This window comes from Quercus lobata, chromosome 2, assembly GCF_001633185.2.
Source record: "Quercus lobata isolate SW786 chromosome 2, ValleyOak3.0 Primary Assembly, whole genome shotgun sequence".
Lineage (NCBI taxonomy): Eukaryota > Viridiplantae > Streptophyta > Magnoliopsida > Fagales > Fagaceae > Quercus > Quercus lobata.
The window spans coordinates 68,375,183-68,447,271 of NC_044905.1; the positions used below are offsets into that span (position 1 = coordinate 68,375,183).

Below are 72,089 nucleotides of genomic sequence, written 5' to 3' on the forward strand. Positions count from 1 at the left end.
ATATATTTATTTTATGGTTGACATTTTTTATTACAAATGTAAAAGTGTATTTACAGTCAAGTTAGTTAATTTTTTTTTAAAATAATGTGATATCATATATATATAGAGTATAGACATTATTAAATATAAAAAATAAAAATTTTATCATGAAATGAATTTTCTGTATATACAACATTATTGAGGAATATATTCTATGCAAGATTTAAGAATTTTGAAGTCGGAATAACTCACATGGAATATTGAGGTGTCTCCTTAACAACCCTGGCCGACTTCCACTAACAAATGCTGAAGGATTGCGAGCTAACACATGCAATGTAGTCTCTTGAAGTTCGTCTTTAGCGGTAGCAAAATTAGGGTTGGCCTTGAGCATTTCCAAGGCTATTCCTGCATTATTTATTCCAATATATATATATATATATATATTCAAAGCAAAAAAAGAAAATCTTAAGAAGGAACACTTGGAATATTTCTATCATGAAAGGTATACTAGACCAAAAGCATGACATAATCATATTATAAAGACAATCAACATTTCCTTTTGATAATTTTTCCCCCTGTAGGGCCTCATGCACTTGTTTTCCCATACTCAGGTCAGGGTAAGGAACTTTTGTTTAGGAAACTCGATTGGTCTTAATCGGATAGTAATCTATTATGAAAAATCTCATCTATAATATAGAATTGAAGCATTTGATTTTTTTTTATTTACTTCCTCTAATTTTGTTATATAAGTTTTTAAAGCTCAAATTTTTTCTATATAATTATTTACTTATTCAAAAACCTAAATTTATCACTTATTCAGGTTTTTTGTATATCCATGACATCCAAGGTTCAAATTTTATCTTTCCCATTATAATTATATAATTATAAATAAATTAATTAATTAACATTGGCCTTCAATGATGAGTGAAATTGTGTAAATTTTCCTCATTTTAGAATTAAAGGAATGGGTTAGATTGTGTTAATTTTTCACACCATGCATGTTTAAGCTATGATTTTTTTTAATTAACTTTCAATCAACTCATTAGTTTCATTTTTTTTACAAGAATATAAGAAACTGCACCTTGTTCATTTGAAACCATCTCATTAGTGTCCTAAACGAAGCAGCCATAAATATTGGTTTCACCCCTCTACCTAGGTTTGCCAGGTCTTTATTTTTCTCCAGCATCACCTTGGCAACATTCACATTTCCAGTTGCAGCAGCGTAGGACAAGGCAGTGTTTCCAGCAATGTTTTCAACTTTTAGGTCGTCGCTACTCATCCCATTACTCACTAAATTCCTTACAAAGTCTTCCTTGTTTGCTACAGCAGCAACATGAAGTGTGGTTTCCTCTGCTTTGGTAATTTTTCTTTGAATTTCTTTCATGTTCTCAACAGATTTCCAGTCACCTTTTAGTGCAGCCAGGTAAAGCTTAGTGCGCTCAATACGGGCTGCTTCATGAATTATGTGTGAGAAAATTCTTCGTGTAATCACTAAAAATCATAGTGCAAATATTTAATTTAATAAAATACATCTATCACTCTTCATATTTTATTTTATGTTCCACTAATTCTACTATGTCATATATCTTAATTTTTTATTTTTCATTTTATATTTGAGTTACTTTATAATGTTGGAAAAGAAATGATGTGTGACGATCTATATAACTAGTAGAGTATACTAAAATGAAAATTGATTCTAAAACGATTGAAGGTATATATAATTTAAATGGAAAATTGATTCTAAAATAAAATTGACTGGAAAATTTGTTTTAATTTGAGAATGCAGTCTTAATAAAATTAATAATGGTTGACTTTGTTGATATCTTTGCCAGACATATCCATTTCTTGAAGAGCTCATTGAATGCCTACACTATTAAACTATTGGAAAATAAAACATTTACCAGTCTCTGAATTGACATCATCTGTTGTCATTGCCACTTATCAGTTAGCCTTTGTGTACCTGAGATTGATGGAAGATGTCATTATCACATATATACACTTTTTTTTTTTAATAAAGAAAAGTATAAATTAATAAGAAATCCATATAATGTACGAGAAACTTAATAAAAATATGAATTTTTATTAATTTTTTGTCAAAATAAAAATTTAATAATTATGATAGCTATTAATAAATAGTTTTTTTTAATGATTTTATTTGTATATAGAGCATCTGTAGTAGATGTTCCAAAAATTATGTCATTTTACCACATCAAATGCTTACTTTATTATTTTATCACATTATTTTACAACATCTTATTTATCAGATGTTTTATAATTCAATTCTATATATTAAAATAATATTTACTACACATTAAAATAATATTTACTATTCATCAACACAACAAACAAACAATAAATAATATACCACACATCTTCCGTACCGTAGCAAATTTGTCACGGTACTGTTCAATGTTGCAAAAAAAAAACCATATCCCACATCTGCTAAATGGGCTAAAATTGGGTTTGGTGTGGGATATGTGCCAAATATTTAGCATTTGGCACATATCCCACATCTACTGTGGGTGCTCTATCCATTATGATTTAGCAAAATTCAAGAAGAGTTTAAATAAAATATACAATTTAAACTAAATAAAAAAAAAAAAACAACTTTTCCTTTACTATTATTAGGGTTGTTCAACCCACCCACTCACACCACCCGCTTGAACTTGACCTGAAACCATCAAATCTGACTTTTTTGGCAATTGGATATGGGTCCCAATGTTAAAAACCTGATGCTGGTGGGTCGGTTTTAGATCTTCTCCTTTAAAACCCGTGAAACCTGACTCGCTCTAAGACCATCAACTCCGGCCATTTTTTCCAAAATTTTGGCCACATTTTTAGCTAAACCTATCGATTTTTGGCACGATATACACCGAATCTGGCCAAACCAGTGATTTCTCCACACGATTTGGCAAAAATTTTGCTGGATCTAACAAGATCTTACTGGATCTTGGATGGATTTGGCAAGATCTCCCTGCGTTTTAGCAAAATTCTAGGGGGTTCTAGTTTCACCTAAAACTGACAACTACCTCACAGAAACCCGAACCAACAAACCCATTATTATTACGGGTCGGTTGCGGGTTGGAAAACCACCCACCTGATCTTGTACAGGTCTGTTGCAAGTTAGGTACAAACCCAACCTACTTGTCCCGTGAACAACCCTAACCATATTAATGTTTGTCACAATTTGCTGAATATTTCTACAATGAGTGGTAGACAATTATTTTTACACGAATTTGTCACTTTTTTCCCCCATTGTTTGTAATTGACCACATCAGAATGTGATCAATAATTATAACTCATATGAAAGTATTCATTATATTTAAATAAGCTAGCTACCATGAAACAAACATTATAAGCTAAAATTCTATTACATCTATTGATTAATAGGTGGTACAATAAGTTTTAAAACAACTACAACATTACCCTTTAAAAAAATAATAATAATAAAAGTTGAACCTGACATGTAAGCACTATCATTGGGGGGGGGGGGGGGGGGGGGGGGGTTGAACACCCCCAGTTGCTATTTTACAACCTAAGACAACCAAAACCCACTTCATCTGAGTTTGTATACTTAAAAAAAATTTGTAGCCTATGAATAGTAAAGTTGCTTATATGTGACCTTACTATTCATAGGTTGTAAAGAAAAAAAAATTTAATATTGTGGTTGTGTGTGAAGAGAAAAAGGTAGTGGGAGGAAAGATAGAAAGAAGAATACTTTTATTAATTTTATTAGGTAATTTATATTATTTTATTGGATTGTATATAAAAATAAAATATGGGATGTAGGTTGAGCTGTAAAATGGGCTGGTAAAATAGATAAAATAGTGTTTGAGGATACAAAATAGGCTTTTTTTTTTCTTTTTTTTTTGCATCCCTAGATGCTAGTGCGCTAATATGAAGGAAATGATATTAACATTGGTGTAGTTTTTCTTTTTCATTTGTAATCAAATAATTATATAAGTGTTGTTTATTATGAAATGAAAAAAAATACACTCATATATATATATTCTTAAAATTTTCTTTAAAAAAAAAAAAAATCACTTTTTCTCTAAAAAAATAACCATTTTCTCAAATGCTTAAAGCATGAATGCTCAAATTAAACATGGAAATCATATAGCGCCACAAAACAGGTAGATGTTTTCATCATACAAAATATGAAAGAAGAAAAATGATAGGAGAAAATAAAAGAAGTGGATGCATGCATACATGTTAGTATGTTACATCTACCTGAAGAATGATTAAGGTCAAATGGATTAAGAAGCTGCCCTCAAAGATAAACCTCCAAATATAGTTAATACTTAGAAGGCAATTCCTCTGTGCTGGAAGTGTGGACGTAATTGTTGAAGGGAAGAAAAGTTTGTGAATCAGTGGAATGGCGGACAATTCCAATGCCCAAGTCTACTTAATATTATGCAAGAAGTCAAAAAGAGAGTTTTTTTTTTTTTTTTTTTTTTTTTTTTTTTTTTTTTTTTTTTTTTTAATCATACATATCATGATATTATGTTAAAGTTGAATTAAATTTGAAGGGCGGGTAAAATTTAAATCTTATTCAAATTAGTTTCCAACTGTGTTCTAATTTTGTTCGATAATTCCAATTTAATTTTCTTAGTTTTGGTGTTAAGTGACCTATTCTTAATACACTGTTCAATAGCCAAGATGACAACTTCACCCACTTTGGTAAGATCACCTTATCATCATTATTGTTATATTGTGCATAAGCACGAGTTACAACCTAGCTAGTCAACAATCTTAATGTATTATAAAAGATGAATTAGCTAAGCCATGCCAATTATAATGTACTAGATGCAATTGATATTGGAGTGGTGCTATTATCCATAACATTTTCATAACAAATTAGGTCATAATTTGTTAGTAGATCTCATTTGAGTCCACCACGAACATTATCTTTTTATTTAGCACTAACAATTTGTCACTCAAAATTTGTTGTAAAAATATTGTTACCTAACTTTATTCTTGATATAGGCTACTTCTTTGTAAGTCATTCGTGGAAAGACTTGTTCCCTTGTCCAATTCTTGTGACCGGTAATAATATCTTGGAGCATAAGTATTGATGGTGCAAAAATACAAGATTGCTAATTTTAACAACCAACATCACAAAAAAAGAAGTTACATTGTTGTAGCCATTTCTAAATTTTTTACCAACTGAGCTACAGTGATCTGCTATACATGGAAGATCACTAAGATCACTGAGCTCAAAACTATTTATAAAAACTAACATTTTATTCATGCTCCAATTAAATATAGTCACGTTTAATCTCCTTCGCACATTTTTTTCTACTCTCTCTGCCTTTCAGATTTTTTCCTTCTTCCCCAAATCGCCTTCACCTTTCCAGATTTGCAGTGGATTTTTTAAATTATTTTAATGAGTTATTTATATTATTTTAATTAAAGTGGTAAAAAAATAGAACTATTAATATTGAGTGTATTATAAAGTGGTGTGTTAAATAGATAAACAAGTTTTTGAGATGCTAAAAGTAAAAAATTTTAGCTTCCTTAATGTTAATGCTCTTAGTCATCAAATAAGAAATTTGGAATTTAAGCTTCGTTTATATCAAAAACTAATTAATATCTTAATCTGATGATAAAAAATAATTATTATAAAACAGACTCCACATGTTTGAAATTAAAACGATGCAAACTCTCTCTCCTATTTCTCTTCCTTTTCTTGTATCGAAATCCAAATCATTGCAGAAAATTCTTGTTGTTCATCACTTTTTTTAGCTCCATGCTCTTAGTCAAATTGGCAACCACTTTTTAGTCAATTGAAAAAGATTATTTTCCTCTATTAAGCAAATAAAAAAAAGAAAAGAAAAGAAAAGACTCTTTTCATCTGTTAATTTTGTCGACAGTCATGACTCACACCCAACTTAGTATAAACTATAAAGCATTAGTAAAAATTAAAAAATAAAAAGAAATGAAAGGACTCTTTTCCTCCGTTAATTTTGTCGACAATCATGTGCTCACACGAACAACTATTTGTAAGTCATTTGGAAAGAATATTTTATTTTCCTTCTCCAATCCTTGTTGGTATTGTGATTTCTCAGGAAGAGAGGAGGAAATTACCAATGCATTATGCTAAATTGGTCGGTTGGAAATAAGTCTTTCATCGAATCCTTTTTGATAGTTGTGAATCTTTTGTTATTATGATTTACCAAAAAAAAAAAAAAAAAAGAGAATCTTTTGTTATCGTAGTCAACACGGGCAAAAGACTTGTCCAGGAAGGCGACGAGGAAATTACCACTGCAGAATCTTAAGTTGGATCCCACTAAGTTCCCGGACGCGATGACTACGTTACCCTTTTTTATTTTATTTTTGTTTTTTTAATATTAACCACTGGTCCATAGTAAATCAAGATCTAATTAATTAGATACTGTCACCCATTAATCAAGATCTAATTAATTAGATATTGTCACCCATTTTTATGAGAGGGGATTTAGTCATTCTTAATCTGTATTTAATTTTTATTTGTTGATTTTAATTAACTCAACTAGTTAGTTTCTTGTCATTGAATATGAAATTTGGAATTTAAGTCCTACTTACACAAAAAACTGATTGGTGTTTTGGTTTGATGATTGTTAATAATCATTTTTAGAAGTCCAATAGAAAGAAAAAGCCCAACAACATGGGCAGAAAAGAGTTAGTAAATGGATAGGAAAAAACCATTAAACCCAAATGACAAGAATAATAGATTGCAGGCCCATGAAATAAATAAATGGGCCTTGAAGAAGTAGACGGACCTAATGGAGCCCGAAAAGAGAGAAGAAGTAAACTTATGGGCAATATGTGATGTAGAAAAGTGATAATGAGCCATAGCAAGCTTGAAGTAATGAAAGTAAAGAAAGTAAAGGGTTGATGGAAAGTCCATGAAGCTCAAGGATGAAGGATAAGGTAATTGGTCCAAGGAAGCTCAAATGAGTTAGTAAAGCCCATAGGAATGCAGAGCTAGGAAAAGGGCCAAAAGGGCCCAAGAAAAGTAAATGAGCCAAGGATGCCTAACATAACCAAAAAGGCTCAAACGACTATACTAAGTCATTGAGGGAAGAATAAGCAACAAGCCCAAAGAGGCCCAGCAGGCTTGGGTCAAATAACGCTTCCACAGGAATGGCAGAGTAGTATAGCAGGACACACAAAGACTGTAGAAAAGAGCAAGAGAGTGGGCCGAAGGAGGAAAAGCCCACAGCCAAGTAAAAGCCCAGCCCCGAAAGGAGCGGGCTTTAAAGAATGAGAAGTCAGAAAATGGTTCACGCCATAAGAAGTCAAGGATGGGTGGCAGGATGTGCAGACAAGTCTTCAGACCAGGGTGGACGCATAAACAGTAGGCAGATTTCGGATATACATGGAAGTGAAGCACGCGTAAGGCCCAAACATCACCAGCCAGTACCCAGTCAATACAGGAGGTGGTAAGGTCATGGGTCAAAGGTAAGAGAGCATGGTCTGGCAGTGGGGAGAGGAGAAAACCTATTCTGGGGTTCTTGTTTGGGCTCTTTTGGGGGATATGTCCTGCTGGGATGACATACCATTTAAAGGAAGCAAGGATGAGCTGGGACCACTAGTGTATGCCATGAAGGATAGGAAGAGAGAGAGAGCACTAACACTGTAGCACGGCAGGTAAACAAACAAAATAGCATTCTTTGTCTGGTGTCATGGCCAGCACAGGTAAGTGGTGGTAGCTGGCAATCCAATAAGTGGTCGGCAAGGATACCTAGACTAGACAAAAGTTGTTAAAGGCTAAAATAGTAAAATCCGATTACAACAAGCACGATAAAAAGGGGCTTTACCGTGCACAATAAAGGGAGGAGGGTCAGGATCACAATCACAAAACATTGTAATAACAATCTCCAGGAGAGCATCACAATAAAATAAGAAAACACGGAGAAAGAAAAGGAAGAAAAAAGAGAGGAAAAAACTAGGAAGGATAGAGAATAGAGAGTATAGAATGGCAGGCATGCACCAATAGATTGATCTCCTCTCTCCCTCTAAAGCCCTGCTCTCTATCAAAAAAGACAGAGGATCTCCCATTAAACATAAATCATTCAAGCCCATTCTCTCAAAGCAATTAATTTCTTTCCCTTAAGAGATTAGTCGCATTGAGGAAGTGGTTTACCTTCTTGGTTTCAGCTTCCTAAGCATTACTTGGCATGGCAGACTAATTTTACCCTCTTTAATTTAATAACCTCATTATTATTATTCCTCATTTATTTCTCTACTTTCAGCCTATAGGTTGCCTCTTGTTGCTCCCTTTTATTCATTTTGTCTACCATTTTCTTGTATTGTCTTTATTATATTGCCTACCATAACTTACTCGCAGCAGCTCTGCTTGCCATGGACCTGTGATCAAAGTCTGACAAACGGGGCATAGTTTGTGCACAAGTCGAACCAAAGTGAGTTGCAGTTGGATTGGTCCCAACTCCTTTACTTAGAACATTTAGGCCTAGTATCGTAGGAGGCAACCCAGCCCAAAATTGTAAAAAAGACCCACTATAATGATAAAGAGTAATTATCAGGAACAAAATTTATATGTTTGAAACTAAAATAATAGAAACTCTCTCTCCTATTTCTCTTCCTTTTCTTGTATCATCAAAATCCACATCATTGCAGAAAAACCTTGTTGTTCATCACTTTCATTTTTACTGATCATTACTGCCATCACCAACGATAACTTTAAGGGATAAAACCCTTTTTCATCCCTACATTTTCACGCGATTCCCATTTTGGTCTCTAACTTTTTTTTCACCATTTTTAGTCCCTATCCTGAAAAACGCGTCTCGTTTTTGTCCCTGCCATTACATCAGAGACAGAAATTGCACAGGTGGGAAACGGCAAAGTTAAGATCACTAAAATAATAATAAAATTTTTTATTTTAACATTAAAAAATACCACATCAGCATTTAAATAAAAAAAATTAATTTATTAATTTTAACTAAATAAAAAAATTAATTTATTAATTTTAACTAAATAAAAAAAATTAAAAACAGAAATAAAAACAAAAAATTACATTAATTGAGATCTGAAGGTGGCTTGGACAAGAACAATAAAAACATAAACCCAGATCTAAGAACACAAAATTAAAATTCAAAAATCACAAACCCAGAAACACAAACACAAAAACAAAAACAATAGATCTTCCTTGTCAACCAAACACAAAGGCAACAAACACAAAACACAAACCCAACAATTGATTTTTCTTGTCAACCAAACACAAAAACAAAAAACACAAACCCAAAAATCACTAAGAATACAAACACAAACCCAACAATCCCGCTGATTCATCTTTACCCTAGAAGATAAATTAGTGTCAGCACCCACATCCCCATATTCGTCAAACAAGCTTTCTAGGATAGGGGCCGAGCTCTGAGGCACTAAGTAATCCTTCACATTAGTGAGTTCTTTCGTGAAATCAAGGAGCTGAATTGGCAGTGAGGTCGGCAGGGGCTTGGGCTCATCGTCAGCCCATCGCGACTTCCTCTTTCGCGGCCCCCTGCCCGATTCGCCACTGCCGTTGCCATTCTAGCTGTTGCTATCGACGCCATAGACAACGATGTTGTTATTGTTGTTAGAATCGGCTGCGGCAGCGACTACGTTGGCTGTTGGTTTCCTCTTCGCCGCTGGAACAATCTTTGTCAGTGGTGCCGGTGCCGCTGTGGGTGTTGTTGGTGGTTTCGATTTGCGCTTAGTTGATGTTTGCTGCTGTTGTTTCCATGATTTGTGTTTGAGCTGGCCAAGCAGATCAACGAGCGGCCTCAGGTGGTTCAGGAGTGTTTTGTGTTTGTGTTTGTGTTTTGTGCCGAACCAGGCTAGGTTTGTGCTTTGTGTTTGTTGCTTTTGTGTTTGGTCTGTTGTTTTTGTTTTTGTGTTTGTGTTTTTGGGTTTGTGATTTTTGGATTTTAATTTTGTGTTCTTACATCTGAGTTTATATTCTTATTGTTCTTGTTTAAGCCACCCTCAGATCTCAATTAATGTAATTTTTTGTTTTTATTTTTGTTTTTAATTTTTTTATTTAGTTAAAATTAATAAATTAATTTTTTTTTACTTAAATGCTGATGTGGCATTTTTTAATGTTAAAATAAAAAAATTTATTCTTATTTTAATGATCTTAACTTTGCCGTTTGCCACCTGTGTAATTTCTGTCTCTGATGTAATGACAGGGACAAAAATGAGATGCGTTTTTCAGGATAGAGATTAAAAGCGGTGAAAAAAAAAAGTTAGAGACCAATGTGGAAATTGCGTGAAAATGTAGGGACGAAAAAGGGTTTTATCCCTAACTTTGAACTCTCGTCCTTCTATCTCTCTCTTTAGCCCTCTATCTCTTTAAACACTTAAAAAATCTCAGTTTTTAGAATTTGATCTAGTGAGATAAGAAAGAGAGAGTGGCTTATAGAGAGGGGATGTGAGTCTAGAAACCACCACCACCGATGATAGCAATGAGCTCCAGGAATCGATTGGCTATGGCTATGGGTTTTTATGCTGATTTAGGTTTTATTTTTATTATATCTTGTATTTACGAGGGTGTGATTAAGTATCTTATGCTTTCTTTCTTTCTTTTCTTTTTTATTTTTTTATTTTTATTTTTTTATGTGTAAAAATTTCATGTGTCACATTACTATTGGATGATGCAAACAAGGCCTTTTACGCAATGTCCAAATTGAATTTAAAACTTGGAATTTTTGAAAGCACGAAAAAAGAAATTATATCTCTAGAAGTAGCGTATAAAATAGCGAGACTTCAATATATAAATTCACTATCAATATCCTTTAGTTTATTTATTTCCGCCAATGAAAAGTTGGATCTTACTTTTACTTATTAATTGAAAATTGTTTTCAGTAAAGTTATCTAACTAACTCAACAAAGTTCGTGTGTATTTGGCAAATTAACCAACTAAGCTAGAACATTAAAATTGAGCTCAATTTTTAAGCTTGAGTTTAACTCAATATAATCTTGATAGCAAAGTAAACTAAATAATCTTCAATATCTTAATGCTTGACTCATTTACAACTCAAATAAAGAGAGAGGTCTAAGACATTACACAATGTGTAGGATCTACTAAATGGTAAGAAGTTTAATAATTATGAAAATCAAGTTTTAGCCCATGCAATGCGCGAGGTATGTTGTAATGGAATGCTAATAATTGATATGTCAGAAAAATATATTGTTAAATACATTTTTAACCATATAACTTAGTTCCCAAGAGTTTCATGGCTCAAGGCATTTTTTGGTATTTCCAATGGAAACATTTATAATTCATATCCTCCTCCTCTAATTATCAAATTATATATAAAAATACCCTATAGCTTTAGGTATGGAACTATAAATTCAATTTAAATACAAAATTTTAAAATTTTTTAACTAAAGTGTTTGTGTAGGAACAATTTATCTAGTTTTTTGATGAAAAGTTTTCACTGGAAGTGCTATAGATAAAAAGTAAAAACTAAATAAAATAAGTAAGTGACTCATGTGGGATCCGTAAACAGTAGAAAAAATAAGTAATAAGTTAGCTTATAATTAAAATCCAAACACATATTAAGTCATACACTTTCATAAACATTTATTTATATTTATTTATTGAAATAAAACTTTGAAATACAATACTGTGTGGCATAGAGTGAAATAGTGTTCATATTACAAAAAAGACGAGCTATAGCTGCATTTTTTTTAGCCACATTTACAAAAAAACACTACTATAACTAACCTATTGCCGTGTTTTTTAGAAACACAGCTTAAAACTATTGACCTATAGCCGTGTTTATAAGTGTTTATACCCGTGTTTTTCAATAGGGCCTATTGCTGCATTTAGAAAGCGTGGCTATAGGTCCAGTTGAATATATATATATTTTTAAAGGAGGACCTATACCTGCGTTTAAAAAATGCGGCCATATCCAACCTAAAGCTGCACTTTTAAGAAACGAGGGCTAAAATCCTAACCTATAGCTGCATTTTAAAAACGCGGCCATAGACAACCTAAAGCCGTGTTTTAGAGAAATGCGACTTAAAATCCTAACCTATAGTTGCGTTTTTAAAGCATGGCTATAGGTCCAACCGAATTTTTTTATTTTTAAAGAAAACCTATACTCGCGTTTAAAAAATGCGGCCATTGCCAACCTAAAGCCATTGACACATAAAAGCTGCCAACCAATTAAACTATAAGACTTTAAGCAATTAAAATGTATTTAAAATTGATAGACAGAGTTTAATTTGAAACTATAGACATGCAAGCTCCTGATATTTTCATTTTCACTTTTTTTAAGGGCTTTGGGTTAGAGCTTGGCACATTTTTATTTTCATTTAAAAAAAATAAAAATTCAGCTATGATGGTTTGGAAGGGTAGTTTTAATGATATAATATTTTTCATAATAGTTTTTTGAGATTTTTTTTTTCCATAATAGTTGATGTGACTTTTTATGATTAAAGCAATATTACCATTACCTTTGTCTATTGTTGTCATTATGTTTTTTACGCATCAATAATTACGAAATATGTCATCTGCAGGGCAGCTGAACAATGAATGTAATTGATGCAATTGTCTAAGGCTCCCAATTAAAAGAAGGTCCCCACTTGTAAAAAAAATTATATATAATATATATTTATCTATACATTTTAATCAGAAAAATAAATTCTTTTAGTCCTTTTATTGGTCAATAAAATACATTAAAAAACCCCATTTTATCCTAAATTGCAGAAGATTAAAAAGGAAAAAACAATGCAGTCTCACTGTCACACTCCATAGTGACAGTGCACACTACACACAACTTGATACTTGATAGAATAATAGCCTGATAGGACTCAACTATTGAGTATATAATATTTTATAATCTAAAAAATTTGAAATCAATTTCATAGCTACAGTGCAAGTGAAAGAGATCTCCGCATATAGCTATTAGCTTGCCCCCACCCACACGGCTACATTGCCTACTCACTCACTAACCCAGTAACCCACCCACACCCACATCCACATCCACACCCACTATATATATATATATATATATATATATATATATATTATGCAAGCTTTTACTTTATGAATTATTATAATTATCAGGCTACCTAATAATTTGATGTATATCATATCAACTCAATTGTATTATAGTGATACTAATTTATTAAATCATGTAATAAATTAATTTTTATTTGTGCAGGTTTAGACTTTAAAGTATAAAGTGGTCATGGCTTTAGAAAATTTGCAATAACCAATTAGTAATTTTGCATCTCAAAAAACAAGAAAAATAGATTTTAAATAAAAATTTTTAATAAATATTTAAATATAAAAAAGACCTCACTTAAAATTTTCGCCTAAGGCCCCAAAAATTGTTGAGCCGGCCTTGTTGATGAGGGTCAGTTTTTGAAATACCACGTGTCTTCACTTGTTTGGCATTTCTTGCTAACACAAGATCAATTTGGGGAGTCGAATACGCCACTCTCGTGATCTACAATGGCAGTTCCATGTTTGCTTGCAAAAAATTGTACATATGTACTTGCAAAAAAAATTATATACTAATCTAACCTAATTTGAGCTCCTAATAAAAATCTTGAACACCATGATTTAAGAATCACAAGAATTTAGGTTCAAAAAAAGTAAGAGCAATGCCATATTTATAATATTTTCACAACAAAGTAAGTTGTTACTAATTCTAATTTAAGTCCAATACTGACATTACTTTTTTACCCACCAATAATATCTTATCGGATAAGATTTGTTATGAAAATATTGTGATCATAACATTATTTCAAAAATAATTCTAGCCCCCCAAACATAATTCTCAACCCCTTAAAAAAAAGGCTTATATAACAATAAAAATAACCCAAATAAAAACAAAACTAGACCAAACAACAGTAAGTGAACAAATTATTCAACATAGAGCCTATTTAAAAACAGAAAAATAAAAATCCCTAATCATTTGAATTTGTAATTCCTTCAAATGGAAAAATAAAAACAGAAATCCCCAATCATTCGAAATTGAAATTCGTTCAACTTGTTACATAAAAATAATTTATAATTTCATTTTTCCTTAAGAGAAATATTGTGGCCGTGAGTTCTCCTCAACAATGTTAGTAGTGATATTCTTTTTAACTTTGCAGTTACAACAATTTTGCTCTCATTAGCGTTTCGGCTCACAGTTATAGTAAACATCACTTTTCTATTATCATTTAATAGTGTCTCTCACTTTATTATTCTTATCTTAACATTTTCAATATCTTTTATTAGTCTCTTTTTTCTTTTTCTATTTGTTAGTAGAAAGAGATTTCAATACTTAATTTATTTGTGTGATTTTTTGTTGTTGTTGTTGGAGACTTTGAGATATTCAAGTTATCTCCTTCTTAGACTTTGTATAATTTAAATTTCTCAGTGACTACTCAAAAAAATTACTAGGGCTGCCACTACTCGTATACATAGTTGGTGAAGAAGGTTGGGGTTATGTCTTTGAAAGTTCTAACACTTCACTAGTCTACACAAGAGAAGAAACACTACTGCAATCTCATGAAATTGAAGTGAATCACGATGTTAATATCTCAAGAAGGGATAATTATGGTTGGTATAATGAAGAAGAAATGGTAATTTGTGTTTTGTATACTCAAAAACTCATGGGACTGCTTGAAACTTGGTTTTGGGTTACGTACAATACCTGATTGTAAAAGCATTTTTCTGTCCCTATCTGAAGTCTAAACCACTTCGGGTCTATTGGTTTTAGTTTCCAGCTTCCCCTCAATCTTATAGGTTTCTTGGGATGAGTAGAAGATTTGCTGAATGAGAGGGAAGTTTGCTGTATTTGCTGAACTTTAGCATCTTCTTGTTTTGGGCAGTGGATACTGAAATTAAGGGTGGCTGCGGCTGAAAATTATCTGATCTTGACCAATCTGCTGGCCAAAAGCCACCAGAAGCGCTTCTTGTAAAAGGAAAACAGCCTGACTAATTTGGTGAATTTAAGTGTTTAAGACAATCGGCATTAAATGCTGATTGCATATTTTCGAAGATCAAAATGTGTGCCTTTGTGTGGGTATTGATTAAACAGAGTTTTAGACTTTCCCATGACCATGAGTTACTTTATCATTGCACAATGCACTTGACATGGGTTTATTGGTCTTTTTCATGTTCCAAGCCCACTAGACGGTCCTCCAATCCACATCTCCTCATTGTCTCATGTGCTGGGTCCTTCCTACCATGTATGGGCTTGACGAGAAAGATGACGAGAAAGATGGTTCGTCAGCCGGAGTTCCATATGTCGGTTGGAATTGGGCTTTTATGTTTGGGTTGATTTTTCACTTCCATTTTGCTTTTAACACACGTAAAAATTAAAAACAGCTTCATTTACTACTCAGTGTGTTGTCAGGCCCAATCCTCATAGTCACGGGCTGGGCTCTTACCTTGTAAAGTGTAAACCACCTTGTATGGAATTTGCACCATCATTTGGGATCACTCTTGTGGAATGGTCTGGTGGCCCTTGGGCCTGCTTAATTCATTCCAAATATACACTGCCCTTGACAATTGACCTCATCAAGTGTAAAAAACCACACTTTGTGAAAAATATTTTGTTGATAGATTTACTGGGTAAGTTGTTATTGGTAAATGAAAAAAAAAATGATATTAACAGTTTGTAAAATTTTTGTAAAATAGTTTGTTCCTATTGACATTATTGACATATGGTGTATTTTTCCTTATATATATTTTTTTCAAGCTTTTTGTTTGTATTTTTTTGTTCTGTTTTGGATCTATATTTTGTGAAATCCTTTTTCTTATTTAGATTAATTTTGAGCATCTACCTTGTTAAGCTTTGGGTTTCATTTCAAATTTGATAAATTGCGTTCCGACTTGTGTGTTTTATTCCTAGGTAAATATGATCATTGCCTTTCTTTCGTTATTTTATTTTTTTAAATTATAAAATTTCATGGTCAATGTCTTTTTTGTCGTGGGTTTGTTCCACAAATGCTTTGAAATCTGTTAATAATTACCTAATTTGGTTATTGTTCTCCCTGGTCGATCAATAAAAAAGAGAATAGGCAAGACACATATCGATCGAGCAAGTCATTGGATTAAAGGAACTTATCAGCATACACTGCCAATTTGGCATTTTAATGCACTATACAATTGTGTATTTAGCAGTTGCATTAAAAAAGGATAATACACTGCACTGATAATGAATTATTGGTCGTCTATTCCTTTGAATGAAGAAGGGTCATATCCTGTCAACTCTTCATTCTGTGACACCATTTAATTGTTTATAATATAGGATTTGGTTACAATTTGTTCTCAACACATACTTAAACAAAGCATGTGAAGTAGAGGAATTCTAATTTTTGTACTTCAGAACTCAATTTTCAAAATCACATAGTACAAAATAATTTTAAAAAATAGCAAATTATATTGCTCCCAACCATAAATAATCACTGACAAACCCAAAATGCATGTGTAATTTTCTTTTGTATTTTGAGTTTGACGTTTTGGGTGTTAAACCCACCAACCAATTGTACTAACAAAGCTCCAAAGTCAGAAATAAAAGTAATAAATATAGAAATTAATAGATGCATAGAGATTAGAGACCGTACTGTAGGGTTTCTGGTCGTAGTTTAGGGTTTTAGAGACCAATTTCAAATAATGAAAAACAAAGAGAGAAGAGAGAGATTAGATGGAAAGTATGTGTTAGGGATTTTAAGAGAGTATCAGGGAAGAATGAGAGAGATTTTGTATTTGTGAAGAAATAGGGACAGATCACCGGAGCATCAGTGATTTTACAATGAGTGGAGAGTGAGAAATATTTGAGAGATAGATGAGTTTGAGAATAGAGACGAGAGAGTAAGTGAGAAAGATGAGTTAATTAGAAGAGAGTGTAATATGATTTTCTTGGGTCATTTTACTGTACCCCCTCTTTTTTTTGGGGGGGGGGGGGGTACGTACCCACTCCAATCTTAACCTTTCATATTACTCCCGTTAATCTCTGGTGTTAATTAATTTTAGTATGGATACAGTTACCGGCTAATCTGGTTAGAGTAAAAAAAAAAAAAAAAAAAAAAAAACACGCAAACAAGAAAAAAAACCCGAAGAGGTTTCAAGCTCTACTGAACGAGAACCTTGAGAGGCGATGTGCCACAGTTATCAGTCTATCACTACTACACAGTAGCCGCCACCACAAACCTTCCACCATTGCTATCGGTAAGAATTTTTATGGGCAATTGAGAAACTGTGTTTCTTTTTATTTGATTTGGGTTTTACTTTTCGTTAGATTTGATTCGGTATTTCATATTCTAGGTTTTGTGTAAGATTTGTGCGTTTATTTTTAATTTTTGGGTTAATTTGGTTTGGGTATTTCGCCTATCAATTTCCTCGTATGCCCTCACTACCTGTTCCTTCATCGAGCTTGTTGAAAATTTTGTTCCTAGAAACCATGTCTCGAGGAGAGAGACTTGAAAGGCGACTGTTTTGACAAGTTAGTCTTATTCCTCTTGTACTGGTTTCGTATTTTGGTACCAAATATGTATCATCAACTTAAAACATTATAGTTTCAAGTTTCTAATTTTGGATTTGATTTGATTTTTAAGGCACGCTTGGTGAGAAATTCGTCCTGAACATATGTTTTACCATTGCTAGTTATCTTGTCTATCCATCCTATCTTTTGTTTTCCTCTCATATATGTGGTTTCAACATCTTGTACTGTAATCTATATAATATTAAATCTTCAAGTCATAAATTACATACAATGATGAGTCTTTATTATGACTTGGGCCTTTATTCAATAGATTAAGAGCTTCCAATATGAGAGATAAGCAAATCTAAAATATAAATCAAGTTCTTCTTTCTACCTATCAAAAAATTAAATGCTTCTTTCTATGACAATGTGACAACTATGTTTTAGCTTGGACATGCCATACACAATTACAAATTAAGCATACAATTCAACTTGCTCTTAAGCAAATTTGAAAGATGCCCACCTTTATAGTTTGTACATTTATCCCTGCACACACAAATGCAATAGCCCACAAATCAAATACTTTGGAAGTCCAGGAGAGTCAAACTTAAGTTTTGGTTTTTAGGCAAAGTCACCCAACAGTTCTACCTTTGTGGGCTTTTAAAAAGGAGCATAATGAACAAGCTCACATGTTGCCCTCACAAAGAAAAGTAACTGCTACCCAAGCCATTGAAACGGATATGGCCTATAAGTATGGGATTCAACAGAAACTTTATGAGTAGTAAAGTAGAGGGTCAAGAAAATTTGGGTTATCTTTTATTAGATTATAACAACTATTTGTGTTCAAGAAGGAGAAATGCTATGATAGAGGGAAATGCAGGAGGCTTGCTGATTTATTTTCAGAAGCAACAACCTAAGAACCCATCATTCCTTTATTCGATGCAAAGGATATTGAAGATGCAAATGTACTTAAAGATGGCAATAATGAATTAATTATTGGAGATAATTTGAACAACTTAATTTAAATGGGCTAAAGAAAAAGGATCATGCTCCTGGTGGTAAACATCAAATCAAGAGTTGTCATTAGAAAAGTTCAAAGAAAGAAAAAGGTGGAAGTAACCAGTTGTCTACCCCAAATATTGTTCCTGGCAACTAGGTTTTGCTTTAGCCATCCCTAAATACCTTTCCTCTTGCTTATATAGTTAGTTGTTCATGTAATGGCTACTGTTAGGTTTTAGATACTTAGGAACTAATGTATTAGAACTCTAATTTGTATTGTTGGCAAATCATGATCAAAACAAGTTGTTTAGTCTTGTTTAGACTTGCTCAAAGTTGTGTAGTTTATGTAAAGTTGGAATCGAGCTGTTACAGAAGTTAGAGTGCAATTTAGCCTGGCTCGATCTATCGAAAGAAAGGCTTAATCGATCGAAAATCGGGCAGATTGCATTTTTCTACAGAATTTCAACTCAACCCTAATTGATTTAATACGTATAAGGTTTTATGTTTTGCCATAGGTATAAAAGGCAAACCCTAGCCACGTTTTAGAGGTTGCTCTTGTTATTGTTTTGCTGTTTTGTGTGAATCTCTTGTGAGATCTTAGAGAAGCTTTCCTTTACACAAAATTTAGGGTTATCAAGAAGGAGATTGATTCAAGAGCTTGATGATCATTTAGTTGCAGCCATAAGAGCTTAAAGATACACAAGTGGGGGTGCTTGTATTTACTGGAGAATCCAAGAAAGAAGGAGTCCGTGGATTCGGAGTTTGCACGTGGTCGTGTCAGTAAGTTTTACTGGTGGGTAGTAATAAGATGTTAGTGGTCTAAGTCTTATTGTATGAACTTCAATTCTTTCATATAGTGGATTCAGGTTTACCTTGAGGATAGCTAGGTTAAATCCTCCCCAAGTTTTTACCGTGTGGTTTCCTGGGTCATCATATTATGTTGTTCTTTATATTCCGCAGTTTACATAATATGATTGTTTAATTGTGTTAACCTAAATTGCATAATTTACCTAAGTTAATCACTTGGCTAAATAACTAGGTTAATCTGATTAGGTTTAAGGGGTCTAAAAACTTAACAAGTGGTATCAGAGTGGGTAGCTCTTTTCTTGTAGATCTTTTGATCTCTGAGCTGATCCTTGACCCTTGTTGTCATGGAGCACGGACCCTCTCTAGTTATTCCTCCTCACTTTAATGGGAATAATTATGCTTATTGGAAAGTAAGGATGAAAGCCTTCCTTAAATCCATTGATGAGAAAATCTGGAACTCTGTTAAGTTCGGTTGAAAGAAGCCCACTACTCTTGTGAGTGAGTGGTAAACTTCTCAAAAAGAAGCAGTAGCTTTCAATAGTAAGGCTATGAATACTATCTTCAGTGCTGTTTCTAAGAAGGAATTCAAGAGAATCTCAAATGTTAAGGTTGCTCACACTGCTTGGAACATCCTCCGAATTGTGCATGAAGGCACTAAGGCAGTAAAAATTAATAAGTTGCAGTAATTAACCTCTAGGTTTGAAAGTATTAGGATGACTGATGATGAAACCTTTGCTGAATTTTATGCCAAATTAAATGACATTGTTAATTCTGCATATAACTTGGGTGAGATATATGATCAACCTAAAATAGTTAGGAAGATCCTTAGATCTTTAAATGAAGATTTTAGACCAAAGGTGACTGCCATAACTGAGAGCAAGGTTGTGGACTCCATCCCAGTTGATGAGCTTGTAGGATCTCTTCAATCTTATGAGTTGGACCTACCCAAAACCAACAAATTTAAATCAATGGTTCTTAAGTCAGTTGATGATGTTGAGGTTGGTGGTTTTGATGATGATATCTCTGCTATAGAGATTACTTACCTTACCAAGAACTTTAAGAATTTCCTTAGAAATAATAATAGAAGGGCAAAAGGTAAGAACATTGCTGAACCTAGAAATTTTAGGAAGAATGATTCCACTAAGGTTAACAACACTGAAAAACCTAGAGAAAAAGTAGGTCAATCTTCTAATAATTCTTTGGGTCCTCAATGTTTTGGTTGTCACGGGTATGGTCATGTTAAATCCGAATGTCCTACAATCTTGAAGTCTAAGTGTAAGGCTATGGCTGTAACTCTTAGTGATAATGAAGTTTACGATGATGAGTTTGTTTCTGACGAGAATGGAAATTTCATTACTTTCACTACTACTGTTGTAGTCAATGAAAGCGTGTCTGCTGAAAAGAACCCTTCTAATGGGGAACTCTCTGAGGATGCAGATCTTCAACAAGCCTATAATAAACTTTGCAAAATAAATGTTGAACTTGGCTTGAAGAAAATTGCATCTCTTGAGCTTGAAAAGAAAAATTTGCTTGTTAATTTGTTTGATGCTACTGAGCTTTTGAATAATGTTAAGTCTGAGAACATGCTGTTGCTTGATAAAGTTAAATCTTTAGAACATGATTTATCTGTTGCTAAGTTTGCTAGTTCCAAACTTGATCATATGTTGAATGTTCAAAAGTCTACTTCTGACAAAACTGGATTAGATTTTGTAGAAAGCATCTCTGTGTCTGCTCCCCATTCCATAATCTTTGTTCCTTCATCTTCCTCTGAACCCCCTGTGAGTGAGGCTGTGACTCAAATTGTCAAACCCTCTGTGAGTGGTTCGGTTAAACCTGTAGATGTTACACCTCCTAGGAAGATTAAGGTTGATCTAAGAGAGTCTAAACCTAAGGACAAGACACATGAAAAGCCCGCTTGGGTCTGTCACTTTTGTGGAAAGTATGGACACATTTGTCCAAAGTGTTACAAGCTGCAAGCTGCTAAGAGAGCAAACAAACCAAAAGTACCTGTGCCTTAAGCACAAGATCCTATGGTGCTTATTGGTGCCTTAAGCACAAGATCCTATGGTGCCTTAAGCACAAGATCCTGGAGTTAGTAGTCACTCTCATGTGAATAAGAACTTCAATGCTCGAGTTGCATCTAAAAAGTTTTGGATGCAAAAGACTCAATCTAATTGAGTCCTTCTGACGTGGTCCTTGTGTTTCACTGCTATATTCTTTGTGACCATTTTTTTTTTGTTTTTGTTTACTTTTTGTCTCTAGGACTTGCATTGCATAACATTCATGCATTTCATTCTAGGACTTTTTTTTTTTTTTTTTTTTTTTTATTTAAAAAAAATGAAGGAATGGAAAAAGGAAACAAATTGTGCTTTGTATTATTTTTCTTGGTTTTTGAAAAACAAGGTTGGTCAATTTATTTACACATAACATGTCTTTGTACCTTGTTTAGCTTTGATGAGCTTCTTTATTGCACTTTATTAGTTGAAACTTTGTAGTGCATGTTGTGTGGGAAAGATGTTTATGGTTTTTGAACACTTTGTCTTGATCTTGAAGTCACATGTGTGTGACTGTCGGACTTGACCCTTTTGAGAAAGGCATAAATAACCATCTCACCACTGTTCACTAGCCAATCATGAACACCTTAGTGCATATCGTAAGATTTTTTGCTTGAGAAAGTGTAGCACATGCACAAAAAGAATATAAGGTGTAGCCTCAGTTTAAATGCTAAAATTGGTGTGTACGTTATTGGTCTTAATGCAAAATCATATATAAAATTGGTGTGTACATTATCTCGGCTATTTAATAAGTTTCTGAACAAATAAAATTGGTGTGTATATTATGAGGCAAAATTCAAGAAACTTACATAATTGCAAGCTTATGATTTAGGAGATGTGGGAGTTATATGATGTAACTCTTTAGGTGATAGTCTCTTTCACATTCTATGTGATGAATTTTGTAGACTTTGTGTTTGATCACTGTTCACATATCACCTCACATGTATCTCAAACTTTTGCTACTTGCACACACTACACAAGTTATTCTTTGCTAAACTTTGTACATGTTATTATGTGTGTTTTTGGTTTGATAAACCAAGTTTGCAAATACCTTGAGTTTTATGCAAAACATATTTGTTACTTGAGAATTTAAGGAGAATGAATTGGAAATCTTAATTTTTGGATAACTAGGTTCAAAACTTGTGTTTTTGAAAAGCATATCATCTCATACTCATGCATTTTATTTTTAATATTCAATGCTTTGAGGAGTTATTGCACAACATTTGCTTTGTTTTTCAAAATTTTCTTTTTTCCAGAATTTCGATCGATCGAGGATGTTTTTCGATCAATCGAAATTGCGATAAAAAATTATTGTGAGCCTCTGTTTGTTTCGATCGATCGAACCTAAAATTTCGATCAATCGAAAATCGTATGAAAAGTTTTTTAAAACCGGATTTGACTTGTTCAATCTCATTTTTTCAAAAGTTTTCAATCTTTTCTCTCTCTCTCCGACTTGGCAAAGGCTCCAATCCAATTTTTTGTCGTTTTCCTCCGTTCTTTTTGCAAGGATGTCCTCTCCCTAAGCCGATATGTCCATTCTACCCTTCCTTTTGCATTTATTTTCAAATTTCATGCATTCTCTTCCAAATTTTCGGACTATGCATAAATTGGGTTTTTTGATTAATCAAGCCTTATTTTGTGAAATTGATCATTGGGTTTTGTTGCTGTATTGATATATTCATGATCTATGATAATTAATTTGATCAATTTGGTGGTTTGTGAGAAATTGAAATTTCTAGGGCTTGAAATTTATCCAAATTGGGGATTTTGTTCTAATTGGGTTTAATTGATGAAATTGGCTTGTTGTTTTGTTGTAATTGATCATTATAAACTGTTTCCTAACTAGTGTGATGGTCAATTGCTCATTTTTTTTTTAATAAAAATTTAACAAGTGGTTTTTCAAATTTTGGGGTTTTTGTTAGAAACTCTATTTTCAAGCCAATTTTGTGACTTTAAACTCAACTTGAACTTATTCTCACTGCATTAGAGCATGCATCATGACATTTAACTGTTCATGCATCATATAGATTTTTTTCTATATTTTTTTTGTGCTAACTTGTAGTCTGCCCTTGGTTTTCTTTCTTTTCTTTTTGGTTCTGTTTTTCTGTCTTTGTTCTTATTCTAGCATCATGCATAGGAAGACTAGAGCTCATAGGACACCCTCCGCCTCTTCTGGGTCTCCCTCTAGGAGTAGGTTGTTTTGGAGTGAGAAAAACAGAGAGTTGTTTGAGAGGCTGAACAGTAAAAGAAATATTTGGGCTCAGCGTTTTGTTGTGTTAGATGAGATAGATCCTGCCATTAGGGCAAACTTTGAGAGTAGGGGCTGGTTGCCACTGTTGGAGATAGATCATCCACCCCTGACTGCCCTGATTAGAGAGTTCTACTCAAACCTCTCTATCCACATATATGATTCTGACACTTTAGTAAAGAGTTGGATATGAGGTGTAGAGTTCGTCATTACCCCTAGGGTGGTGGCTGATGCTCTTCGGGTTCTAGTCGTTAGGCAGCCCGTCTATCCTTATGAGGAGTCTCCACCCTTAGATGACGTTATGTCATATATCACTGGATCTTTTATTCAGTGGGGTTTTGATCCTAGGATCACGTTTGCTGAGCTTACTGAGACTTCTTATCTTTTCTTTTGGATAGCGTGTCATTCTTTGTGGCTCATCTCTCATCTCCACACCATCCCTCTTGAGTGATGTGTGTTTTTGTATGCTTTAGTTTCTAGCGCTCCTATTTCTTTCCCCCATCTGTTCCTTCGTTCTTTGAACGAGGTTCATGGGAGTTCTGCCATTGGTCACGCTCTTTTTCATCCTATTTTCATTCATAGGATTTTATTGTTTCTTAGTTTAGATGACTTCCCTGCTGGTGAGCCCGTCCATGTTGTAGCTCACATAGGTGCCACTTTTCTTAGGCAGAGGGCCGCTCATCTGAGAGTTGGTTCTTCGCACCCTAAGGCTGTTCCTTCTAGTAGTGTACCACCTCCTTCCACTTCTACAGGTACTAATCAGGTTGAGGCGTCTGGTGGTGCTGCTGCTACTAATGTTGATGTTCTTCCACCGACTACTTCGGATGATTCGGACATTCGACGTACGTTGGATCATGTCTTGACCATTCAGGTGGCTCATAGACAGATTTTGGTGGACATGCTCGACGAGATTCGTGCTTTGCGTGCAGAGTTGACACATTTTCGACGACCACCTTCGCCACCTCCTTTTGATGATGGATTCTGATTGCCCTTTGGCATTCTGTCACAAAAAAGGGGGAGTAGTATTTTAAGTTTACTTGTAGAGGAGATTTTGATTTTAGGGGGAGATTTTTATTGCTTTGGAGCTTGAGGTGTTTTAGATCTTTGTATCTAGGTCCTTCACTCTGTACTTACTTTTTGGCTCTGGGCTATTCATGTTAGGGGGAGATTCATTTGTTTTATATGTTTCTTGTTTCACTGCTTATTGACTGATGTTTATGATGTTATTCATTGATATATGTCTTTATTTTGTGTTTTGTGAAATCAAGAATTTATTTTATTTACTTGTATTCTTTTCCACACATGCGTTTATGCATTTTGTTTAGTGTTTCAGGAAAGATACAGGTTGATTCAATTAAGCTGCTGTCTACACTTGCAACTGATGGATAGCAGTTATGATTGGATTTGTTAGAATGAGCATTTTATTGTAAAGGGCTGTTCTTTGTAAACTTTGAGCTTTTAAGTTGTGTTTTGTCACAGATTGCCAAAGGGGGAGTTTGTTAGGTTCTAGATACTTAGGAACTAATGTATTAGAACTCTAATTTGTATTGTTGGCAAACCATTATCAAAATAAGTTGTTTAGTCTTATTTAGACTTGCTCAAAGTTGTGTAGTTTATGTAAAGTTGGAATCGAGCTGTTGCAGAAGTTAGAGTGCAATTTGGCCTGGCTCGATCGATCAAAAATAGGGCAGATTGCATTTTTCTGTAGTATTCCAACTCAGCCCTAATTGATTTAAAACATATAGGGTTTTATGTTTTGCCTTAGGTATAAAAGGCAAACCCTAGCCACGTTTTAGAGGTTGCTCTTGTTATTGTTTTGCTGTTTTATGTGAATCTCTTGTGAGATCTTAGAGGAGCTTTCCTTTACACAAAACTTAGGGTTATCAAGAAGGAGATTGATTCAAAAGCTTGATGATCATTCAGTTGCAGCCATAAGAGCTTAAAGATACACAAGCGGTGGTGCTTGTATTTGCTGGAGAATCCAAGAAAGAAGGAGTCTGTGGATTCGGAGCTTACACGTGGTCGTGTCAATAAGTTTTACTGGTGAGTAGCAATAAGATGTTAGTGGTCTAAGTCTTATTGTATGAACTTCGATTCTTTCATATAATGGATTCAGGTTTACCTTGAGGATAACTAGGTTAAATCCTCCCCAGGTTTTTACCGTGTGGTTTCTTGGGTCATCATATTGTGTTGTTCTTTATATTCCACACTTTACATAATATGATTGTTTAATTGTGTTAACCTAGATTGCATAATTTACCTAAGTTAATCACTTGGCTAAATAACTAGCTTAATCTGATTAGGTTTAAAGGGTCTAAAAACTTAACAGCTACATTAATTTTTTTTAACTTTAATGTGCAGAGTTCAAGTTCCCAGCCATCAAATTTGGTTCATTCCTTGTCAATATTACCATTGGCAATAACCCTTCCTCAATCCACAAATGGAAGTATGGTAGAAAGGATTTAGTCCCATTATGGTTATTTTAAATTATATCCTAAAGTCACTTGCTTTGTCTCTCTTTTGACATAATGTTTACAAAGCTCTCGAGAGAGTACTAACTCATTAATGCTAGTTATTCATTAGCAACTGGCCTAATTATAGGTCCAAAAACAATTTTCCATGCCAAAACAATCATCAAGCTTTTGTATGAGTAACAGATCCAACCAATTGTTTTTTCTTTTAGGTTTGCATTATTAGTTTACTATGTTCGTATTTTTTTTTTTTTTAAATTCCCTATCAATGTTATAATTTATAATTTATAATTTCTAGTGATTTCTACGTGCTTGCTGTAGTTCTATGTGTATATATATGGTTAAATTAGAGGAAATTAGTTAAGTTTGTACCCATGGAATGTAAATTGAGGAATAAAATGTCTTGGTGCCTGATTTTGATGCACAGGGTTATGTGTCATTGGCGGTTGTAAGATGTGACATTAAGGCTATTTTATTTTTTATTGTAGAAATTGTGTAATGTGGGAAGTAGATTAGGTATATTTTGCCAATTTCAAAGAATCATCCTAAAGGAGTAGGAACTCACTTTCCATTTTGTAGGAATGCATATTTTGGCAATGAATGTATGCCCTTGTGGTGACAGATATAATTGAAGTCATCAAATTCCATTTTATTGTGTTTAATTTCCAAAAACCAAACCATTCTTGGACCTAAAAATTTGAACAATCTTCATTTCGTCACATTATTGCTGTTATTTTTCAATAAATTTCCTTCAGGTTGGTATCTTAAAAAAAAAAAAAAAAGTTTGCAACGTTATAGTTCTGTCAACTTTAGGATCCCAATAATGATCTGTCTTCCCACAGATATGTGTGTGTGTATATATATATAATTATATATTCTCAAGCTTTGTGTTTAAGTTTCCCCAACTTTTGGTAGGTAGTTTGACAGTAAATTGTGCATTAGTCGTTGAAGTTTTGATTCAAAGTTGAATAACTTGGGTTTTGCTTTGTGAAGGATCTTCTTTGTCATCATATTCCTGGTGATAACCAATTGATTTGTTAATATGTTCTTTGGTTTAAACTTGGAGTGTGTATAATCTTAACATTGATCTATACATATTAGATTTTTAAATATATTTTATTTTACTTTTGATTTTGGAAATGCATAGGAGATATTTGTGAAATTATCTGTCAGAAACTTTAAAGTGATGTTAAGCTATTTTATATGCATGTTATGCAATCTTGAAGGTGATTCGTCAGATTGAGAAATGCACCAAATTGCAGGAGGTCTCTAAAGTTTACTATGCTCCTATTGGACCCTTGGAATGGTAAGTTAGGGAAATCTTGTACTGTGCCCTGCCAAAACCTCCTACACCATGTCTAATTAATAACTCTTTTTTTATTCTAATAGGTCAGTTGCAGTTTTGGCCTTAGAGAATGCAAGTATCAGGTTTGGCCCAAGGAAAAAAAATGTTGAAGTATGGACTATGGAATAGACTTGTCATGAGTCATGACTATGACATTATTTTTGCCTTATATTGTTGCTATTGTATAATCAAATCACCGAGCAAGTCGTTGCATCTTTATGTCGTAGTTAATCTTGTCTTGATGAATATATAAAATGTATAATTTTTTTTTTTTAATTTTTTATTTTTTGCAAGTAACATATTGTGAATGAGTTCTATATACATGAATCACTAGAACTTGATTCTGTACTCGAGTCTTAAAGGCTTGAGTTCCTTAAGCAATCTCGAGTCTTTAAGACACATACTCAAAATGCTAGTTTACAAATATGCTTCAAAAACATGCCAACTAAAAAAATTGTTTCAAAAATCATGTTAAATGGAAAAAAAATTGTACATCAAAACATGCAGAGTTATTTGATGTAGTTTTATAAGATGATACGGATGCAAAAGAAGTGTCATTGAAACCATCACTAGTGAAAAATTATTATTCCCAACAATTTTGTTTAAGATGGTATAATCTTAGTGCTTAACAAACATGTATCTATTTGAACATTGAAATTTCTTTTTGTGCAGTGCAAGTCTGATTGGAGATTGGCAAATTTAGTGGTTGTGAACATGGGATTTAATGTTGGCTTCAAAAAAATTTCATTTATTACATTAAATATTAGGGGTGTCAAAAGTTGTTGACGGAGTTAGTAGAAGTAAGAGTGTGATTTAAAAAAAAAAAAAAAAATTAGTAGAAGTAAATAATCAAACTTTTATTAGATATTTTAAAAAATTTATTAATAGTGTTAATTGAAAGATAATTTTTAATTAATTGAAAAGTTTAGTATTGATGTTTCATTTAAAGCTAACTATCTTAGCAATTTCATTTAGCCTTAAAAAAAAAAAACAAGAAGAAGAAAGGGAAACCATCAATGTAACATTGAACTTTTACATAAAATTATTTTGAAATTATGAGCTCACACTAAACTTATTGAAAATCGTACATGCTAGATAGCTTTTTTAGATAACTTATCATCTTTTAAGTTTCAATTAGTATACAAAAAGTACAACTTATTCTGATAATTTTAGAGAGTTTTGGGGGTAATTTTGGTTGTTTTCAAGTTTTAGGGGAGTATTTTTTTGTCATTTTTTAAGTTTTGAGGGTATTTCGGTCATTTTTATGGTTTTAGGGTTTTAGGGGTATTTTGTGGCATTGATAAGTCTTCAATAATGAAAAAATTTCATTGCTATTAGGGCTCTCTCAGACTTAGCTAGTGGAGGCTCTGCTGACTCAAATGAGGTTCACACTTATCATTGTGGTCGATATGCTAAACTCTCAATGACAAAATTATTTTGATAATTTTTTTTTTAAAAAGGACTAGGTTGTTTGTTTTTGATAAAATCGGTCAATTGTGCTTAATTTTTAGCTTTTCTATTGGTAATTTTTGTTGTGGGGGGTAAGGTTCGCTAGTAAGCTGTGGGCCATGGTACCTGTACAAAGCCCAGTCATAACAGGAAGTGAGGACATGGCCAGAGGACTTCCAGCCCAACCCTGTTGGGCCGGGCCGGGCCTGTTTAAGAGGCGTCCGAGGAGGAGTGTCTCCTCGGACACATCAAATGGGAGTCCAACACACACCCTTCACATAGTGGGAAATCGTCCCAAATCGAAGGGAAATGCTGGACGCACAGGGGGGCAACCACAACTGCTGCATTAAATGCAAGGAAGCTACTTTTCCAGCCGCATTAATGTGGAGAGGATAGGAGAACAATATTATCTTGGTCAGTACAACTCACAGAAAAGGAGGATGATGTCCTATGGGACAGGCACTCACGTAGAGGCCCAGATGATCAACAAGTGTAGGGCCATTATCATTTGAAGGATGCTATATAAGAGAAGAAAACCCCCATGATCAGGGGATCGGAAGCTGGAGAGCAAAAAGTAAGGAAAAGGGAAGAGAAAGAGAGAGAAGTTCTGTAAACAAAGCCTAAGTTATTGTTCCATGAACTGTTATCCCAGGAAACTTAATAAAACATCTCCACGTTCAAATGGTTGCATGGCTTACTAACAATTACGTTCATTCTGTCTAGACCTAGTTCTTCGACCCACTCTCTACAAATTCATTATTGAGGGTCTTTTGGGCCAGAATCGCCTGCTTACTGGGCCTGGGCCCCAAAATCCGCTCTTACAATTGGCGCCGTCTGTGGGAAGAATTTGTGTCTCGACAAGTGAACAGTAAGAAATGGAAGGATCAGGCCCGCGCCAAACCGGACGTGCAGATTCTCAACGGCAGGACAATTTTTTAAATGTCGAATGAGGGAACGATCAAGACAACCAACGAGAGGGAAGCGTGAACACCTCTTACACGAGTAAAAGCCGTTCAAAGGGGAAGGATCATGCATCCCATGAGCAAAACGATCGAAAGGCTTTACGAAAAGAGATTGATGACTTGAAGAAAAAGCTGCGCCGAGCATAGCAGAAACGTCCTTTACCCGGCTCGGGCTCCAGCAGTGACGAGGATAATGAATATCGGCGAAGATCAAGAACCCCTCCGAGCGAGACCTTTTCCTACGAGGAAGAGAGGCCTCGTAAACGCAGCCACAAAAGCCCATCTTACCAAGGCCTGGCCAACGATGCCATGAGTAAGGCCCTAGATCACATCTCCCAGTCGCCGTTTACACGTAGAATAGAGAGGGCAGTGCTTCCTCGGCGGTTCCATCAACCAACGTTTGCTATATACAATGGTCGGACCAACCCAGTGGAGCATGTGAGCCAATTCAATCAGAGGATGGCCATCCACACCAGGGATGAGGCGTTAATGTGTAGGATATTCCCATCTAGCTTGGGACCCATGGCAATGAGATGGTTTGATTCCCTCCAGCCGAATTCCATAGATTCCTTTAAACAGCTGATGTAGGCTTTTGGTTCCCGTTTCATCACCAGCACTAGAGTCCCTCGGCCCCTCGATTCCCTCCTATCCTTGTCCATGCGGGAAGGAGAGACGCTGAAAGCCTACTCGGATAGATACTGGGAAATGTATAACGAGATCGAAGGGAAATATGATGACATCGCCATCAGTACGTTCAAAAGGGGCTTGCCGACAGAACACGGCTTAAGAAAGTCCCTCACTGGAAAGCCAGTCACCAGCGTGCGCCAACTCATGGACCGAATTGACAAGTACAAATGGGTCGAGGAGGACCAGCAGATGGGGAAGGGTAAAGCAAAGGTCGTCCCTCAGGAGAGGAGGGACTTCAGGTCGGAACGATTTAACAACAGTAACAGGACGAGAAGGGACTATGTAGAGCAGTCCAGATCTACTGGGGCTCAGGCAGTCCATGCTGTGTTCCGAGAACCTCTTCATAAAATCCTAGAGAAGGTGAAGTATGAGCCTTTCTTTCAGTGGCCGAACAAGATGGCTGGCGACCCTTTGAAGCGTAATCAGAACCTGTATTGCGCATACCATCAGGAGCCCGGTCACACTACCGATGATTGCAGGAACCTGAAGAACTATTTAGACAGGCTCGTCCGAGAAGGGAAGCTGAGACATCTGCTGCATCGCTCTGAAGGATGGCAAGAACCATTAAACAATGAAACCAGACAAAGTACGTTGAGGCCACCCATTGGCACAATTAATGTCATTCTCGCCGCACCTGGAAGGACAGGCTCTGTCCCCTTCAGGGTAATGTCAGTGAGCAGTTTCCCGACTAAGCCAGATGACAGGGAACCCAAGAGGGCTAGAATGAGCGCCACGCCATTAATCGGGTTCACGGAGGAAGACAAACAAGGAACTATCCAACCCCACGATGATGCCTTAGTCGTGACGCTCAGGATAGGAGGTTATGACGTCAAAAGGGTGTTAGTTGATCAAGGCAACGCGGTGGAGATAATGTACCCTGATTTGTATAAGGGATTGAACTTGAAGCAGGAAGACCTGTTGCCATACGATTCCCCCCTGGTTAGCTTTGAAGGAAAGGTCGTCATCCCGAGAGGCATGATTAGGTTGCCTGTGCAAACAGACTCAGAGGTGGTAGAAGTGAACTTCATTGTCGTAGATGCATACTCCCCTTACACAGCCATCGTGGCCCGGCCATGGCTACATACCTTAGGGGCTGTGTCGTCAACCTTGCACCAAAAGGTGAAATATCCGTCAGGAGGTCAGATCAAAGAGATAATAGGGAACCAGGGAGTAGCTAGGCAATGCATGGTGTCGGCAATCTTACGGTAGCAGGATCGCATAACTTCCATGTCGACCGAGAGCGGCTTATAGCAATTAATGACTACGGTCCCAACTGCGGGCAGTGGAGGACCAGCCATGGAGGTGAACTGTGAGGAGTTGGAGAAAGTACTTGTCGGATCTGACCCTGAGAGGTTTTTTCAAATTGGCTTGAAATTGCCGCCCCAAGAGAAGTCAGCACTGACTGCCTTCCTCCGACAGAATTTAGACGTGTTTGCTTGGGACCCCTATGAGGCCCCCGGGGTCGACCCAGATTTCATCTGCCACCGCCTTAATGTGAACCCGGCCATAACACCTAAGAGGCAAGCTCCTCGACGACCGTCGAAAGAACATACCGACGCCGTGATAGAAGAGGTCACAAGATTGAAGAAAGCAGGGGCTATCAAAGAGGTCTTCTATCTCGAGTGGTTAGCCAACACGGTAGTGGTAAGGAAGAAGAGCGGGAAATGGCGGGTCTGAGTAGACTTCACCGACCTAAACAAGGCGTGCCCAAAGGATCCCTTCCCTATGCCCCGGATAGACCGGTTGGTAGATTCGACTGTCGGACATCCTAGAATGAGTTTTCTAGACGCTTTTCAAGGCTACCACCAGATACCCTTGGCCGCCGAAGACCAGGAGAAGACTGCTTTTGTCACCCCAGTCGGGAATTATCATTATAAAGTGATGCCCTTCGGCCTAAAAAATGCCAGGTCAACCTACCAAAGAATGATGACCAGGATGTTTGAACAGCAGATGGGCAAAAACATTGAAGTGTACATAGATGACATGGTGGTTAAAAGTAAGCTGGCTCCCAACCATATTGATGATCTCGGCAACGTTTTTCAAATACTAAGAAAGTACAAACTACGGCTAAACGTGACCAAATGTTCATTTGGAGTGGGATCTGGAAAGTTCTTGGGCTATATGGTGACTCACAGAGGCATTGAGGCTAACCCTGACCAAATAAGAGCTATCCATAACTTGCAGCCTCCTCGAAACCCTAAGGAAGTCCAGAAGCTTACTGGTATGATAACAGCTTTAAACCGTTTCATCTCGCGCTCAGCAGATAGATGTAGGCCATTTTTTCTCCTATTGCACAAGTGGAAAGGATTTGAGTGGAATGAGCAATGCGCTATAGCTTTCCAACAGCTAAAGGAATACCTCGCCCAACAGCCGATTATGTCCAGCCCCGAGGCCGACGAGGTTTTGTTTGCCTACATAGCTATGGCCCCGCATGCAGTAAGCTTGGTGCTAATCCAAGAAGACAATGGCACACAGCGACCAGTCTATTACGTTAGCAAATCCCTGCAGGAGGCAGAAACCCATTACCTCCCCCTCGAAAAGGCTATCTTGGCCATCGTACAGGCCACAAGAAAGCTGCCCCACTACTTTCAAGTACACACTGTTGTGGTGTTAACTCAACTCCCCTTAAAATCCATCCTGCGCAGCGCCGATTACACGAGTAGAATTGCAAAATGGGGAACGATTTTGGGCGCCTTTGACATTAGATACATGCCTCGCACCGCTGTAAAGGGTCAGGTCCTTGCCGACCTAGTGGCAGAATTTGCGGAGCCCGCAGCAGAAGGAAAGGAAGTGTCGGTCTTACTGGGGGCTGATGAGCGGGTGAGCAGCACAGTTTCCCCACGTGGACTCACTTGTTGGAAAGCATACATTGATGGCGCATCGAGCCAAAGGGGCTCAGGGTTAGGACTTGTCCTGCTCTCACCCGAAGGGATAACCATAGAGAAATCCTTGAGACTCGATTTTTCAGCCACGAATAACGAAGCCGAGTATGAGGCGCTATTGGAGGGAATGGGAATGATCCGAAAAATGGGGGGGAAATCCGTAGACATGTTCTCGGATTCAAGACTTATTGTGGGGCAGGTAAACGGAGACATGGAGGCAAAGGATGAAAGAATGCAAGAGTATCTAGTTCGGGTTAAGCACTTGCAGACCCAATTTCATCACTTCCGCTTGACGCACGTACCCAGAAGTGGGAACACTCATGCTGATTCTCTTGCGACGTTGGCTACCTCCTCGGCTCAACCCCTACCTCGGGTCATATTGGTAGAAGAGATCCCCTGTCCACTAACAGAGAAGGCTAATGGGATTGGAATACATAACATCAGGGCAGGACTGAGCTGGATGGACCCTATCGTTCTGTACTTAAAGCATGACACCTTACCAGATGATAAGGTGGAGGCCGGCAAAATCAGGAGAAAAACTACCCGATTCTGGTTGTCGGAGGACTCCAAGCTTTACAGACGCTCGTTGTCAGGGCCGTATTTGCTGTGTGTGCACCCAGAGGCTGCAGAACTCATCCTAGAAGAGTTACACGAAGGAATCTACGGAAGTCACACGGGGGGTAGGTCTTTGTCTCACAGAGCCTTAACTCTGGGTTATTGGTGGCCGAGCATGCATAAGGAAGCCCTGGATTATGTGAAGAAGTGCGACCAATGCCAGATATTCGCTCCGAGCATACACCAGCCTGGCGGAGAGCTAAACCCATTGTCCAGTCCCTGGCCATTTGCGCAATGGGGCCTAGATACACTCGGTCCATTCCCCAAGGCAACAGGGAACATAAAATTTCTTCTCGTCGGCACCGACTACTTCACTAAATGGGTGGCGGCAGAGGCGCTGGCAAACATTAGGGACGTCGATGTCAAGAAATTTCTCTGGAAAAATATAGTCACCAGGTTCGGCACCTCGCAGACCTTGGTGTCGGACAACGGGCTCCAGTTTGACAGCAAAGCCTTCAGAAGGTACTGCAGTGAGCTAGGTATAGTTAACCGGTACTCCAAGCCAGCTTACCCCCAGAGTAATGGACAAGCAGAAGCTGTCAACAAGACCATTATAAACGGACTGAAAAAGAGACTAGATGACGCAAAGGGAAGATGGGTAGAGGAGTTGGCCCATGTCTTGTGGACATACCGCACCACGCCTCGTAGGTCCACAGGGGAAACCCCTTTTTCAATGACCTATGGGGCCGAGGCTGTCATTCCACTGGAGGTGAACTTCCCAACCCAGAGGACCACCACCTTCTGCCCCGCTACCAATAACAAGCTTCTGGAAAAGAGCTTGGACCTCATCGACGAAAGAAGGGAGGGCGCGATGGTCCACTTAGCTAACTACCAGCAGAAGCTCAAGCAAGGTTACGACGCCAAAGTGAAGTCCAGACCATTAGCGCATGGGGATCTAGTACTGAGGAAGGTCTTAGGCATTGCGAGGAACCCCGCGTGGGGAAAGCTCGGACCAAATTGGGAGGGACCGTACCGCATCACTTCTGTGGTCGGCATAGGAGCCTACTTTTTGGAAGACTTGGAAAAACATGTAGTGCCACGCCCTTGGAATGTAAACAACCTGAAAAGGTACTGTTATTAATGAAAGATATAATTTCTAAATGCCGTGTTACTGTCCAGTTACTTATGTAAGTGTTAAACAGAACTCAAGTCCTACATGGCTCCTCGGCCACAGACTTGGGGGAAATTAACCGTGAAGCTATTCTCACCAAGAGTTAAACAGAACCCAAGTCCTGCATGGCTTCTCGGCCACAGACTTGGGGGAAATTAACCGCAAAATGGTTCTCACTAAGTGTTAAACAGAACCCAAGTCCTGCATGGCTCCTCGGCCACAGACTTGGGGGAAATTAACCGCGAAGCTATTCTCACCAAGAGTTAAACAGAACCCAAGTCCTGCATGGCTTCTCGGCCACAGACTTGGGGGAAATTAACCGTAAAATGGTTCTCACTAAGTGTTAAACAGAACCCAAGTCCTGCATGGCTCCTCGGCCACAGACTTGGGGGAAATTAACCACGAAGCTATTCTCACCAAGAGTTAAACAGAACCCAAGTCCTGCATGACTTCTCGGCCACAGACTTGGGGGAAATTAACCGCGAAGCTATTCTCACCAAGAGTTAAACAGAACCCAAGTCCTGCATGGCTTCTCGGCCACAGACTTGGGGGAAATTAACCGCAAAATGGTTCTCACTAAGTGTTAAACAGAACCCAAGTCCTGCATGGCTCCTCGGCCACAGACTTGGGGGAAATTAACCGCGATATTATTCTCACCAAGAGTTAAACAGAACTCAAATCCTGTATGGCTTCTCGACCACAGACTTGGGGGAAATTAACCGCAAAATGGTTCTCACGGAGTGTTAAACAGAACCCAAGTCCTGCATGGCTTCTCGGCCACAGACTTGGGGGAAATTAACCGCAAAATGGTTCTCACTAAGTGTTAAACAGAACCCAAGTCCTGCATGGCTCCTCGGCCACAGACTTGGGGGAAATTAACCGCGAAGCCATTCTCACTAAGTGTTAAACAGAACTCAAGTCCTGCATGGCTCCCTAGACCACAGACTTGGGGGAGATTAACAATTAAGCTATTCTTGCCAAATGTTAAACAGAACCCAAGTCCTGCATGGCTCCTCGGCCACAGACTTGGGGGAAATTAACCGCGAAGCCATTCTCACTAAGTGTTAAACAGAACCCAAGTCCTGCATGGCTCCCTGAACCACAGACTTCGGGGAAATTAACAATTAAGCTATTCTTGCCAAGTGTTAAACAGAACCCAAGTTCTGCATGGCTCCTCGGCCACAGACTTGGGGGAAATTAACCACGAAGCCATTCTCACTAAGTGTTAAACAGAACCCAAGTCTTGCATGGCTCCCTAGACCATAGACTTGAGGGAAATTAACAATTAAGCTATTCTTGCCAAGTGTTAAACAGAACCCAAGTCCTGCATGGCTCCTTGGCCACAGACTTGGGGAAAATTAACCGCGGTGCAGTTCTCCCTAAGTGTTAAATAGGGCCCAAATCCTGTTTGGCTCTTCGGACTAGGGACTTGGAGAAAATAAGGTTCGCAGCCAGTGCGCCTAATTATTAACTATCGTTCCATTCACGTATTCATTCACTTACGCTCGGTTATCAATAGTTAGTGATGGAACAGACATCCATTCATGATGAAAAAAAAAAAAAAGAAAAAAGAATGAAAGAAGAAGACAATAGTATTTGAAAGAAAATAACCTTTATCATTAAAATCCAAAAGTAGTTCTGTTTACAAACGCTAGCGAGGCAAAAAAAAACAAAATATAAAAGATGAGACAAATAAATCCTACACTAGTCTCCAAGAGCCCTGAGCAGGAGTGGGCTGACCATCAGCTGCTTGGGTCCCCGGGGCAACCTCCTTGGCCTGTGCGACGATCTCCTTGATGGAAAGGCTGTCCTCGGGTGGCTTGTCCTGCGTGGCCTGCTCATTGCCCCCAGCCTCGAGAATAAAGGAGTCTATTGGAAGAGGCTCTTTGGAGGCATCCTTGTCAGGAATTTCGCGTACATCCTCTGGGAAGAAGATGTTCTCAGCCTTCCTGAGATCAGAATCCGCTGGGACAGCTGCCCGATCCAGGGCTACACCCCAGGACGTGGTGATGTATTCCCTGCAGACAATGGCTACCTCCTCGGCCAGCCTAGCCTCAGTGTCACGAACTCCACGCTCATATGAGGCCGCCACAGCCTTCTCAGCAGCTTCCCTAGCCAAGCGGGCCTCCTCCTTGGTCCTTGCAAGCTCAGCCTTGAGTGTGGAGACCGCCTGCTGCTCCGACGTAAGTTTCTCCTCAGATTGGCGGAGCTTTATGCGCATATCATACTTGAGTGTGGAGACCACCTGCTGCTCCGATGTAAGTTTCTCCTCAGATTGGTGGAGCTTTATTTGCAAGCTCAGCCTTGAGTGTGGAGACCGCCTGCTGCTCCGACGTAAGTTTCTCCTCAGATTGGCGGAGCTTTATGCGCAGATCATTAGCTTGCTTTTCGGCATTCTTAAGGCCGGCCTCCGCGCTCGCATGATCCTTTTTCACCTCCTTTATTTCTTTATCCTGACGATCAAAATCCTGTTTGAGATCGCCAGCAGCCTTCTCGGCGACATAGCGGGACTGAGCCTCCCTATGCAGGTCCTCGCGAGCCTTCTTGGCCCATTCCTCCGCAACAAAAATTTGTTGAGTGACCTGCGCTCGGAAGTAAATAAAAACCCTATTAAAACATGACGATAATAGGGTGCACAATATAAGGACGAGATAGAAGATTCCACTTACCATGGCCATGTCACTCTTTAATGACATGAAAAGTTCTGGCTGATGAGTCTTCCTAAGCCCCTTCATATCACGAGGCAAGAGAAGAGGTTGCTGTAGGGCCTCGGCCAAGTATGATGCCTGCTCTCGTTGGGATTCCCATAGGGTCGCATCCCAGGGGATCGGGGCGCCGTCCAATTCGATCCGCGGCGACCATGTTCGTTGTTCCCTATGAGTGGCTGTCTCATCTCGGGTATCAGAGGACCTAGTCCTCTTCTCTCGGGGCTCTTTCGTCTTCTTGCCCTTCTTCTGAGGCCTGGCCTTCTCACGGCCAATCTCTCCCTCTTCCGTTTCTTCTACCTTCCTTTTTCGCCTTAAGTTAGGCATAGGTTACAGCGCCGCGTCCGACGAGGGGGGAGGAAGAGGAGGAGCAGGAGCCTTAGTGGCAGCTTGTTCCTTCGAGACATCCTTAGAGGACTGCCCTTTGCTCCTGTTGGATAGAAGGCCCCTGAGGCCAGTCCTCGGCTTCAAGTCCATTCCTTCTTCTTCAATTTCTTCGCTGGTATCAACTTGAGCGATGATTAAACCAGTATCAGGAGCCGCTGAAGCACGGTCTAAATTGGCGTCGGAGTTCGAGAGCTCTACTACCCTGACCGATGCCTCTCCTTCCTCGGTAAATTGGAACTGGTCTATTTGTTCCTCTAAGGATGAATGCAAAGAACCAGCCTCCTCCTCCGAGATAACCACTGCGGGAAAGGCACGTTGGGGAGGCAGCTGAATAGGAGGTAAGTCTGTTGAAGCAAGGAACCCAGGAATGGATACGTCAATACGTGCCAAGTTTGGACTGCCAGCCCTTATAGCTTGGCCGGGGTCTACTAAGGATCGAGTGAGGGGAATGTAGTCCAAAATCAAAGGAGCCGACCGTAATTGTCCATCCTCGCTTACTAAAATCTCAGATCTCAGGAGGTAGTTTAGAGCCTGGACGTTGACCAAGCTCAACCGAGGGGATGTTCGCTCCTTGTCTGCAAAGGCCGTTAAAGGGTTCACGTTAGTCCGAGGAGGCGTGCAACCAAACCAACAAGTTCAAAATAAAAAGAAAGAAAGAAAGAAAAAAGGGGGGAAGAGCTCAAAACTAAGGTCCTCCCCATGGAGTCTAGTTCTATGACACCCCACCTGGCGTTCTCGCCCTAGTTGGACAGTGAAGGCCGTCATGCCATGGTCCGGAGACGATCAGATGGTCGTCCTTCAAGCCTTTGCTGGACTTAGGAAGGCAGGATATCAACCTCACTTCGTCAGTCCTGGACTTTAGGTAGTATAAGTCGCCGAGCTTATGGCATTCATAAAGATGAACCACGTCGTGCCATGAAAGGCCGAGGTTCATCTGGTCGTTTAAGGCGTCGGCGCACCCCAGGATCCGGAACAGGTTCGCGGTGCACTGTTGTGGGGCCAATCTATGACCACGTAGGTAGTCCTTAGTTATTCTCCCCATTGGAATCGTCATTCCTCCTTCCACGAAGGCTATCATTGGAATTGCGACTTCCCCCGTTCTCCTCTTGAACAAAATTTCCTCCTGGTGGCAATACTCTAAACCTACCTCCGGTGGAATACGATACTTCGCCCTGAAGCCCGCCATACCGGCCGGAGAATCTACCATTTTTTCAAGCCTACCCATCCCCTCTAATCCTAGACAACGTGAAGGCAGTTTGTCTAATAAAGAGTAACGAAGAAGAAGCGCGCACTTACGGGTAAGAAACTCGACGGAATCTTCAGGAGAACGGCGGCGAAGGTAAGAACGCGCTGAAGGAGAAGGCTCTAAGATGCTCTGAGTACTGGAGTGTTCGTCAAAAGCGAGGAAGGAACGCCTTCAAAACCTTATATACTCAGAGGGAGTTGGACAGACACACTCCCGCCTAGAGCAAATGAAATGTTGTCCACCGTTGATCCGGTCTCCAGCCGTTGGATTGAAAGAACGTAAAACTCCAAAAGCTGCAATTACTTCCCCAGGGTCAATAAATGCCTGCACCATTAATGAGGCACGTGAGGGCACGCCCCCGCACGTGTAAAGCAGGAACCCACAACGAACTGTCCAGTGGGCATCAAAATCCCGCCTTTCCTCCTCGGACCAAGAAGGAAGAGTCAGAATTTTGAGGGGCTATTGTGGGGGGTAAGGTTCGCCAGTAAGCTGTGGGCCATGGTACCCGTACAAAGCCCAGCCATAACAGGAAGTGAGGACATGGCCAGAGGACTTCCAGTCCAACCCTGTTGGGTCGGGCCGGGCCTGTTTAAGAGGCGTCCGAGGAGGAGTGTCTCCTCGGACACATCAAATGGGAGTCCAACACACACCCTTCACATAGTGGGAAATCGTCCCAAATCGAAGGGAAATGCTGGACGCTCAGGGGGGCAACCACAACTGCCGCATTAAATGCAAGGAAGCTACTTTTCCAGCCGCATTAATGTGGAGAGGACAGGAGAACAGTATTATCTTGGCCAGTGCAACTCACAGAAAAGGAGGATGATGTCCTATGGGACAGGCACTCACGTAGAGGCCCAGATGATCAACAAGTGTAGGGCCATTATCATTCGAAAGATGCTATATAAGAGAAGAAAACCCCCATGATCAAGGGATCGGAAGCTGGAGAGCAAAAAGTAAGGAAAAGGGAAGAGAAAGAAAGAGAAGTTCTGTAAACAAAGCCTAAGTTATTGTTCCATGAACTGTTATCCCAGGAAACTTAATAAAACATCTCCACGTTCAAATGGTTGCATCGCTTACTAACAATTACGTTCATTCTGTCTAGACCTAGTTCTTCGACCCACTCTCTACAAATTCATTGTTGAGGGTCTTTTGGGCCAGAATCGCCTGCTTACTGGGCCTGGGCCCCAAAATCTGCTCTTACATTTGTTATTGTGGAAATTTTTTGGATGTTTATTTTGATTTAGATGGGTCTAAATGTAATAATAATATTATGAAACAAAATTGCATAGACACTTTAGATGGGTGGCTATACCGTGTTGGACACAGTCATTTGACACTTCTGCACACGTGGATCTAATGAAAATGCCTAAAAAATATAAAACCTGGTGTAGTGGCCTTGATTGATGACTATTTCATACTAGATCTATGGTTTTTTTTTTCTTTTTCTTTTTTTTTTCTTTTTGAGAATTGGATCTGTAGTTTCAATTCAAGTGATTACTGAAAATTTTAAAATTGTCAACAATCTTTGTATTGGATTTTTTTTGCATAACTTGCTAATTATATAGTCACCCTATTTCCAACCATAGACACCACAATAAACACACAACTGTGATTAAGTTGCAGATGTTGCATAAGAACAATTAGAGAGCACATATGGTTATACATCTTCGGTTTTATAGTATATATTGATGATGCACAAAAAATCAGTAGGTTTAATGTTCCGGGCTTCAATGGGCTTGAGATTGCTTATAAGGCCTGAAAAGAAAGAAGCACAAGATCAAATGTGACCGGGATGAACTGGCCAAGAACCTTCCGATGCTTAAGTTAGTTTTCTCTCTTGAACTCTGGAATTCCAACTCCATAAGTGGTGAAAAACTTACTTTGATTTCATATGGTTGAGTCCTTTTATAGTGAGCTTTGGAGTGGTTACTTGTTTAGTGACTTCCTTAACGTAGATGGAAGTTAGAAGGTTCAGACTTAACTTCTACAACGACCATCAGAAGTTAAGAACTTAGTGGGAAGTTAGAGCGATGAATAAAGATTTTGCTCCTACTTTAGAATAGTAGAACATGGTCCGAATCATAAGCTTTTGGATATAGATTTACTTTGAAAATTTCTAAGTGTTTAGCGGTCGTCTAAGTGACTCCATGCTGGACGACCTTCTTGCACTTGGATGACCTTTCTGGTCTTGGACGACACCATGGACGAATTGGAGATAGTCTAATTTTGGGTTCACCATCATATATAAATAATAAAAATATAAACATCAAGAAAGTGACCTTAAATATGTTATTTTATAGGGAGGTATGCCCCTGAATGTGATGGAAGCTACCAAGAGAGATACGTAGGAAGTTAATTGGTATATTCAAATATTTGTGGAAGAAACCAAGATAATTCCAACTAATTTTTTTTTTTTTTTTTTCGATTTTAGATCTAAATTTTTTAATAACTTTTAAAAAACTACTATTGTGATGAGCGGTTATTAGTAAGTAAAAAAGTGATCTCAGTGATAAGCCCAAATGTAAAATTATGGTCAGATGTGATATTGGTAGTGCTTATTGTGATGATTGAATTGTCAATTATAAGAAAAAAAATAGGGTACCACCAAATGTGACAAAGTACGGTCAGAAGTAATGTTAATACTGCCTAATGTAATAATGGAATTGTCAAATTTGAGAATAAAAAATAGGGTAACACTATATGTGACAAAAATAGAGTCAGATGCGATGTTGGTATTGCTTAATGCGACAGTGGAACCATCAAATGCGAGAAAAAAGTAAGAGAACCACCAAATGTGAGAAAAGAACTGTCACATATGATGTTGGAATTGCACAATATGAGGATGAAATTGTCAAGTGTGAGAAAAAAGTAAGGGAACCATCCAATGTGACAAAAGAACTATCACATGTGATGTTGGAACCGCACAATGTGAGGATGGAACTGTCAAATGTGAGAAAAAAGTAAGCGAACCACCAAATGTGAGAAAAGAATTGTCACATGTGACAAAAATAGAACAGATGCGATGTTGGTACTGCTTAATATAACAATGGAACCATCAAATGTGAGAAAAAAGTAAGAGAACCACCAAATGTGAGAAAAAAACTGTCACATGTGATGATGAAATTGCACAATGTGAGGATGGAACCATCAAGTGTGATAAAAAAAAAAAAAAAAAGGGAACCACCAAATGTGAGAAAAGAACTGTAAAATATGATATTGAAACAGCACAATATGAGAATGAAATCGTCAAGTGTGAGAAAAAAAAAAAAAAGAGAACCACTAAATGTGACAAAAGAACTGTCACATGTGATATTGGAAATACATAATGTGAGGATGGAATTACCAAGTGTGAGAAAAAAGTGAGGGAACCACTAAATGTGCAAAAGAATTGTCACATGTGATGTTAAAACTATATAATGTGATGATGGAACCGTCAAATGTGAAAAAAAGAAGAAGTAAGGGAACCACCAAATGTGACAAAAGAACTATCACATGTGATATTGGAACTGTACAATATGATGATGAATCTATCAAATGTGAGAAAAAAGTAAAGAAACCACCAAATGTGACAAAAGAACTATCACATGTGATGTTGAAACTGTACAATGTGAGGATGGAACTGTCAAGTATAAGAAAAAAGTAAGGGAACCACCCAATGTGACAAAAGAACTGTCACATGTGATGTTGAAACCGCACAATGTGTGAATGGAACCGTCAAATGTGAAAAAAAGAAGTAAAGAAACGACCAAATGTGACAAAAAGAATTATCACATGTGATAATGGAATTGCACAATTGCACAATGTGAGGATGGAACTGTCAAATGTGTGAAAAAAAGTAAGGGAACCATCAAATGTGAGAAAGGAACTATCACACGTGATGTTGGAACTGTACAATGTGAGGATGAAACCGTCAAGTGTGAGAAAAAAGTAAGGAATCACCCAATGTGATAAAAGAATTATCACATGTGATGTTGGAACTGCACAATGTAAGGATGAAACTGTCAAATGTGAGAAAAAAAAGTAAGGGAATTGTACAATGTGAGAAAAAAATTGTCACATGTGGTATTGGAACTATACAATGTGAGGATGGGACCATCAAATGTGAGAAAAAAGTAACCTGATATTGCAGGTTACCTACTAGTGGGTACAGTTACCCCCGCTTTTTTTTGGGTACCGTAGAATTACCCGATTTTCTTAAAGCAAACATACAATAGCAATTTTTTTTTTTTTTTTTTTTTTTAAGATAACTACATCAACTATTGTCACCTTTCACAAAACTCGAGTTGCATAAAGGGGTAATTCTTACATACTCCTACTGCAGTGCTTTGGAAGTATGTACGTTTTTCACTTCAAAATGGGGGCTTTTTGGGTATAAATTTCGTTAAAATAGACTAAATGACCAATTTGCCCTCGAATATTACCTTAAAAAATGAAAAAAGGAAATCATATATGTTTATGTTTAATTGTTTGGGATGAATTTGTTTTGTCGTTTATTTATTTATTTTTAATTAATTAATTTATTTATTTTTGTTCAGACCTCTTCAAAATTTACGAAAATTAACTTTGCAGTATAAGATCATATGACCTTATAAAAATCATTAATACAAAATAAATAAATAAATGAACACAGTATTTAATCTCTTTTCTACAACGGAAAAAAAGGAGCAGATTTTACTTGACACAACCTAACGATGCATCCAATACCAATGACCTGTGCCTAGAATGCATTGCTAGATCTCTGCTCTAGAAAGCTATAAAGGCAACAACAAACGCAGTTTGACCCAAGGCTTCCCTTTCTTCATTACTTCTTTCATGACGAGGGACCCAAGGGATCAATAGACTGGGACTTCTCCCTCTCGCTCTCTTCTCATTGGATTCCTCTCATTCCACTTTGAAATAGGAACAACAACAAGAAGAAGATGGCGCATGTGGATACTATGTTCATGTGATCTGTGCTTATTTGATGTTTCATTGATTCAGATCTATTGCATAATTAATTATTTGGTTAATATTTGATAAAATCTCTATAACCATAACAAGCTAGGTTAAAACTGAAAAAAATGAAGGAAGAGGAGAAGTGAGAGTTGGAAGCCATGAAAGTCGAATGGCTTTGATACAATTGGAACACAATGCTTGTTTAAATAAATTGTCATTTGTATCCTTGGAGTATTGTGTGCATTGTATTTAGGCTAAATATATATTCTTTTACATTCATTTTACATACACTTGTTCACACAATATCCATAGTTGCATGTACAGAAATACAAATTTTAAGCAAAACAGTGATTTTCACATTTAATTCATGAAAAGTGAATGTAAAACAATGAGTGTGACAGATTACATATCCTTGTATCTATAATTTGGAGAACACAAGACAAGACTGTAGATAAATACATAACAATAATTCAAAAGATACCAAAGATTACTATTGAAAAAGAAATGCTAAAGATTAAAATGCAAAAGATAAGATGTGTGTTTAATAACATGCAACGTTATAGTTCCAATTTATTCGTATTCAGGTTCCAGTTAGCTCAATTGGTAAAGTCTCTAATAGTTGTATAAGAGATCTGGGGTTCAATTTCTACCTACACCATAAACTGATTAGTGTCTCGGTCTGACAATAAAAAACTATTATCAAGAGCGTACGTCATATGTTGAAATTCTGTAAAAATTTATTCATATTCATTTTACACATGAAGAAAGGAAAGCAACAGAAAAGATTGACTAGTTGCACTCGAAAGGCCATTGCTAGTAAGTAACGTTAATTATTTTATACATCAGCCTTACGCAGTGGGTGTGTAAGACACCCGCTAGACAGTGGCGCATCAGATACTTCCTAGTAAAGTAGACGTTGTCGTGGCTGAAAACGAAAGCAGGTACATTGGACTATGTCAACTAATAGACGGTACTTCAGCAACATGTACAAGATTGGCACACATGCAAATAAACCAATGACAAAAAAATCAATGGCAATTCCTGGTGATTATGATTCTTCAAGCAAAAGGATGCAGAAAATGCAACCATCATGGCAGCAATTGAGATGAAAAGAGTAGTGACTCCAATCATCAACTTAACAGGTAACGACACAAGGAAGTCCTCGTATGAATAACGTGAGGTAAGGATGCTCAAGAACGTAATTAGGGATGTTGAAGAGCAAAATACTGCAATTGCGCTTGAAACCGAATAGGCCAGGCCTAATTTAGGACTTTGGTGGTTTAATTTATCATCTGGTTGGTAAGAAAAGGCTATAGTTCCATTTAGTGTTGCAACCACCATAGATGATTTAGCTGTATTCATCATCCACTTCTCTCCCTCCTTCCTTAACTTCTTGTGGTTCTTCGCAAATAAAACATATGGTGTTCCCCCGTTTCCATTTTTCATTTCTTTGAATACAGGTCTTACAGCCTTTTCCACCTCCTTCCATTGCAAATCATAAGGAATTACCATGAGAGACTTGTTAATTAGTCTTAAAAAACAGAAAATTTTAGGTAGACATTAAATCTAAGAGTAAACATGAGTGAATTTTCTACAAAATGTGATAAATGATCAATTATTCCAAAAGTTTAAATTATTGATTAATGGTAAATTCAATCATTTAATTAATATTCTAACAAAATGATTCAAAAACTTAGTACTCAAATCATATGAATAATTACCTTGAACCATAATAGTTCTCGCTACATTTGAAGAGCTGCTCCTGATATAGCATTAAGCTTATCTTCAGGTGCCAATCCTGCAGCTAAATGCAACATGTTGTTTCCATCTTCATCTATTCTATATGCTAATAGATCTCTAATTGAGCCTACCGCAAGTAAATTGAAGATGCTTTCATGGCGCTTCTCAACAGCAATGAAATAAACTTCTCTTCTTATAGTCTATTTTCCATAATAGATCAAAGTCAAAATGAATAAGCTTGACCAAAAACTCCACATTGCCTACATCTGCTGCAATAAATAGAACTAGTGAAAGCTCTGGAATTTCGTTTAAATTCTCAATATTATCTCTGTATGACTGAAGACACTGTTTAAGTAGTTCATGAGCTTGAGATTGCTTCGACTTTTCCTCTTTTAACTTCAACCCTGGAATTGACAATGAAATGAAAGTAGCCATACCTAAGTGAATTATAATTTATTAAAAGAATTGAATAGATCTAGAGTGTAAAGAGTGAATGTGCTACTGGTGCATGTGTTTCGTGTATATATGTTAGTGTTAGGGCAACAATAGATTCAAGAAATGAATACATTTTCCTTTGAAATTGTTAGATTAAATGATTAAATGCACAATTTCCAAATAGATTAAATTTTTGGAACAATCGGTAACTATGTTAACATGATATATCAAAAATCACTTTTAAGTTGTTTGGTTGTGTTTGCATTACAAGGTAACTATTCTTAATGAATAAACCAAAATTCCGCAATAGTTATTCTTGAAACCATGAAATAACTCCCAAAAAAAAAAAAAAAAAAAAAAAAAAAAAAAAAAAAAAAAAAAAAAAAAAAAAAAAGAAAAGAAAAGAAAAGAAATAAAGAAAGAGGAGAGTGAGGGGGGCAAATGTCATATTACATGTTTTGAATTAGAAAGTTGTCATTTGTAAAGTAAGAAATTGATCATTATTTATTCCATAAACAAAAATTCAAAGCAAAAAAAAAAAAAAATTGGAAGTAATATTTTGGAACAATGGATACTATAGTTTCAAGCAAACAAAACTGATAGCATAGTATGAGAACAAAAGAAAAAAAAATGATAGCATGGTAAAGTTTGGCCGAGCATCTAAGTTAAAAATTTAGAGAAGTATTATTTTCATAATATTTTTACAATAATTTCACAAAAAATTATAGGTGGCAAGTTGTTTTGTTTTGTTTTTTTTTTTTTTAGAAATAGGTAGTAAGTTGTGTTATTGGTTTTAATTTGAACTCACATTTAAAATTACTTTTTTGTCTACTAGTAACAACCCGCTACTTAAAATCTATTTTAAAAATGTTGTAAAAATATTATTGACATAGCATTTCTAAAAAATTTAAGTTCTTAGGTTAAGATGAACAATCTATATATAAATCCATACAAAAATCCCTTAGTCAGGTAATGGAGGAATTGTTCCTCCTTGTCTCTCTGTTGTTAAGCAAAGGGGGATTTTCCTCCTTGTCTTCAGCAGTAGAAGTTCTCTGTCCCTTCTACACGAAGGAGTGTTTTGTTTTGGGATTGTTCTTTTGTCTCTCTAGGGATATCAAGAATATCCATGGAGCTTGTGGGGTTTTTTTGTTGTGGGGTTGGGGAAACACTTTTCTTTTTGTGACGAGTCTACTACTCATTCTACATCGACAAATATGGAGGAAATCACTGATACTTGGCGAAAAGTGTCAAAGCAACAATTTGGACCTACTCTCAGTCGGGAAAGGTGAAATGTATGTGCCTGGGCATTATGAGCGAAATCAGTCTTGCACAATAGGGAGGAGTACGGTGGAGACTGGGAAAAGAGGGGGGAATGCAGCAAGCTCGGTGGAGGAGGGCAGTGCTGACGTGGTGCACAAGAAAGTTTCTTCAGTTACAACTCATGAAGTAACATCTTCTTTACTGCTGCCCACAACCATGCAGCTGGTTACGGTTTCAACGCCTACAATTATTGAGGAATTAGTGCTGCATAATTCCACGTTTGTGGCAGAAATAAATAATAATGATGAGTTATTATTGGCTCGGACTATTGTACCTGATATGAAGTCTAACAACCAGCTAGCACAGAATCTGAAGTGTAATGCAATCAATAGTCCAGCTAAGGTAAAGATTTTTTTGCCACCAAATCCATGCAATCCGGAGCCAATTAATGTAGAAGTTGATGACACAATTATGCCCGAGAATCTTGGAGCTTGCTGCGTTTTTCCTTCAACGGATATAGGCGAGTTGATTCCAATTAATGCCTCGGATCAATCAGTAAGGTCCAATCAATTCCTAGCAGCGGCTACACTGAAACCTATCCTATGGATACTGCAAGATGCTCGGTCTGCACAAGCATCTTATGTACGTTTAATTCCTCCAAAACCTCCAGACCGTGGCAGCCTTGCTCATCAACACACGGGGTGGACTCCTCCAATCAATCACATGTTCAAGGTAAACTTCGACAAAGCTATTTTTAGAGAGGAGCAGAAGGTAGGTGTTGGGGTAATTACAAGGGATGAGCATGGCAGGGTTATTGCATCCATGGCAGGTAGTATTTCTCTGCCCTTTTCTGTTGATACAGTGGAGGCTTTTGCAGCCAAGGAAGCACTTAAGTTCGATCAAGAGCGTGGTCTACTAGCCATTGTTCTCGAAGGTGACTCAAAGCGCACTATTGATTCTCTGTTATGTGAGGACGTATCCCTAGCAGACATTGGACACCTCATAGATGAAGCAAAGATGTCCGGTATTGGAGTGGGAATACGGGAGAGTAATAGAGCAGTTTTGGTTTCTTTCTCACAAATCCTTAAAGGTGATTCTCTTGGACTGATTCAACCTTTGAAGTTAGAAGAGCGTAGCTTATCACCAACGGTTTTGCTGACTAAAGATGCAAAAATGTTTGCAAACAGTTTTGTAAGATTGTTGTATTCTCACATTAAGAGAAACAACAATTAGGTTACTCATAGTCTGACTAAAAATGCGTTATGCATACCAGATTTTCAAGTATGGATGGAAGATGTCCCATCACATATTGTTTCGATTTTACAATTGGATGTAGTTGAATTTCATTAATAAAATCCATCAGTTTCTTTCTCAAAAAAAAAAAAAAAAAAAAAAAAAAATCCCTGAGTCAGCTGTTACTTTGATACCAAATTACTCATCTGAATTAAATGCTTAACCTTCCCTTGTATTCCTATCTCCGCTCCCTCGTCCATCATCTCCTTTTTTTCCAAAATTTTATTCATTCTCATTACCTTCTTCTTTGGCAAAATTAGAAATGTTTTTCAATGTGGCCCAACTAGCTAAATTATCAATTTTTTTTTAGGTCACACACACATCTTTAATATGATATAAATATATATATTATTATTATTATTATTATTATTATTATTATTATTATTATTAACTACCCTTTAAGTTATATTGATCACATCTAGAATTTTTAATCAGTTTAAATCAAAATTTGTTGTCTAATAAATATAAAAAATATAAAAATGAATAAATTCCAAATATATTAAATGATAAATGTTACTTTTATATACATTTGCATATACAATTTGATAAGAGAATAATTACAGTGAATATTTTTTATAATAAAAATGATATATTTTGTAAGAGCACGATTTTTTAACGACCCATGAACGGCGTTGGGCTCGCATATAAAAGGCCCCAACAATATGATTTATAGAGAGTGGGCTTGAAAGGTATGACCTTGGGCACAGGTGAGCGGTTTGGTCATAGTTCCTATAAGAAATGCTGCATGGGTGGGCTTGGCTGTACTAACTAAACCGCCCATTAGCAAGAGTTCTAAGACTCCAGCCCCACTCCAGCTTTGTTTTCTTCTCCTTTTATACTGGTGTTCCATTCCCTTTTTTGCATCCACGTGTTAATTTTACTTTTTGGGGTGTAGGCCTGTCCAGTCGACCCATACCTAGAGTGGTTGGGGGTTGCTGGAAAAGCACAAAGGCATGGGTTTAGGTATGGGCTTGTCAGACGTAGAATTCCGTACTACTGTGTTGACGGTTTTTTCTTTGCTCTGCCCCTACACTCAGTTTGCTCCTTTCTTTGGACATTTAGTGAAGTGCCGAGCAGGAGGTCGTCCTCGGCAATGGCTCTCCTCGGCTCGGGCCCTGGACCCTAATGCAGAGTGGGCCTGGGCCATGAATCATCTGGCCCCACATATTTTATTATAATTTTAAAAATGACAAAGTAAAACATATCACAAACATTTTAAACAATAGAAATTATGGCATCTTTTTTCTAATGGAAAAAGGAGGGGAAATTATGCATCCATATATATCTCTAACTGTCTACACTCAAGCTTATAATGTTTACTTATGAAAAAGAAAAAACCTTTTAAGAACGAATTGTATTATGAAAAATAAAGATTGAATATTATACTCGTTTTCTCTCCCTTCCTTCCATCTACCTCTATTCAATTATAGGGTAAATTATTAAGTGGAGAAAACCATTAGTACAAGATCTTTTTCTTTTTTTGAGATAGAGTTTTGATGATTATTCTTTATTGTCAGATCAAAATACTTGATTTTTTGTGTAAATGCGTTTTTCTTATTTGATGATAAGAGATTTACTAATTAAGCTAATTAGAACCCATGTGTAAAATGCTATTTTAAATTCAAACTATCACTTATTCAACAACCTAAAACCATCACTTATTCAACATCTTAGTGCGTCCATGACATCTAAGATTCAGAAATCCTCTTCTTCGTTCTAACTATTGAAAATATAAATCAATAAATAAATTAACACTGCCCTCAATAATGAGTGAAGTTCTGTACATTTTCCTTATTTATAAATTAAAGGAGTGGCTTAGATTGTGTTAATTTTCACAACATGCATGTTTAAGCAATGACTACCGTTTTTAACTTCAAATCAATTCTAGAATGAAAAAATTAAACCGTGAAATCCACCCTCCCAAAAAAAGCAAGAAACATTATAAATACTTTCTTTTTTGACAAGAGTAATTATAATTACTTATGCTTACCGTATAAGCCACCCCTAACACATGTACAAGTGATAAATAATTCAGCTTGTTCATTTTCATCCCACTGGCAAACCATCTTATTAGTTTCAGAATAAAGAAACTGCACCATTTGACTGTGTCCTAACAAAGCAGCCATATAGAGTGGTTTCACCCCACTACCTAGGTTTGGCAGGTCTCTATTTTTCTCCAGCATCGCCTTTGAAATATTCACATTTCCAGTTGCAGCAGCATAGGATAGGGCCATGTTTCCAGCAATATTTTCAACACTTAGATCTTCGCTACTCATTGCATTACTCACTAAATTCTTTACAAACTCTTCCTTGATTGCTGCAGCAGCAACATGAAGTGTGGTTTCTCTTGCCTTGGTAATTTCTCTTTGAATTTTTAGAATGCCTTGAACAGATTTCCAGTCACCTTTCAGTGCAGCCAAGTAAAGCCTAGAGCGCTCAGTACGGGCTGCTTCATGAATCATGTGTGAGGAAATTCTTCGTGTAATTAGTAAAAATCATAGTGCAAATATTTAATTGAATAAAATACATCTATCACCTTTTCTTTTTCTTTTGGAGAAGAAATATCCATCACTTTTTATTATTATTATTTTAAGAATGAAATATCCATCACTTTTGATGTTTTACTTTATCTTCTATCAATTTCATTATGTCATATATCTCTCTTTTTTTTTTTCTTTTTTTTTTTTTTTTTTTTTTTTTCATTTTATATTTGGGTTACTTTATAATATTGGAAAAGAAATGATGTTTGACAATCTATAATTAGAATAGTATAAAATGAAACACTTATATGTAGTAGGATGAGGATTTTTTATTCGTAATATTGAATGTATATATAATTTAAATGTAAAATTGATTCTAAAGCAAAATTGACTGGAAATTTTATTTTAATTTAATTGTTGACTATAGTGATATGATATCTTTGTTAGAAATATCCATTTCTTGAAGAACTCATTGAATGCCAGCACAATTAAACGATGGGAAAATATAGCATTTACCAGCCTCTGAATTGACACCATCTGTTGCCATTGCCACTTATCAAGCTTTTGTGTACCTGAAATGGAAGATATCATTATTACATATAGACTTTTTTTAAAGAAAAAAAAAAAAAAAAAACTAATAAGAAATCCATATGATGTACGAAAATTTTAATAAAATATGATTTTTTTTTTCTGTACTAATTTTTGTCAAAATAAAATTTTACTAATATGGTAGTTATTAATAAATGTTTATTATGCTTTTATTTGTATATAGAAGTTAGAACTATCTATTTTGATTTAGCAAGATCCATAAAGGGTTTAAATATAAAATAAAATTTAAACTAAAATGAAAAAAAAAACTCTTCTATGATCATAATTAATGCTTGTCACAATTTGCTGAAGTAGTCTAGTATGAGTAGTAGACAATTATTTTCACATGGATTTATACCTTCTTCTTTTTTTTCTTTTTTTTTTTTCATTATTTGTAATCGGACCATTTTAAAATTGTATCAATAATATAACATATATGGAAGTATTTATTTTATATCTAAATAAGCTACTACGAAGCAAACATCATAAGTTAAAATCTTATTGCATCTATCTAATAATAAGTGGTACAAAAAGTTGTAAAAAATGTACAGCATTACTCGTTTATTTTTTATTTTTTTTATTTAAATCAAAGTTGAACCTGACATGTAATGTAAAGGAAATGATATTAATTAACATTGGTGAAAATTTTCTTTTTCATTAGTAATTGAATAATTATAATATTTTCGTTTATTATGAAATGAAAAAATTAATGTATATATTTTTATTTCTAAAATAAATAAATAAACAATCTTTTTTCTCATAAAAAAAAAATCAATTTTCTCAAATAGTTAAAGCATGAATGCTCAAATTAAACGTGGAAATAGTAAAAACATGAAAATCTTATAGTGCCACAAAACAGGTAGATGTTTTCATCAACAAAATATGAAAGAAGAAAGATGATAGGAGAAAATAAAAGAAGGGAATGCATGCATAAATGTTAGTATGTTACATCTACCTGAAAAATGATTAAGGTCAAATGGATTACGGACCTGCCCTCAAGATAGACCTCAAAATATAGTTAATACTCGAAGGCAATTCATCTGTACTAGAAGTGTGGACCTTTTTTTTTTTTTTTTTTTTTTTTTTTTTTTTTTTGAGAGAAAGAAGTGTGGACGTAATTGTTGAAGGGAAGAAAAGTTTTTGAATCGATGGAATGGTGGATGATTCCAATGCCCAAGTCTACTTAATTTTAAGCAAGAAGTCAAAAGGAGAGTAACAAAAAAAAGAAAAAAGAAAAAAGCATAATCATACATATCAAGTTAAACTTGAAGCACGGAAAAATCCAAATTAATTTTCAATTAATGTCTAATTTTCTGCTACGTACGATCCAATTTAATTTTCAAAGTTTTGGTGTCAAGTAACTCATTTATAATACACAATGCAAAAGTTAAGATGATAACCTCAACTACATTGTTAAGATCATCTCATCATCATTATTATTATTATATATTTATGTGCATAAGCACAAGCTACAACCTTGTCAATATTTTTAGGTAGGCCATGCCAATTATAATGAACTAGCTATAATTGATATTAGAGTAGTGCTACATTCACAATAATTTCATAAAACAAATTAGGTGGTAATCTGTTACTGATTTTCATTTGGGTCTATCATAAACACATCTTTTTTCACTTAGTACTCAAAATTTGCTACTCAAAATTTGTTTTGAAAATATTGTTATCTAGCTTTATTCTTGATATTGGCAACTTCTTTGTAAGTCAACTGTGGAAAGACTTGTTTCCTTGTCAATTTCTTGTTACCGGTAATAATATCTTAGTCACATTGGGAACACTTTTTAGTCAATTGAAAAGAATCTTTTCCTCTATTAGCCAAAAAAAAAAAAAAGAAAAAAAAAAAAAAAAAAAAAAAAAAAGAAGAAAGAAAGAAAGAAAAGAAATGAAAAAACGTTTTTCATCCATTTGTTTTGATGACAGTCATACCAATTCAGATTAAAGTATTGGTAAAAAAATGCAGGGTGAAACTTGGATCCAGCGTTTAATTGCACTGAGTGCATTGGACCCAAGCCATATCTAAAAGAGAAAAGAAAAGACTCTTTTCCTCCATTAATTTTGTCGACAGTCATGATTACTACATAAACAACCACTTGTAAGTCATTTGGAAAAAAAAAAAAAAAAAAAAAAATCTCTTGTTAGTCATTTGGGGAAAGAATATTTTATTTTCCTCCTCCAATCCTTGTTGGTATTGTGATTTCTCAGGAAGAGTGGAGGAAATTACCAATACATTATACTAAATTGGCCAGTTGGAAAAGTTTTTCATCCAATCCTTGTTGATAGTTGTGAATCTAGTGATATCTAGCTAATAAGGGGAAGATTTTTGTCCTTGTCCGGGCCATCATGCAATTGCAATTGTTAAATTTCAGGAAGGCGACGAGAAAATTACCACTGCGGTATCTTAAATTGGATCCCATTATGTTCCTGGACGTGGTGACTACGTTATCCTTTTTAATTTATTTTATTATTACTATTATTTTAATATTAACCATTAGTCCATAGCAAATCAAGATGTACTTAATTAGATATTGTCTCCGATTTTTTTGAGAGGAGATTTAGTCACTCTTAACATGTATTTAGCCCTTATTTGTGGATTTTAATTAACTCAATTGTTAAGTTTTTTATTGTCGAATAAGATATTAGGGGGTTCAAGTTCCACTTACATAAAAAATTAATTGGTATCTTATCCTGATGATAAAGAGTAATTATTATAGAGCATTACCATACGTCTGAAATTAAAACGAAGCAAACTCTCTCTCCTATTTCTCTTCTTTTTCTTGTATCGGAATCCACATCATTGCAGAATAACCTTGTTGTTCACCTTCGTTTTTACCGATCACCACTTCCATCACCAGTGATGGCTTTAGACACTCATCTCCCTCTCTCTCTCTCTCTCTCTCTCTCTCTCTCTCTCTCTAAACAATTAAGAAATATTGATTTTGGGGATCTGATCTAGTGAGATAGGAAAGAGAGAGTTAATCATAGAGGGGATGTGGGTCTAGAAACCACTGCTTCTGATGGTGGCAACGAGCTCAAGGAATCAATTGGCCATGGTCATGGATTTTTTCTGCTGATTTAGGTTTTTATTTTTATTATATTATGTATTTATGAGAGTGTGATTATGTGTGTTATGCTTTTTTTTTTTTTTTTGTGTAAAAGTCTGATGTGTCACATTACAATTGGATTATGCAAACAAGGGCTTTACACAACGTTCGGATTGAATTTAAACTATGGAATTTTTGAAAGCATGAAAATAATTTATGTCTATAGATGTAGTGATGTAGGGTATAAAATAGTGAGACTTCAACATATAAATTCATTATCAATGTTTTTTTTTTTTTTTTCAATGAAAAGTTGGATCTTACTTATTAATGAAAATTGTTTTCAGTAAAGTTATCTAACCAACTGAACAAAGTTCGTGTGCATTTGGCACGTTAACCAACTAAGCTAGGACATTAAAATTGAGCTCAATTTTTAAGCTTGAGTTTAACTCAATCTTGATATAGCAAAGTAAACTAAATAAGCTTGAATATCATAATGCTTGACTCCTTTACAACTCAAATAAAGAGAGAGGTCTGAGACATTACCCAACGGGTAGGATCTACTTGGTGGTGAGAAGTTTAAGAATTAGGAAAATCAAGTTTTAACCCATGCAATGCGCAATGTATGTTGTAATGGAATGCTAATAATTGATATGTCAAAAAAATATAGTTTTTTTTATACATTTTTAACCATTTAACTTAGAGGCCTTCCCTAAAAAAAGAAAAAAAAGAGAACTCAGAGACCAAGAGCCTTATCCCTCTAGACATTTCTTGGTATTTCTAATAGAAACATCTATAATTCACATCTTTCTCCCCAAATTTTCAAATTATCATAAAAAAAAAAACCTATAACTTTAAGTGTGGAATTATAGATTCCATTTAAACCCAAAATTTTAGAAAATTTGAATTAAAGTGTTTGTTTGGGAATTACTTATCTAGTTTTTTGATAAAAACATTTTACTAAAAGTATTGTAAATAAAAATTAAAAGTTAAATAAAATAAGTATGTAACTTACGTGAGATCCGCAAATAATAGAAAATAAGCAATAGACTTTTTTTTTTTTTTTTTTTTTTTGAGCAGAAAATAAGCAGTAGACTTATAATGATCTAAATACACACTAAATCATACACTTTCAAAAATGGTTCTTTAAATATAAAAATGCTTTGAAAAAACGATATTGTGTGGCATAGACGTAGTGTTCATATATATATATGCACATGTGACGCCATTTTGTATGAACTATTTCTATTAGTGACATCATCATAAATAGGCTAACGATGTTAATTGAAACTTCTTCTTTTTTACTTTTTAATTTTTCTAATTACAATGGAGGAGGAGGATATATGGAAGAGGGGGATATGAACCCTCATTGTCATGGGCATATAAGAGTTGCTAACCAATTAAACTATAATACTCTTGGCAATTGAAACATATTTAAATTTGAAGTATAGAGTTAATTTTTTTTTTTGTTTTTTGAGAAGAAAAACCATGTACTTTTATTAAAAAGAAATTAACCATAGTTAGTGGCGGTTCCACCTCTAAGCCAGGGTGGTCACAGGACCACCTGACTTGCAAAAAAATGTATATATATTTGCCACAAAAAAATTATATACTAAATTAACCTAATGGGCTACCCTAATAAAAATATTGAACACCTTGACTTGAAAATCACAAGAATTTGAGAACAACAAAAATAAGAGTAATGATACATTTTCAATAATTTCACAACAAATCCTATGTAGTATGCAATTATTGATTCTAATTTGAGCTCAACACTAACATTATTTTAAACCTACCAACAACAGCTTATCGTGTAAGATTTGTTGTAAAAATATTATAGACATATCATTACTCCAAAAATAATTTTGGTGCCCAAACATAATCCTTAACCTCTTAAACCAAAAACAAAGGCTTAATAACAACAATAAAAATTAGCCAAAATAACCTTTAAAAAATCCAAATAAAAACAAGACTAAACCAAACAACAAGTGAACAATGATTCAACAAAAAGCCAATTTGAAAACAAAAAAACGAAAATCCTTAATCATTCAAATTTGTAACTTATTTAGCCCATTACATAAAAATAATCTATAATTTCATTTTTTTCTTAAAAAAAAGTACCAAGAAAAATACTATAGTCACGATTTCTCCTTAGTTTGCGTTTTAACCCAGAATTAATTGCAACTATTCTAAGGATAAAATCTAGGATAGACACCCATCTATTCATGCCAACCCTAGGCTTGGAACTCTTCCCCTCACCAATCACAATAGCACCTGAGTTCATTTTTGCTTAGACACTAGCTTGGTGATAAAATTCAAAACTTTTGAAGGGCTTTGAGTTGAATGTGTGCCCTGGAAAGAAGAATGGAAAGAGTATCGTTTTCACCTTTATTTTATTTTATTTTGAAGGGCATTGGGTTGGAGCTCGGCACATTTTCATTTTTATTGTTTAAAAATAAAATCAGCTATGGTGGTTTGAAAGAGTAATGTTAACGATATGTATAACATTTCCCATAACAATTGATGTGACTTATTATAATTAAAGTAACATTATTATTACCTCTATCTATCTATCATTAATACTAGTTTTTTATGCATCAATCATAACAAATTATGTCATCTATTGAGGGCCAGTTTTTGAAATGCTATATATCTTCACTTGTTTGGCCTTCCTTGCTAACACAAGATCAATTTGGGGAGTCGAATATGTCTACAGTGGCAGCTCCATGTTTACTTGCAAAAAATTATATATATATATATACACACACTAAACAAACTTATTTTGCAATGATATCGTTTCTTCAATTTGAAACAAACAATCATCAAACGATATCGTTTCATTTAAATGAAGAGTTCTTGCATTGGATTGATATGGCACTGTTTTGTTTATTTCACAAAACTGAACGGCTGGGAACGACACAACATTACCTAAGTGAAGACATGGTTCTCTCTCACGTGCGTACTGCAATTGCAGTTTGTTAGTTACACCACGTGGAAGCATGTTATACGCAGAAGCTTGTACCTGTAGTTTGTATATAAAGCAATTAGAGAGCTTGTTAGTTTAATTTTTTACGCTTTTTGATTCTTTGATCACCAATTAATAAAAATTCCATTTCTATCTAGAGAGTTTTTTTTTTTTTTTTTAAATTATTTTTTATTATTTTTTATATCAGAGCTTGTGAAGCTCATCAATGGCATCCACTGAAAGTCTAAAACAACCAATCCTACTCTTAGAGCTCAATCAGAGAGTACTTCTGACGAACCTAGTCCAAATCCATATTTTCTTAGCAACAGTTATAATCCAGGTAGCATCTTGGTTACTCAACCATTACTTGGCACCACAAATTATTAATCATGGTCTCGATCCACAGTTCTTGCACTTACTACAAAGTAGAAATTTGGTTTTGTGAATGGTATGTTAGAAAAATATTATGAAGTGAATAAAAAATTGACTCCTAATGTATCCACTTGAATATGATATTAAAGTGGTGAGAATCTTTAAGTCACTACAAGAAAAACAGGCTATTGCGGCGGGTTAGAAATGCCGCTAAAGGTACATTTGACCTATAGTGGCGGGTGCTATTGCGGTGGTCGCTAAAAGTGCCGCAATAGATCTGCCATTTAGCAGCGCTTTTGGTCTATTGTGGCGGGCTAAAAACTGCCGCCATATAAGGTTGCCATTCGGGTCAAGTGGGCTTTTACCGGCGGTCAATAAGCACCGCTATAGGGCTTCATGTACAACATACCCTATGTACCTTTTAGCGGCGGTTTCACCTGCCGCTATATGCTTGAAGCTTTAGCAGCTGGCGATAAACGCCACTATAGGTCTTCAATTATTTCATAATTTTAGTTCTTCAGCGACGGTTTTTGCCTGCCGCTATAGGTTATTTATTTATTTTTTCCTTCTGGGTCCTAAAACCACATTTCTATTATAAATAACTTGTAATAATTTTAGCTCCACTAAGACATTACCACAAATGTAAATAGATAACACCACATATGTCTCCAAACTAACATTATATTCTTATCACTACTCACAAACCAATAACAAGAATTAAGATAAGATTCAAACAGACGAAAAAAAAAAAAAAAAAAAAGGTGCATGCATCTTATTACTTTTTCTCACCATAAAACGAGTATAGTTTTTCTTTACACATATTAATCTAGCACCTAAAACAGCTCCAATTTTGGTATTTGAAAATTCTTAGTATCCAATATCTACTGTTGAAGAGAAAGTTTCCACCTTGCCTCTTCTTTTTAAGAGAGTGTTTCCCTTGGAGAGAAAAAAGAAAAAGAAAAAAGAGATAGCTTTTCCTGCATTGATTCATGGCCCAATTACATAACATTGACAAAATCATAGCTGTAGTTTAAATTTTCAAGTACTCCACCTCTACCACTCAAAAGAAATGATTGTAAATAAACTATGTTGCAAAATCTTGATTCATATTAGAGGACTTAGTCTTGCAATTAACAATACAAAGGACTGGTGAAAATAAAAGTCTTCTGGATATTGATGTCACTACTAGGTAAGTAAATCACAACAAAGCTGATGATGTTTTTACATTTATGCATGTGCTAATGGTGATTGGAAGTAGCTTATAATTGTTTGAGTATCAAGGCATACTAGTTTCACAAAAGTATATAAACAAAAATGAATTTAAATTCCAATGGCAAGACTAACAATTAACATAACTGAGCTTGAACTCCATTCAATTTCTAAGGAGCTACAAGTTGCTTACCTCTACTACATCAATGAAATCCTGCTTTTTGTGAAAAGTGCCTACCCATTTTGTGTGATCTGCAGTCCCGCCAACCAAAAACTAAGAAATAATACTAGAATCTGAAATTTTAAGTCCCTAAATTCATAGTCGCATGACGTCATTTTCAAAGTACAAGAGATTCAACTAAATTTTTTTTGTTTAGAAACAGATTCTCATTCTTTCAAGGGCATGATAAAATGTTTGCAATGTATGATCACAGTCAAAGCATTATACCACCTTCACATTTCACCTCTTGCATACATAAAATACAATGTGACTATAATTGTAATAAGTCTGTGAAAGGCCAATGAAAAAGAGATATTGGTGCAAACTTTGTTTAAGATTCAAGTACAAGAAAACTAATTAATTGTTCCATTTTACTTCCATAGTTCCAATCATCATGTTTAACAAGAAACTTACAGGTCTAAGCAAAGAAAGGCAGGCCTACAAACAAAATTGGAAAGGCATTTTTTTTTCCTTTGTTTTTATTTTACTTCATTTTATGTGTATTTAAATTTGTTCAGTATAGGGAAGTTACTTGACAAAGGCACCACTCTTAAACCAAGCAAAAATATTATATATCCATTCTTAATTCTATGAGGATATCCATGCGTTAAAAGTTGTAGGCATTATGCCAGGCCAATTTTCAAAAAAAAGAGATTCATTAAGTAGGAGCATATTTTCATGGAATAATAGTTAGAAGACCGATGCTGGTTTCTCGGCACCACCAACACAATTTAAAGGCATAAATGTGAAGCTGTTACCAAAGAGACATGGAAGTAAAATAATACATACAATGAGAAATTTCTTCAAATCTCTTCCTGATGCAATATTCCACAAGACAGCAAAACCATGGCATAATCACCTAAGGACCAATGTAGGCACCTCCAGTGAGGCTATGCGAGTAACCAAGCACCTTAAACAATCTGTAAGGTGCTCAACAGCCTCAATGAAATTAGTGAAGAGAAGTTCTATACTTTAATTCAAGTTAATGGATGTCTCTTTCTCTTACTTTCTTCTCTCTATCTCACACACCTATATTTCTTTCTGCATCAATTTAGAAATAGATTTTTCCCCATTAATTTTAGTAATATAATCTCTTAGCTTTAATAATTGTTCTATTTTTGTTTTACAAAATTGTTTTAAAGTTTATTTAGTAGAGCCTTTTTTTTTTTTTTTTTTTTTTTTTTTTTTTTTTTAAATGAGTTACTGATAAAGCATTCTACTTTTTTTTTTTTTTTTTTTTTTTTTAATGAGTTACTGAATAAAGCATTCTAACAGTTTAGAAATTCTCATTTAATGCATATGATTTGAGGTAGGAATGGCAACGGGTCGGGTTCAAGGCGGGTTTTTCTATACCCGAACCCGACTCACAGGACTACCTCTGTGACCCGAACCTGGCCCGTTTTATAAACGGGTTATTTTTTTCACCCCAAACTTGCCCCGTCCCAAAATCAAAAACACAAATTACAAACACACAAATCTCAAATTTATCATTTTTCGACCCAAAATCCCATACACAAACACAAATGTAAACACAAATCACAAACACAACTTTCATATTTATAATTTTCCTTTTCAAAATCACAAACCTAACACGAATTTCAGATTTATGATTTTCCCCTTCAAAAATCACAAACACAAATCCTAACATAAGCACAATCACAGAGATCATAAACACAAACACAAACTCACATGGACGAACTGAACCCAGAAAAAAAAAAAAAAAAATTAGAGAAAGAGGTAGAGTGAGGCTGTGAGAGGGGGCAGCTAAGCGAGGCCGTGAGAGGGTGGCTAACTGGCAAGGAATCGGTACGAGATGGGTGAGGAGGATGAGAGAGCTCAGGTCTATGCGAGATCGGCGAGGACGAAACGGAGAACGATGAGAGAGTCAGAGAGCTAGGCTTGACTGCTTGTGGCCATGTGAGTGAGAGAGCTAAGAGATGAAGAGCAGTGTGTGAGTGAGAGAGATGAAGAAGGAGAGGCGGCGTGTTACAGAGTTAAGAATATATTTATATCGAGGGTAAGGAGTTTAAATTTTTTTTTTTTAATATTATATATGTATACGGGTCTGGGCCGGGCTAGGTTTACATAATACTTGAACCCAACCCGAACCCGTTTCGGGTTTTTTATTAAAACTTAAACCCACCCTATTTGCTTCACGGATCGGGTAAAATCCGCCCCCATTAGGGTCGGGTCGAACCAGGTACTTGCGAGTTGGGCCTACTTTGCTATCCCCAATTTGGGGTACATTTGGAGTTCATTGCCTCACTTAGACTCTGGTGAGTTAAATGAAACCAAAGTCAAAGGCTATCTTAAGATAGCCTTTGACTACATTGGTATGGCTGAATCTTGTATATATTATAATAATATAGAAGTCCAAAAGGCTCCAATGACCCACTCCCCCATGGATTAAAAAGTTGTGTGAAGCCGCGAACATGCAGTTCAAAACTCGATCCGAAGCTCCTACCCTTCACTAATATTCCCCAAATTTGTCACACATAAATCCGACACAAGTTGCATAAATCCGCCGCCGAGTTATCATGTATGTATTTGATGATGCTACAGAAGTTCAAGTTCAACCTAACAACAACCACCTCTGCAATACAAAATTTAGTAGTTGATGTATTTTAAATTTAAAAAAATTTCAAAAACTTGATAAAAATAGCACAAACAAATGAAAAAAAAAAAAAAAGTTATTTGATTCAATATCCAGATCGATCATACAGGGTATGAGTTAATTAAACGCGAAAGATAAAAAAAAAAAAAAAAAAAAAAAAAAAAAAAAAAAAAAGGTACTATTAATGAAGCATGGAATTTGATTATTAGAGAAAAAACATTAAAAAATGAGCTTTTGGAGCTTTACCTTTACGAAAACGTTTCTTATGGAGCAACAGAGACGCTTTTTTTTTTTTTTTTATTTTATTTATTTCCTGTATTTGTAAAATTTTTGGTTTGTAATGATTCGATGCTTCAGATCCAATGGCCAAAGAAGAAGAACAATATTCAATTTTTGTGTTTTTGTGTTTTTTTTGGTTTGTGGGGTACTTAAAGTAGAAGGAAAAAAATAAGACTTCAAATAAGAATTTTTTTTTTTTTTTTTTTTTTTTTTTTTTTTTTTTTTTTTTTTTTTTTTTTTTTTTTAATAATGGAGAAAAGAGTTGGTGATAAAATTCAAAACTTTTGAAGGGCTTTGAGTTGAATGTGTGCCCTGGAAAGAAGAATGGCAAGAGTATCCTTTTCACCTTTATTTTATTTTATTTTGAAGGGCATTGGGTTGGAGCTCGGCACATTTTCATTTTTATTGTTTAAAAATAAAATCAGCTATGGTGGTTTGAAAGAGTAATGTTAATGATATGTATAACATTTTCCATAACAATTGACGTGACTTATTATAATTAAAGTAACATTATTATACCTCTATCTATCTATCATTAATACTATTTTTTTATGCATCAATCATAACAAAGTATGTCATCTATTGAGGGCCAATTTTTGAAATGCTATATATCTTCACTTGTTTGGCCTTCCTTGCTAACTCAAGATCAATTTGGGGAGTCGAATATGTCTACAGTGGCAGCTCCATGTGTAAGGTTGAATTTAATCAACCATGTGTTGGCTTTATTCCATGACAAATTTGCTTGTAATACAGCACTTAGAAACCCTGTATTTAGGTGGGAATCATGTAAGGGTAGTGTGTGAGAGAGTGTGAAGAAATGCTCAAGACTATGTAGTGAAGCAGGGACTCGCGGCTTGATCTCGCGGGAGGCTCGCGGCTTGCAAGCCGCCAAAAGTTGCACACGGGCAGAGCATGCAGGGGAGCTGAACAGTCATGCCACCTGGAGCACTACAGGACAAAAATCCAGACTGGCCATTAAGTTAGCTCGCGACTTGAACTCGCGATTCAGTCAAGTCGCGAGGTCAAGTCACCAGCCAGCCCTGTTTTTGGAAAAACTGACTCTTCGTATTCCATTCTCACACCAGTATAAATACCCCTCATTCCCATAAGATATGTGTGGCTATTCAGAAAGAAAAACCCTAAGAGAGGTTTCCTCAAAACACCCACCCAATTAGAGAGAGCTACTCATTCTTAGAGAGAAACCTTTGTAGTCTCTTCTTATTCCCTCTCTCATTGTCATACCTATTGAGAGGAGATTTCTATCCAAACACTACCCACACCAATTTAGAGTGTTGAGTGTTTTTGGAGCTTTGGGAAGCATTGGAAGATGCCAAGGATGGCGGATGCTACGGTCTAGTAGCGGAATCCGGTAAGCTAGAAAAGAAAAAGGTTCGGCGCAACCTCGTTGGAGCAAGAATCTTGGAGGGCTTAGGTGCACTGGGTAGATTAGGCTTGGAGGGTCTATTGCTGTCCATGTATCCCAACTGTATTTTCTAGTGGATTGTTTATCGCTTGGAGGGCGGCGGAGAGGTTTTACGCCGAGGGCTTCGGTTTCCTCTTCGATAACACATCGCGCCGTGTCGTTCTCTTTGTGTATCTGCACTTCCCCTCTCTATCTTTGCCTTTTTATTATCTGCTGTAGGATTGTGTTTTGTTTGGCTTAATAGTTTACAAACTTCCTATCGTATAGCGACTGTTAGTTCCGCACACTGTTGTTTGACATATGCTTAATTGGTAAGTGGAATTTGGGTCTTAACGTTCAAAGGTTTATAAGTTTTTGAACTCTCAATTGGTATCGGCGGGTTACACATTGTTGTGGTTTAATTAACTAGTGGATCCTTGACCCCTTGTGTTATTTTGCCATGGATTGTGTGTATGCCTCTTTGTATGATTTGGTTGGTGCATGAATGTAACATGCCCACGTGTTTGTGAAAATGCCTCTATGAGTGTTAATCCTATAAGTGTTGATGACATGCTTATTTGAACTATGAGGTGTTGTGTGACAAAACTCTAAAGAAAATGCTAACGAAATTTAAAAGAATTTTGAGCAAAGTTTTTGTGAAATTGGATTTGATTGCTAACGCTCATGAATCCAAACAAATTGGTGAGAATATTAAAAACAAAAAACTTGCTGAAATTTCTCTGAAAAGCTGAAAGAGTTTGAATGTTTGAATATGAACTTGGATGCTAAACTTGTTTTGTCTAACAAACTTGTTGATGATCTTAAATGTGAAAATGAATCTCTTAAGATGCATGCCAAGTGTTTGATTGCTGAACCTACTGTTAAAAAGGATGAAAATATGTGTTGCAATCATGTTGTGGTACCCGATTTTGTGCCTAGTGTGTGTTCTACCTTAAAGGACAAATCGGTGTACATTCCTCCACATAAAAGAAATCAAAAATCAAAATGTGGAGAGAAAGGCTGTTAAGTCAAAGCCTCTGTTTAGGTCTCAACCTAAGGTTTTGGATGGATCTAAGTTTGTTCCAAATTGCCACCATTGTGGTGTGATTGGTCATATAAGACCTCAATGTCATAAGTTGAAGAGGGAACAAAACCATGTTGCTAGATCCCTTCCCAAAAAGCCTAGTGGACCTAAACATATTATTTGTCACCATTGTGGTGCCTTTGGTCATCTAAGACCTCAATGCTCTAAGTTTCATGCTTTTAAAAGAATCAAAAGAAAAGAAAAACTTGAGCTTTTTGGAAGTTGTGCTAAAAAGAGTAAACCGGTTTTGAGTGAAAATAGCATGTTGTTAAAGAAAATGTTTAATGCTCTTAACTCCTTGACTATGTGCATCTCCGGTTCTCATTCTTCCAACCCTCGTCTCACTTCTCTTGAGACACTCATTCCAAACAATCGTTCCGTTTGGATGAGGAAGGGTTCCTATGGTTGAGCTTTTGCTCTTTTGGTCCTTGATCTAATTCTTTCGATCTTTGTAGGACCCTTCATGCATTAATTGTCATAACTTCATGCATTTGTGCATCTTGCATTTATTTGTATGCATTGTTTCATTTTTTATCTTACTTTTATGTTTCTGTTTTGTGTGAGTAAAAATCCAAAACCTCATAAAAAGTGAAAAATTCAAAAAGTTTGATCGTATTTGTTTGAGCACATATCACATGTGAGTTTGGCCTTGTACTTTTGTACAAATGGCTTTGTGCATTTTCGAGCTTAGCTTGTTATTTTTGCACTTATATCTTTGTGGGTAAAATCTTGACATCTTTGTGTAATTGTTGTAAATCGATCTTCAAGCTTGCCATGAATGATTAGTCAATAGTCATGTTGATTTTGATACATGCGTAGACTTGTGCTTATATCTCTTCCCACTCTTTTATTTTTTTTTGCTTAAAAAGCTCAATAAATGTAAATCTCAAAATGAAAAGAGATAATGAGCTGCAAAAGCCGTCGCACATACTAGTATTCGACTATGAAAAAGGGAAAGCAACTTATATGAAAATGTATGATGCCCAAAAAAAGCCAAAGGCTTGTTCATCAAATTGAAATATGAAAAATTTCAAGCATCAATCTCAAAAATGAATTGTATTGATTCAAAATGATCAAATGATATGAATTGTAAGAAGCCAAATGAAAAACTTCAATTTTATGTAATCATTTTCTTGTGGGAGGTCATATATGTTCATTTCTATAATTGAGATAGACCACTTGACTTAGTACTAGTTGTGTATGACTTGATTGAATTGATCATTGAAGTTTCACTCTAGACTAAGGACTATTCCACATTTGATACACACACATAACACACTTGCCTAATGTTCAATGAATGTCTTATTCATTTGTTAGATTGTACTTGTCTAAATGTGATGTGTGTGTGCTCAATCTTATATGGATTAATCCAAAAAGATTTTTGATCATTTTATATGTTTTTGGAAGTGATTTTTATCACTCTTTGTGTTCATGTTTAGTGTTTACCTTGTTTTTCATTGTTTTACCATGTTCTGTATTGAAAAACAGGTGTCAGTGTTTTTTGCGGCTCAGCTGGCGACTTGCCAGTCGCGAGCTCATCCAGAAGTTTTTGGTGACTCACTCGCGGCTTGCTCGCGACTCACTCGCGACTTGCGAAAATTTTCGCGACTGAAACTCGCGACTCGCTGCTGGCTCGCGACTCACTCGCGACTCGCGAAAATTTTCGCGACTAAACCTCGCGACTCGCCCAGTCGCGAAATGCCCAGAAACAGCTTTTTAAAGGGCTTTTTGTGGGAAACTTGTTTTAAACCTCTCCCATCCTCTCTTAAACCCCTCTTTCAATATTTTTACATCAAAACCCAACCAATTTGAATGGTTTTTCATTCCATTAACATTTCTAAGGTAATTATAAATTCTTTTCATTATTTTTGATCCTTGGATTATGTTTTGGAGAGTTTTGTGCTCTTGGTTGGGATTTTTATCATTGGGGTTGGGAAAACTTAATTTTTGTCAAATTTCTTCATGGGATTGGTTTATTTTGTTGATATGCATTGGATGTTGGCCCCTTGTGGCAGAAAGAACATGTATTAAGGGTGGTTTTCATGATGTTCATGCATTGTTTCACATTTTTGTTCATAGTGTGCGTGCTAGGTGTTTGATAAAATGCCTCTTAGACATTTTCTCGCTTGTTTGGACTCCGATGAGTACCAAACTTTGGGGTTTCTCATGTTTCCTCATCAGGAACATGTTTGGTTCATTGGTTGTGTATTTAACACACCTTGCCCCACATGTGCATTTTTCATGCATTGGTCATGCATTGCACTTAGCCACCTTTTGCACACACCTTTGCTACCCTTGTCATGCATTGGTCTATACCCTTGTCATGTCTGTCTTATGCTTTGTAGTATTTTTCTTTGTCATGGGTTTGAGCTTCATTTTCTCATTTATCTTGCACCCCTCATGCATCATTAGCATTGTTCGTACCTTCATCTCTTGCCCTCGTTTCTTCTTGACCCTTTGTCTATTCCTGACAAAAAGGGGGAGAGTATACTCTAGAGAATATTTCGGAGTATTTTGTCATTTCTATATGACTCTTATGCACATCCTTAGGGGGAGAAATTCTATTTCTCATGCACATTTGTAGGGGGAGAGATATTCCATAGGGAAGATGCATATACCAAGGGGGAGAAGACATTGAGATAATAAGAAAACTTTGTTTTGAACAAGCACAGGCTTTATGGTGCTTTAAGTTATGTTTTGTGGTTCTCTTCGCATCATGTTTTTGTTTTGGACATGCATACTTCCTTATGCTATTGTGTTTCATTGAATGCATGTTCGGATGATCAATTGATTTGCTATGTGATCATTGTAGTCATTTCTATATGACTGTTTTGGTGTTTGATCAAGTTGCTCATATGTTTTACATTATGTTTACTTGATCGCAATTTGCTTGTTACATTATACTTGTCCTTTTATTACTTGCTTTACCTTGAGGGTCTAATGTGTTTTGTGCAAGTGTTTCAGGTTACAAGTATATATGTTCCAAGCGCATCACAGCTTCTCATCACTTTGAAGGGGAGAAACTTTATGCACTTTTAGTTTATGTTTTTATGCATATTTGTAGGCTTTATGGTTTGTATCATGCTTTATGCAGCCTTTTATACTTTGTTTAAATCAGTACTTCTATATAAATGTATTGCATTTTCTTTTAAGTACTGTCACTCTTGTGCCCTTGTAGGATTGTTCCTAGATGCATATACTTAGTGTATTATGCATTGGTTGAGTGTTTGGCATGCAAGAGACTTGCATTGAGCTTGTTAGCTTGTATGTCCTAGTGTTCATTCCAAGTGTGAATGAGCATTGTGGTCACTACTTTGTAGTGATTACTTCGTTGATCAAGTCATGGTTTGTTTCTTAACTCCATCTTTGCTTGATCACATATTGCTTGCTTCATATGCATTTCATACTTTTCTGCATACAATGATCATGGTGTATTGTTGTGTTTCAGGAGATTCATGTTCATATGATTCAAGAGCTGCATAGCTTCTAGATTTATGTGTGAGTGAGTTTTGCCATTGTTCCCAAACTCACGTTTAAGTCTAGAGTCTGTTTTAGGGTGTTTTGTCATAGAATAGCCAAAGGGGGAGATTGTAAGGTTGAATTTAATCAACCATGTGTTGGCTTTATTCCATGAAAAATTTGCTTGTAATACAACACTTAGAAACCCTGTATTTAGGTGGGAATCATGTAAGGGTAGTGTGTGAGAGAGTGTGAAGAAATGCTCAAGACTGTGCAGTGAAGCAGGGACTCGCGGCTTGATCTCGCGGGAGGCTTGCGGCTTGCAAGCCGCCAAAAGTTGCACACGCGTAGAGCATGCAGGGGAGCTGAACAGTCATGCCACCTGGAGCACTACAGGACAAAAATCCAGACTGACCATTAAGTTAGCTCGCGACTTGAACTCGCGATTCAGTCAAGTCGCGAGGTCAAGTCGCCAGCCAGCCCTGTTTTTGGAAAAACTGACTCTTCGTATTCCATTCTCACACCAGTATAAATACCCCTCATTCCCACAAGATATGTATGGCTATTCAGAAAGAAAAACCCTAAGAGAGGTTTCCTCAAAACACCCACCCAATTAGAGAGAGCTACTCATTCTTAGAGAGAAACCTTTGTAGTCTCTTCTCATTCCCTCTCTCATTGTCATACCTATTGAGAGGAGATTTCTATCCAAACACTACCCACACCAATTTAGAGTGTTGAGTGTTTTTGGAGCTATGGGAAGCATTGGAAGATGCCAAGGATGGCGGATGCTACGGTCTAGTAGCGGAATCCAGTAAGCTAGAAAAGAAAAATGTTCGGCGCAACCTCGTTGGAGCAAGAAGCTTGGAGGGCTTAGGTGCACTGGGTAGATTAGGCTTGGAGGGTCTATTGCTGTCCATGTATCCCAACTGTATTTTATAGTGGATTGTTTACCGCTTGGAGGGCGGCGGAGAGGTTTTACGCCGAGGGCTTCGGTTTTCTCTTCGATAACACATCGCATGTTGTCTTTGTGTTTGCATCTTCCTTCCTCTCTATCTTTGCCTTTTTATTATCTGCTGTGGATTGTGTTTTGTTTTGGCTTAGATAGTTTTTACCAATTTCATATTATAGCGTATGTTAAGTTTCCGCACACTTGTTGTTTGACATATTGCTTGAATTGGTTAAGTTGTAATTTGGGGGTCTAAACGTTCAAAGGTGTTTATACACGTTTTTGAACTCTCACCATGTTTACTTGCAAAAAATTATATATATATATATATATATATACACACACACTCAAAACAAACTTATTTTGCAATGATGTCGTTTCTTTAATCTGAAACAAACAATCATCAAACGATATCGTTTCATTTAAATGAAGAGTTCTTGCATTGGATTGATCTGGCACTATTTTGTTTATTTCACAAAACTGAACTGCTGGAAACGACACAGCATTACTTAAGTGAAGACATGGTTCTCTCTCACGTGCGTATTGCAATTGCAATTTGTTAGTTACACCACGTGGAAGCATGTTATACGCAGAAGCTTGTAACTGCAGTTTGTATGTAAAGCAATTAGAGAGCTTGTTAGTTTAATTTTTTACGCTTTTTGATTCTTTGATCACCAATTAATAAAAATTCCATTTCTATCTAGATTTTTTTTTTGTTTTTTTTTTAATTAATTTATTTTTTTGTATCAGAGTTTGCGAAGCTCATCAATGGCATCCACTGAAAGTCTGAAATAACCAATCCTACTCTTAGAGCTCAATCAGAGAGTACTTCTGACGAACCTAGTCCAAATCCATATTTTCTTAGCAATAGTGATAATCCAGGTAGCATCTTGGTTACTCAACCATTACTTGGGATTGCGAATTATTAATCATGGTCTCGATCCACAGTTCTTACACTTACTACAAAGAAGAAATTTGGTTTTGTGAATGGTATGTTAGAAAAATATTATGAAGTGAATAAAAAATTGACTCCTAATGTGTCCACTTGAATATGATATTAAAGTGGTGAGAATTTTTGAGTACCCACATAGGAAATGATGGAGAATACAAGTTTATATGCTCATAAATTGGACATTGGGTTGGACTTTAGGCATGTGTGAACTGGGCTCTCTTGTCCAGATAATAGTAATATTTTATTATTTTATTTTTTGAGTCAATAAGCCTGTATACAGTAGTTATTTCTGAAACAGTGCGCCTGTTTAGTAACTTATATATTCATAATTCCTCATTTATGAAAATAACTTTTGAGAAACTCTTCCAGAGAGAAAATATTTTGTGCATTAACATTTGAGTCAAAAAGAGAGAAAGAGATATAGATTAGTTCGCAGAGCATGAACCTTGTGTGCTTCTTCTCCGTGCTTTAGATCATTTTATCCTATGAGGTAGACATCCATAAGTTTCAAGGCATCACAGATTGTGTGAGAAGCAAAATCTAGTTTAAGGAGATTGTGTCAAACACAAGACTTGATTTGTACCATTCATCCTTCATGTATTTGGTCTGTGAGTTTTTAATTAATTTGCAGATTTCTTCTTGTATATGCAATATCATTTTATTGTTTTTGCCTATTGTATCTATTTGTATTTTTGCTTATAATTAGATATGTATGTTGTTCCTTTTTACTTAATAACAAAAGTAAATTGTTGAAATATATCCAACATGGTAAAATTCCAATACCATATCCACGTTCTTCTCTATTTGAAAATTGTTTGAGCTGTAACACCATAGTCCTATGTTGGATCATCAATTTTATGCACAAAGACATTTCCTATAGCATTATGTACAGTGAAACAACAAGGGAAGTCTGGATTGAATTGAAGAGTCACTATTCTCAAGGAAACACTTGTTAGATTAGAAAATTGTTATAAAAGGTTTGGGTTCTCTCATTTATTTTCCGGGGCTTGAAGTGGCTAGGAATGAGAAGGGCATCACTTTGAATAAGAGGAAATATGCATTAGAGCTCTTTAAGGACAGGAATGATAGGTTCTAAACTTGTGAATTTACCTATGGAACAGCAGTTGAGGTTGTCCAAGGAGGAAGGGAAATTGCTCAAAAATTCTACTCCATATAGAAGACTTGTGGGCAAACTCTCGTACATTACCCTTACTAGGCCAAATATCACCTATGTAGTTCATAAGTTAAGTCAATTTCTTGTACAACCAAGGGAACCTCACATGAAAGCAGCACTCATAGTTCTTTAGTATATAAAAGGGACACCAGGCCAAGGAATTTATTTTCCTACTAAGTCAAATTTGCATCTTAGTGCATTTTGTGATGCAGATTGAGCAAGATGCCCAGATACTAGAAGGTCTCTAATGGGGTATTGTATGTTTTTG

At 36.1% G+C, this 72,089-nt stretch overlaps 4 protein-coding genes across 4 annotated transcripts; 2 read left to right on the top strand and 2 right to left on the bottom strand.

Annotated features, from left to right (window-relative positions):
* The first annotated feature begins 30,559 nt into the window (after positions 1 to 30,559).
* On the top strand, positions 30,560 to 31,624 carry LOC115969124. Its single transcript, XM_031088699.1, has one exon. It carries the CDS (start codon positions 30,560 to 30,562, stop codon positions 31,622 to 31,624), a length of 1,065 nt encoding a protein of 354 aa, XP_030944559.1.
* A 48-nt stretch (positions 31,625 to 31,672) lies between these two features.
* Positions 31,673 to 35,043, top strand: LOC115969136. Its single transcript, XM_031088708.1, has 4 exons — positions 31,673 to 31,935; positions 32,551 to 34,180; positions 34,325 to 34,942; positions 35,032 to 35,043. The coding sequence occupies exons 1-4, from the start codon at positions 31,673 to 31,675 to the stop codon at positions 35,041 to 35,043; spliced, it is 2,523 nt and encodes an 840-aa protein (XP_030944568.1).
* Positions 35,044 to 45,271: 10,228 nt separating this feature from the next.
* LOC115969219 lies at positions 45,272 to 46,471 on the bottom strand. Its single transcript, XM_031088821.1, has 3 exons — positions 46,280 to 46,471; positions 46,043 to 46,236; positions 45,272 to 45,827 (listed from the first exon to the last, which is right to left on the bottom strand). Exons 1-3 carry the CDS (start codon positions 46,469 to 46,471, stop codon positions 45,272 to 45,274), a joined length of 942 nt encoding a protein of 313 aa, XP_030944681.1.
* Positions 46,472 to 51,000: 4,529 nt separating this feature from the next.
* LOC115969228 lies at positions 51,001 to 51,486 on the bottom strand. Its single transcript, XM_031088833.1, has one exon. It carries the CDS (start codon positions 51,484 to 51,486, stop codon positions 51,001 to 51,003), a length of 486 nt encoding a protein of 161 aa, XP_030944693.1.
* Positions 51,487 to 72,089: the final 20,603 nt, after the last annotated feature.

What these genes read in the sequence shown, in the direction of transcription:
- LOC115969136 (XM_031088708.1), top strand. Translation starts at nt 31,673, where the DNA reads ATGACTACGGTCCCAACTGCGGGCAGTGGAGGACCAGCCATGGAGGTG. An exon ending in CCGGCCATAACACCTAAGAG is followed by an intron (nt 31,936 to 32,550) that starts GCAAGCTCCTCG and finishes GGTGACTCACAG; the next exon opens with AGGCATTGAGGCTAACCCTG. An exon ending in CACTCGGTCCATTCCCCAAG is followed by an intron (nt 34,181 to 34,324) that starts GCAACAGGGAAC and finishes GGCACCTCGCAG; the next exon opens with ACCTTGGTGTCGGACAACGG.
- LOC115969228 (XM_031088833.1), bottom strand. Translation starts at nt 51,486, where the DNA reads ATGATTCATGAAGCAGCCCGTACTGAGCGCTCTAGGCTTTACTTGGCT.
- LOC115969219 (XM_031088821.1), bottom strand. Translation starts at nt 46,471, where the DNA reads ATGGCTACTTTCATTTCATTGTCAATTCCAGGGTTGAAGTTAAAAGAG. An exon ending in TAGGCAATGTGGAGTTTTTG is followed by an intron (nt 46,237 to 46,279) that starts GTCAAGCTTATT and finishes TATGGAAAATAG; the next exon opens with ACTATAAGAAGAGAAGTTTA. An exon ending in TCAGGAGCAGCTCTTCAAAT is followed by an intron (nt 45,828 to 46,042) that starts GTAGCGAGAACT and finishes CTGTTTTTTAAG; the next exon opens with ACTAATTAACAAGTCTCTCA.
- LOC115969124 (XM_031088699.1), top strand. Translation starts at nt 30,560, where the DNA reads ATGGACCGAATTGACAAGTACAAATGGGTCGAGGAGGACCAGCAGATG.